The 69,247-nt window shown below is 53.9% G+C and overlaps 3 protein-coding genes across 4 annotated transcripts in view; all 3 read right to left on the reverse strand.

Moving 5' to 3' along the window:
- Nucleotides 1–3,931: 3,931 nt before the first annotated feature.
- On the reverse strand, nt 3,932–26,899 carry SMAD4 (SMAD family member 4). Of its 2 annotated transcripts, XM_066180683.1 has the most exons (12): nt 26,637–26,899; nt 17,698–18,065; nt 16,661–16,835; nt 16,228–16,257; nt 14,519–14,734; nt 12,743–12,862; nt 12,514–12,624; nt 10,216–10,266; nt 8,938–9,121; nt 8,030–8,198; nt 6,855–6,993; nt 3,932–4,759 (listed from the first exon to the last, which is right to left on the reverse strand). In XM_066180683.1, exons 2-12 carry the CDS (start codon nt 17,944–17,946, stop codon nt 4,548–4,550), a joined length of 1,656 nt encoding a protein of 551 aa, XP_066036780.1. In that variant the 5' UTR covers nt 17,947–18,065; nt 26,637–26,899; the 3' UTR covers nt 3,932–4,547. The 2 variants fall into 2 exon arrangements, with proteins under 2 accessions (XP_066036780.1, XP_066036781.1); XM_066180684.1 differs by lacking the exon at nt 12,743–12,862.
- Nucleotides 26,900–31,267: 4,368 nt separating this feature from the next.
- On the reverse strand, nt 31,268–40,721 carry ELAC1 (elaC ribonuclease Z 1). Its single transcript, XM_066180691.1, has 4 exons — nt 40,713–40,721; nt 38,511–38,697; nt 36,613–37,083; nt 31,268–34,928 (listed from the first exon to the last, which is right to left on the reverse strand). The coding sequence occupies exons 2-4, from the start codon at nt 38,665–38,667 to the stop codon at nt 34,465–34,467; spliced, it is 1,092 nt and encodes a 363-aa protein (XP_066036788.1). The 5' UTR covers nt 38,668–38,697; nt 40,713–40,721; the 3' UTR covers nt 31,268–34,464.
- Nucleotides 40,722–42,121: 1,400 nt separating this feature from the next.
- Nucleotides 42,122–69,247, reverse strand: part of ME2 (malic enzyme 2) — a 38,516-nt gene continuing 11,390 nt past the window's right edge. Inside the window, exons 3-16 of the mRNA XM_066180681.1 lie at nt 58,616–58,749; nt 57,120–57,269; nt 56,430–56,505; nt 55,877–56,038; nt 55,330–55,433; nt 54,924–55,033; nt 54,717–54,814; nt 53,758–53,871; nt 53,552–53,666; nt 52,534–52,676; nt 49,044–49,146; nt 48,253–48,323; nt 47,602–47,700; nt 42,122–46,964 (exon numbers count right to left, since the gene is read on the reverse strand). Coding sequence (XP_066036778.1) covers nt 46,815–46,964; nt 47,602–47,700; nt 48,253–48,323; nt 49,044–49,146; nt 52,534–52,676; nt 53,552–53,666; nt 53,758–53,871; nt 54,717–54,814; nt 54,924–55,033; nt 55,330–55,433; nt 55,877–56,038; nt 56,430–56,505; nt 57,120–57,269; nt 58,616–58,749 — 1,629 coding nt within the window. The 3' untranslated portion in view covers nt 42,122–46,814. The remainder of the gene's footprint in view (nt 46,965–47,601; nt 47,701–48,252; nt 48,324–49,043; nt 49,147–52,533; nt 52,677–53,551; nt 53,667–53,757; nt 53,872–54,716; nt 54,815–54,923; nt 55,034–55,329; nt 55,434–55,876; nt 56,039–56,429; nt 56,506–57,119; nt 57,270–58,615; nt 58,750–69,247) is intronic.

Consider the following 69,247-nt stretch of genomic DNA (forward strand, 5'->3'; position numbering starts at 1 on the left):
TAGCGGAGCGCGAAAGCACTAGCTGGCGTCGGTGCAGGAGTCCCGCGAACCTGGGAGCGACGCAGCGCTCTCGAGGCACGGCAGCAGCCAACAGAGCCCAGCCCTCGGGGGGCCCTCGGCGGCGGCTCCGCTGTCCCCAGGTGACACTCTGACAGCAGAGGCGTCCCCGGGGACAGCGGCAGCCCCAGCTCGGGGTCACACCCGTGGGACGACGCGCAGAAAGCCACGGCTGGGCGATCTGGGGGCGGCAGGGAGGGGGACACTGGGGAAGGAGATGTCCAGCTCCCAGCTCCTGCATGGCGGTGGAGGAGGGCTGCCCGTGCTCCAAGGAGCTGCAGCAGGGCAGGCGGCCGCGCTCCAGGGAGCCACGGGGCAGCCACCAGAGCAGCACCGCGCCGTCAGCCAGGGCAACAGCGCCGGGACCGGCGGGGCCTCTCCAAACCCTGCCCTAACAACACCTGAACAGGAGCACCGGGTGACCCCAGGGAGCACCGGGTGACTCCAGGGAGCACCGGGTGACCCCGCCGAGCACCGGGTGACTCCAGGGAGCACCGGGTGACCCCAGGGAGCACCGGGTGACCCCACCGAGCACCGGGTCACTCCACGGAGCACCGGGTGACTCCAGGGAGCACCGGGTGATCCCACCGAGCACCGGGTGACTCCAGGGAGCACCGGGTGACCCCACGGTGCACCGAGTGACCCCACGGAACACCGGGTGACCCCACCGAGCACCGGGTCACTCCACGGAGCACCGGGTCACTCCACGGAGCACCGGGTGACTCCAGGGAGCACCGGGTGATCCCACCGAGCACCGGGTGACTCCAGGGAGCACCGGGTGACTCCAGGGAGCACCGGGTGATCCCACCGAGCACCGGGTGACTCCAGGGAGCACCGGGTGACCCCACGGTGCACCGAGTGACCCCACGGAACACCGGGTGACCCCACCGAGCACCGGGTCACTCCACGGAGCACCGGGTGACTCCAGGGAGCACCGGGTGACCCCGCCGAGCACCGGGTGACTCCAGGGAGCACCGGGTGACTCCAGGGAGCACCGGGTGACTCCAGGGAGCACCGGGTGACCCCAGGGAGCACCGGGTGACCCCACCGAGCACCGGGTGACTCCAGGGAGCACCGGGTGACTCCAGGGAGCACCGGGTGACTCCAGGGAGCACCGGGTGACCCCGCCGAGCACCGGGTGACTCCAGGGAGCACCGAGTGACCCCACGGAGCACCGAGTGACCTCACGGAGCACCGAGTGACCCCACGGTGCACCGAGTGACCCCACGGTGCACCGAGTGACCCCACGGAGCACCGAGTGACCCCACGGAGCAGGTGCTTGTGCCGTGGGCCTGAGCGGGCGCGGACAGAAGCTCCGCGGCACAAGGGAGGCGGCCCTGCCCGAGCTGTCGCAGCGAGCGGGGCCAGGCTCCAGGCTGCTGCCGCCCTGCCCTGGTGACCGGGGGACACCACAGAGCAGCCAGGAACCCGCCAGGAGCCCAGCACGGCCAGAGCTGTCGCGGGAATGTCTATCCCAGCTCTCCAGGGCCCCAGCACCACAAGAAGGGATGTAAGGAACGGCTGTGTCTCCTCCCAGGGGATTCCTGCTGCAATTCCGCACCTCCCAACCATTCCAGCGGGAAGGTTTCCTCTCCTGCACCTGCAGCGGGTTAACTGCGAGCGCCCTCCCTCTCCACACTAACAGTGGCTGGGATGAAGCCGTTCAGCCCTGCAGCGCTAATCCCGGCTCGCCGGGAAAGCACGAAGAGTTCCAGCCCGAGGGAAGGGGTTTTGAGGGTGACAAACGCGGGGCGATCGCTTGATGGAAGAACGCAGAGCAGGGAGGGGCGCAGGATGAACAAATCGGTGCTGCGTTACCTGGAGGTGAGGCACTCAGAGCTGAGGAGACGGCTCCGGCATCCCGGACACCCCTGCCTGCGGCGCACGCGGGGACATCGCAGCTGCCAGGGAGCCGCAGCTCTTTATCTGCTCTCCGACACAAATGCAAGCCTGTCGAGAACCCAGCGCCCGCTGCCGCTGCCGCTGCTGAGCGGGTTCCAGCCCGTCATGTGCTGCCTTTCATGCCTTGTCATAAAAGTACGGAAGTTAATTTAACAGCGTACTAAAAACTAAGGTGGTCTCGTTTTTCTTTAACAGCTGCGAGCGCGCCCTTTTGGGAAGTGCTTGGTGGAGAAGATCGATGCCTTTTCAGCTTTTACTGCCTCCGACTTCTCCCGATGCACACACAGTGATCTCCCGCAATGCAATAATCAGACGTTATTTTGTTCTGCTCTGAGCATTTCGGGCCACCCGCGTACTCCACTGCAGGTGGAGACCTGCAAAAGGGCTGAGTTCTTCCAGAACGTTAACAGGAGCAGCAGCAGCCTGAACCAACCTTTTCCCCGTTTTTGCCCAAGTCTGGCACAACCAAAAACGCCGGCGAGGGGAGCGGGTTTCCTGCCAAGGCAGCCCCGCAAAGCCAAACAGCTTTGGGGCCAACACCCGGGAGAGGAGCAAACACTGCTCTTCCCAAAGAAGACGAGACGAACGAAAATTGGGCAGAGCTGATCCGTTTCTGGCCGTGGCTCGGGCGCTGCAGGAATTCCAGCCCTCGGCACTGCCACAGCAGTGGGATTGCGGAGCCCAGGGGCAGGAAGAAGCCCCCGAGGGGATCTCTGTGGGGTTTCCGTGCTGCTGAGCACGGCAGCTGAGCCACCGGCAGCGGAAGGAACTCCGGCTCCCTCCCCGCTGCCCGTCGGCCAACAACAGATATCCCCAGGACGGGCTTCCAGCGAGGAGCAGGGAGGAGGAGCCGGACGTGCTTCCCGGTGAGTTTAACCCAAGGAGAACCCCTGCCACCGTTGGCTGCCGCCGCCCTCGCCGAGGGAAGGAGCCCATCGCTCAGACCCGTGGTCTCCAGGTGCAGTTACGCGTCAGAGGCAAGCCGAGTTTGTACAAACGGGGGTCCCCATCCCTTTATTGGTGCCGGCAGCGATGCCTTGGGTCCCAGCTTTCACGGAGTTCAGATTCTGCGCTGCTAGGGGCGCAGCTCTGAGCCTCGGGTTCAGTGTTAGCAAGTTCCCTTCACAGAGGAGGGAGACAAAACAAATCCTTCTCCCGCCGGACAGCAAGGACAGCTGGGACAAGTTTTCAGGCCCAAAAGCACAAACGAGGGTGGGCTGAAGGGACAAAACGAGGATGGGACTTCACCACCTGAAGCTGTAACTGCACAATTAAACCCCAACAGGCAAATGGACCAAAACTTCCGAAAGCGTGAGACCCTGTGACCAGTGGCCCGTTTTGTGACCATGCTGGGTCCGTTTTGGGTTTGGCTCTGGTATCCTAGAGGCCTTCAAATAAACATCTGCCTCGTTCCGTGAGCTGCGGCTGCACCTGCCCCGGGGCAGCCTGCCCAGGCACCCGCAGCCGCAGGAAGCGGAGACAGCGTGTCTGTCCCAGAGCCGTGAGTTTCTGCCCCAAATCTGTTGAGTTTCTGCACAGAGCCATTGCCAGTTGATGCGGTCGCCGATGGCAGAGGGCTAAAATAACCGGGAGGTATAAAAACAGGTTTGCCATCTTGCCCTGAGTGGAAATGGTGAACAGATACAAAAACCCAGTCCTAAATACCGATGGATTACCATACATACTTTCATGATATACGCAAGTAAAAAGAGTCATGCAGATTTATCCGGAATACATGCTAAGGGGCTTTTTTTTTTTTTTTTTTTTGGGTTTTTTTCTTTTTTTGGAGCAAAATCATAGAAGTCAGTAGTAATTATGAAAATACGTTCCTGCCATTAGGCACTCATTCAGTTTCAGTGGCAACTGTGCAGGCTGGGTACTTCCCCTTAAAGTGAGTGCCAGCACTGAACGTATCCGTTTCCTTTAGTGTTTTAAAACTCACATGGCTATATAAATAAAACTCTAGGATGTCTTTTTCTTTTTTTTTTTTTTTTTTTCTTTTTTTTTTTAATAACTAATGAAGTTTTAAATCAACGCCAACAACGTATGTATCATCCCCTCACATTTTTTGGCAGCTGCTAGGCTTTAACCTGGAATAATTGTAACATGATCATCAACAAAATAAAGGAGTCTTCTGTTAACTACTGTTCCCTAAACAGAATATCACAAATCGGTTGGAATTTTAAAGTCGCTACAAGGTAAATGTTTTTAACTACTAGAAGGAATTTTCAGATATAAATATATATATAATATATATTCTGCAATACAAAAGGCTCCCGTGAGGCTGATCGCCAAGATGCCGTAACAGGGAAGGAGAGTTTCAAAGGGAACAAACCCGACACTGCGAAGTCTCTGTAAAGCGTTTACCTTCCACCTTCGGCCCCGTGTTACGACTACTGAGTTCTGCAAATAACTGAAATCCGAACCCCTGCACGTCCGGGTTCTTCCTGCTAAGAGCAAGGCGGCAAACACATTTTTAAAACCTGTTTTCAGAAGGTTAAGCAGAAGGAAAAGGAAAACGTATCTCCAGGTTACGAACAGAACCGTATTTTACAAGGCAGCCTCCCGAGGAGAGCGCGGCGGCGGCGTCAGTCCAGGGGCTGGGGGTCGGCGATGGGCATGGTGTGCAGCACCTCGTCCAGCAGCTGCAGGGCGCGGTGCAGGTGGATCTCGATCCAGCACGGCGTCTCCTTGATGCTCTGCCGCGGGTAGTCGGGCCCCCAGCCCTTCACGAAGCTCATCCTCAGGATGCACAGGCGCCGCAGGTCGTCCACGCCGATGCCGGCCGCGGCCGACAGGCCTGCAGAGAGAGAGAGAGAGGGAGAGAGGGGGAGAGAGCGGCTGTCACCCGGTGCCACCGCCCCGCGCTGGCACCCCGTCCCCTCAGAGCCCGGCCAGCCCTCGCCGCCACGGCCCCGCGGCAGGGAACGCAGCCCTTCCTTTGCATTTCTCACTGCTGCGGCTCTTACGGCGTTCTGCAGGCCTGAGCGGCGGCCGAGACGCAGAACCCGCTACAGAAAGGACCACGGAATGGGGCTGGACTGGAAGGAACCCTAGAGCCCATCCTGACCCACCTCTGCCATGGGACACCTCCCACTGTGCCAGGCTGCTCCAAGCCCCGTCCAGCCTGGCCTGGGACACTGCCAGGGATGCAGGGGCAGCCACAGCTGCTCTGGGCACCCTGTGCCAGGGCCTGCCCACCCTCACAGCCACCAATTCCTTCCCCAGATCCCATCCGGCCCTGCACAAATCAGACGGGATGAAGCCCGAATGCTTTACATGATACAACGTAAGCAAATCGCACTCAGGAAATCCAGTGACAAAACGCTCATTTCTGAGGTTGGCCAAATGCCGCACGTCAGACTCAGAACTCAGACTGGGCACCTGCAGGAAGCTGGATCAACAAAGGACACCAGCCCCCGACAGAGCGAGAGCATAAATACAGCTGGCAAACTTCAAATTCTGTGAATTCTATGAATTCTGTGAAAATCACAAGTACGGCTAAGAAAAAGAGCGACAAACATTCCTCAAGAATGCGCAGGACCACTGAGGAGAGCCGCAGGGCAGCGCAAGGAATTCCGCGGCACAAAAAAGCAGCCTGAGTCATGTAAGCACTGACACTTCTGAAAGTGCTCTGGAACAATTTCAAGAATCCAGAATTTAGGAACTGAGAAAACACCAGCCCAGAATAATAATAATAAAAAGGAGAGAGGAAAAAAAAAACCACCCTCAGCCTTCCTCAAGAGCCTAAATAGTAGGTGTCCCTACACCTAGTCAAGAACTCTGTTGCCCAGTAATCCCCGTTGTTTGGAGTAATGTTTTTATGAGCTTAAACACAAATTAATTTTTCAAGCTGCGTTCTGGGCGGCCAGAAATGCCTCAGTTTAAAGAAACAGAGTGACGATATTTGACCTTGCACACCCAAGCTTTCGGCTGGGCTGCAGGACAAGCAGCAGCCACTTCCACGCTCCCTGCGCACTGTGGGGTGAGCAGCGGCGTGTGGGGCAGGGACAGGGACAGGGACAGGAGCTGCCAGCCCCAAGGACACTGCCCCGGGCAGGGACAGGGACAGGGACAGGGACAGGGACAGGGACAGGGACAGGAGCTGCCAGCCCCAAGGACACTGCCCCGGGCAGGGACAGGGACAGGGACAGGGACAGGGACAGGAGCTGCCAGCCCCAAGGACACTGCCCCGGGCAGGGACAGGGACAGGGACAGGGACAGGAGCTGCCAGCCCCAAGGACACTGCCCCGGGCAGGGACAGGGACAGGGACAGGGACAGGGACAGGGACAGGGACAGGAGCTGCCAGCCCCAAGGACACTGCCCCGGGCAGGGACAGGGACAGGGACAGGGACAGGGACAGGGACAGGGACAGGAGCTGCCAGCCCCAAGGACACTGCCCCGGGCAGGGACAGGGACAGGGACAGGGACAGGGACAGGGACAGGAGCTGCCAGCCCCAAGGACACTGCCCCGGGCAGCGGCAGGGACACTCAGGGACCCCTGGGGAGACAGGGACACTTGAGGACCCTTGGGGAGGCAGGGGCAGGGACAGCAGGTCTCATCCCCAGGGACACTGCCCCGGGCAGGGGCAAGGACACTCGGGGACCCTCGGGAGGCAGGGACACCCGGGGACCCCTGGGAGGCAGGGACACCTGGGGACCCTCGGGAGGCAGGGACACTCAGGGACCCCCAGGGAGGCAGGGACACCTGGGGACCCTCGGGGTTGTAGGGCAGGGACACCTGGGGACCCCCGGGGAGGCAGGGACACCTGGGGACCCCCGGGAGACAGGGACACCTGGGGACCCTTGGTACAGCAGGGACACTTGGGGACCCTCGGGACGGCAGGGACACCCGGGGACCCCCGGGACGCACACGGCGGCGGGCTGTACTCACTGATGGCCGGGGCGATGCCGCCCACGGAGCCCGGCCCCGGGATGTTCCCGGCCACGGCGGCGGCCTGGGCGGCGGCGGCCGCCTGCGCGGTGGCCGCCTGCTGCTGCATCTGCCGGTGGCACTGGCGCAGGTCGAACACCTGCCAAGAGCAAACACGCACAGGGTCACCCACGCCGCCGCGCCCCAGCAGCCGGCACGCCCTGGCTCTCCCCGCGCTGCCCCACCTTCCCACGCTGTTTAACCCCCAGCAGGTGAATTCTGAACGCACCGAAGCGCATTCCTAGGGATTCTTCTCACCACGTCGGCACTGCTGGCAACGCCAAAACCCGCCCGGGGCTGCACCTTGTGTGCGGCACGGTCTGAAGGGCGCTACAGGCAGATTAAATCCCTGCTCCTCTGTTAAATCCCAGGATTTCCAGGGAAATGGGGACATAAATTTTAAAAAGAAAGAGAGCCCCACTTTATCTCACTGGAGCGTGACAGCCTATGTGAAAGGAGTACCAAAGATTGCCAGGGCCCAGGCTGCAGGTTTCAGGCCGATGGCATTTTGTATCTCTGCGATCACTAAACGCTATCTGCCACTAACATACGGACAGAACTCTGCTTCCACGCCAGAAAGCTCATGCGCAGACCTCAGGGGGCCCCTTTCACCTCCACTGCACAACCGCCTGCAAAACTGACGGTTAAAAATCCAAACCACTGTGAACTTCCAGCAGTTTGACACGAGACTGTCTTCTTATGAGCGTGGCTCGTCCTGCCTAAGCTCACAGTCTGTCAGAGGCACGTCCGAGTAAGAATCGCCTCAAAATTGTTCGTTTCCATGCAACTTCCTCTGATCTCTGGATCACCTCACCGACACTAAACTTCTGCTGCATTCATATTTACTTTCACAGCTCTGTTTTTCTTTGAGGAAAGAAACAGATAACGCAGGCCAAAAATTTCAGCCACAGCCGATTTTAAACCTGTCAGGCTAAAAATACAAAGAACCGCTACCAACGCCGTTCGCGACGAGGTACAAAATCTACTTCCGCAGCACCCCGGTGACACTTGGAGCTTAGAGTCGTTTGTAGACTTTAAGTGAGTTACAAATGTAATTGTCAGGGCTTTAGGAAACCAGGCTGCATTCATTCCAGTGGCTGAGGGCCCCCCTCGGGCTCCTGGGACAAAGCACCCACCTTGATGTATGCACTTGGGTAGATCTTGTGGACAGCGTCGCCCGGGGCTCGCCCAGCCTCCCTGTCCAGGTAGTAGCTCTGCACGAACACGGCGTGGTCGCTCAGGCAGCGCACCCAGACGTCGCCCTCGCCCTTGCACTCCAGCTGCACCCCCTTGCCTATGTGCAACCTGCCGAGGGAACGGGGCCGTCACCGGGGCCGGCCAGGCACAGACACGCTGCACGGGACTGGCTGTGACACCTGTGAGGGTGCGCGGGGACACACACACACACACACACACAGAGCAGCAGGGACACCGGATGGGACGCCACCACACCCGCCGGCAGCACACAGCCGGGGACACCGAACACGCCCGGTTCTGTTTGCCAGCCTCACGGGTGATTTTCTACAGTCACTCGGGAACATCCACAAAGCCGCGCTTCACTAGTTTGTTTGGCCACCTAACGCTTTGATTGTCACAGTGTGGCATTTCTGGAGACGTGGAATCATTTTCTTCCATCTCCTTGCAAAGAGGTGGGGGGGAAAAAAAAAAAAAAAAAAATAAAAAAGCTGCGCTTCCACTTCAAAGGCCAGCAGAGGCACGGTGAGGAGTGAGAACCCGAGCTCTCTGCCAGCCGTCCCCGGCTGCTCTGGCAAACCCGCGTGCTGCAGCCGTTCTCACATCACCCCGCGCAGTGCAGAGCCAACCTTCAGGCTGCACACACAACAGCGGCTTCACCCCCGAGGCACAGCCCCTGAGAGCAGAGAACAGCAACCGCTAGGGCAGAGCTCAGCTCTGAACCATCACAGGAGCAGCCCGGAAAGACTCTCCGGGATAACCCGACCAAACAGACCCCACCTGACACTGGCAAAGGGGGGGACGCAGAGAACACCAAAGGCTGTCAGATCCCGGGGGCCGGCGGGGATACCTCGCTCTCTCGATGGCTTCTGTTCTGTGCACGTTGGACAGCTGGCCCAGGCAGAACCGGTCCCCTCCGGAAGGATCCACGTACCCGTCCACGGTGACAATGGGGCAGCTGGAGGGCACCTTGAACGTCTCCCCGACCTGCACGTCCATCTCAAAGTAGGCGATGGAACACCAGTACTCTGGGGCTGAACAACGGACACAATCGACCGGTTAACCACGAGAGACCTGTGAGACCGCTCCAGACAATCCACCGGCGGCTGCACTGTCACGCAGAGAGCGCGCACTCGCACAGACAAAGGCACCTCTGCTGCCCCAGAGAAACGCCACGGCGGACGCGGGGTCGTCTTGATCCGAGCGCACATCAGCGCCGGAGGTTTCCGTACCCCAGATCTTACAGGCCTGTGTGCGGTTTGTCATTCCAGATTTTGCAAGCCATCTGCACCCCTACAACCCACAGCTGCAGCTCTGGCACGCAGAAGTAATGCATGCATGGCTGTGCACGGCTGGGGCGGCACTGACCAGCGCTGGCACAGGCCTGGCTGCAGACAGCAGGGCAGTGCCCGCCGAGGCGAAGGCAGGCTACAAGGGAATCCACCACTGCAGCAATCTACCTTCCGAGCAGGCACAAACACCTTCCACCATCCCAGGGTGCTCCGAGCTGGCCCTGGGCACTCCCAGGGCTGGGGCAGCCACAGCTGCTCCGGGCAGTCATGACTCAACAGAACTCAAAGGATGACATTAATAGTGCAAAAGAGGCGCTGAACAACGCCAAACATGATTTAGCTACAGCGAAGTTCACCCAGCAGTTCACCAGCATTTCACTCCTGGCACTGCTGCAGCCGACTGGACCCAAACCAAACAAGTTTAACTGTTCGGCTTTTCAACCACGTAGCTCCTCCTCGACAGGGAACAGCGTTACTGCTGTTAGACACAAAATACCACCTTGGGCCTGCGGCAGAGAGAGCTTCTTCAGCACCCCTGGACTGCCAGCTCAAGGGAGATTCCTGGGAAGCTTCTAGAGAGGTCCAGAGAGGAACTCCAGCACCAAAACGCAGGAAGGACAGTGCCTTCCCTTCTGGCTGTGCTGGCTGTCTGCTGGGCTGCGGTGCACCTGAATCAAACTCAGGGCACGGCTTACGTCCCTATTCCGAAAGAGATACCCGAATTTAGAACAGGCTTTATCAAACTACGGTTCCTCTCCTCCTGACGTCGCTCACGACATTGCATTGCAGTATTAGGTTTTACATTCAACAACACCGCGCTGTTAGGTTTTACTCACCAGGATGATTGGATATGGGAGGCTGGAATGCGAGTTCATTGTGAACTGGCCCTTGAAAAGAAAACACGCAGCCTGTTTCACATGGGCAAAAGCAAGGTTTCCTCCCTTAAACTGCTCTCCTATGAAACCACCCCTCATCAGCTCCATCCATCGCAGAACAAGCTGTCCAGCGTGCCGTGGGCTTGATCACGAGAAACAACCACTCAAGATGGAGAAAAGCCCCAGAGAACACATTTTCTAAAGGAAAACGAACTGCACACGATCTCGGGATCAGATTTTCCTGTCCCCTCGAGGAACTGGGTCCCCTGGAGGCAGCAGGGAACAGGGAGGGAAGGCTCAAACATAGTATTACGTTGTAAGTTACAGCAGCTTTTGCAACGAGATGTCAGGGGCTCGGGAGGTGTCAAAACACGCAGCTCCGACAAGTGAGAAACGGCAGCAGCCAAGAAAAGCTCAGTGTGGCATCACCAGCCAGTCACAAATATTAATGCTGGAGAGACACATGCACTGAGGCACATTTATAGCCCACCCACAGCACCACCAGTGCTCCCGACATCCCGCTATTCCTGACAAACAGCACGATGAATGAACTGGGATCCTCACAGCACAAAGGAATGGATCTTAAAAACTGTGTCTAAACCAGAGACGGGCTGAAAAGACACTCTAAGGGAAATTCACAGTACCCGCTAAAAACACCTGCTGCATACAGGTGATTTATATTAGAGTATGTGTTCTGTCTTCTTAATATAAAATATATATTATATATTCTAATATAGGGAACATTCTAATAAAAACTGTATTAGAAAATAAAGAACCGTTCCAGCTTTTTGCTACAAAATCCAGAAATCTTTCATTTGTGTGGGAGTTTCTTTTGTCCACTACAGCCCTATAATGCATTTCCTGTGCTACACCCCTACAACCCAAGCTTGACTGCTTTTTTCACCCATCCCATCTCCTGTACCTTAAAATAACAGCCTGCTGTCCTATTTCATAGATGAAAAATATTTTCAAGTCTGTGAGCTAATGCACCCATGAACTGACAATGCTTTCATGCATGAGGCTTCACTAAGTTCTTTAAAACTGGCAAGTGTGCACGGACACATCTTCCAAAGCTCAGCATGACTTAAAAACCTCCAAAATGACAAACAAACAAACAAAAAAAGGCGAGAATTTCCAAGACTTGAAAGAAAAAAGATTTCCAAACGCCACACTGTGCATCAGCTTCCTTCTGTGCATGGGAAACGTTCAGTGCAAAGGAGATGGTGAGCGCAAGGCTGCTGAGCTTTGGAGGAGAGGTCCAGCAGGGCAAGGGAATTCTGCGCAGTCTGGTGTGAGAGGTGTGAGTGGACGTGTAACACAGAGGTGTTCCTGCAGCTCCCTGAGCTCTGGTGGCCGCTGCAGTGGAATTCTGTGCAGTCTGGTGTGAGAGGTGTGAGTGGACGTGTAACACAGAGGTGTTCCTGCAGCTCCCTGAGCTCCTGGTGGCCGCTGCAGTGGAATTCTGTGCAGTGTGGTGTGACAGGTGTGATCTGACGTGTACCACGGGTCTCCCTGCAGCTCCCTGAGCTCTGGTGGCTGCTGCAGTGGAGTTGTGTGCAGTGTGGTGTGACAGGTGTGATCTGACGTGTACCACAGGTCTCCCTGCAGCTCCCTGAGCTCTGGTGGCTGCTGCAGTGGAGTTGTGTGCAGTGTGGTGTGACAGGTGTGATCTGACGTGTACCACAGGTCTCCCTGCAGCTCCCTGAGCTCTGGTGGCTGCTGCAGTGGAGTTGTGTGCAGTGTGGTGTGACAGGTGTGATCTGACGTGTACCACAGGTCTCCCTGCAGCTCCCTGAGCTCTGGTGGCTGCTGCAGTGGAATTCTGTGCAGTGTGGTGTGACAGGTGTGATCTGACGTGTACCACAGGTCTCCCTGCAGCTCCCTGAGCTCTGGTGGCTGCTGCAGTGGAGTTGTGTGCAGTGTGGTGTGACAGGTGTGATCTGACGTGTACCACAGGTCTCCCTGCAGCTCCCTGAGCTCTGGTGGCTGCTGCAGTGGAATTCTGTGCAGTGTGGTGTGACAGGTGTGATCTGATGTGTACCACAGGTCTCCCTGCAGCTCCTGGTGGCTGCTGCAGTGGAATTCTGTGCAGTGTGGTGTGACAGGTGTGATCTGACGTGTACCACGGGTCTCCCTGCAGCTCCCTGAGCTCCGGGGAAGCTCTCTGAGCCGCTCTGGCACCGGGGGAGCGCGGCTGAGGCCAGCGCAGAGCTGCAGAGGGCACGGGGGCCAGCAGGAGGAGGGCAGGGCAGTGCTTACAGTAGTGTCCGGGGTGCATGGGCGGGTGGTGCTGCAGGTGGCCGTTCTGGTGGTGCGGGATGGTGGGCGTGTAGGCGGCCGTCCGGCTCCCCGTCCAGCTGGTGGTACTGTCTGCAAAGACAAACCGTGTCCCAGGGAGCCTCCCGACGCTCCCTCACGTCCTCTACTGCTCCTGGGCTTTTGGAAAACCGGGCTGAGGAAGCTGAGAGGCGCAGACGTGGATACTCACTGTGGTGGTAAGTGGCTGGCTGGGCTGTGAACCCATTCTGCTGAGTTCCTGGCTGGGGCCCTGAAGCAATCTGTAAGAGTCCATCACTATGGCTACCTGTCAATATACTGGGAGGTTGACCTGGTAAAAGAACACACTACCTATTCATGAACGTTCCAAAATGTCGATTAAGAAGAGCTCAGCACTACTGGGTAGGAAAATACACCCCACTAAGGGCACTGCAACACACAGCTCCCACAGGTTTGGTTTCAGTTTTTTGTTTGTTTTTTTTTTTTTTTTTTTCCACCCGCCAGGAAACTCGAGGCAAAATGCTCTGCCTCAGGTAATTCTGACTCTGACACCCTCAACATTTCAGGAGCGGGAGTACGCAGAGAACTCTGTTTTTTTTATCAACCCCATCTTTGCTCCGGTGACATCTCGTTTCTCAGCGTGGAAGGGAAGCATGTCACAACTTTTACCGGACAACACGGCTGGAACAGGGTTAGTGTGAATCCCAACAGCAGGTCCAGCGAGTTGCTTGTTTTCACCATGTTTTAACTACTGTTCCTAAGGAGGACACTCACTCACTCACACTTATGTTCCTCCAAAACATTCTGAGCAGTATTTTGTTTTTATAAACACTGCTTCAGTAAAGCTGCACACAACACTGGACTCAGAAAGCCCCTGCAATTTTTTCTTTTTTTTTTTTTTTTTCCTCCCAAATAAATATTTCAAGAATTATCTAAGATTAAAACTACAGGCAATTCAGAACAGGTTAACGGGATTTAACTGCAGAAGTCTTTAGTTCAGCCATTAACACTAAACTTATCAACACTTCCACAATTGCACTTGCACTCTCAAACTGGTGCGGCTAGCAGAATTTAACACACTGAGAACCTGCAGCAAAACATAAAAAAATTAGCTTTTTTTTCACGTCCACTTGCCTCCAGTGATTATTGCACTGATGAGAAAAGGTTACCGACTATAAAGGCACTGACTCTGTGGTGCAAAGCCAGTACAATTAACTACCCACACTCCTTTTATCTCTGCTGGAGACAAACAAAGTGACGTTACAAACATCGGTGGTTGCAGCCAAAAAGCCATCAGCTAAAATTAACGAACGTTACCAGAACTGTGGTGCCACAATTCGAATCTGGTAACGAAACCAGCAATTTTCACCCATCTTTTACACTGAACCTCTCCGGAGGCGGAGAGGATGGGCTGCAGGATGCTCTGGAGCGCTTTGCCGTCCTGCTGGACTGAAGGGTGGCCCTGCTGCTGGGACACCAAACTCTTCCACTCGCACCAGACGCGAGGAAAAACGGCAAAAACCTCAAGGCAGCACCCCAACACCCTCAGGAAGACACTAACCGGGGCTGTCGCTCCGGTGGCACGGCGAACCCTTACAAAAACAGGCTAAAGAATTGCCCGGAGATCTCTCGATGCTGCCGCCTTAGAGGACGCGCATTTGCTGCGACAGAACAGCACAACCCTTCGCTCTCCGCGGCAATTACCAAAGGGAACAAAATCAACACGGCCACAATATCAAACGGCCACAATGCCCCGTCGGAGGCCAGCAGCAACACTTTGACGCCGAATCTCCGGCACAGACAGAAGGGTGCCGCAGCACTGGTGCAGCGCCAGCCTCCGTGACATTAAAAAAAAGGACACGGCAGCCCAGTGCTGCTCGCGGCGAACGCCTCAGGGACGGTGGGTGACCGTCCCCCAGGGGCGGGCGCAGCCAGCACAGCCCCGCTGGGGCAGAAAGCGGCGCCCCAGCCCGCCCCATGACCTTACTTGTGGAGGCCACGGGAATGTTGGGGAAGTTGGTGGTGCTGGTGGTGCTGGCCTCGGCGGGGGCCAGCATGGCCGGGGCGCTGTAGGGCTCCGAGGACGCCCGGTTGCTGGGCGGGTGCTGGATGGTCTGCACCGAGTGACCCTCGGCCGACGACAGCGACGGCTGCCCCTCGTAGTCGTGCACGTACTCGTCCTTCACCAGCATGCTGGAGGGAGCTGTGGGGACAGCACAGTCACACGCGTGCCACCGGAGACACGCCAGGGCGCAGAGTTCGAACCGCACAAACCGAAAGCGCTCCCAGAATCACAGATAAACCAGCTCGGCAGCACGACACCCCGAGGTCTGGGCGGAGGGGAGAGCTGTTTATCCCGCTAATGCTCTAGAACAAGCAGCTCAGCCCCACAGCAGCAGGCTTCAGCGGCGCTGCGCTCCCCACTCCACCACGGGACAGTTAACACAAGGCAAAAAACGTGGGGGTGTTTTTTTGGGTTTTTTTTTTTCCAAGCAGCTGGATGTGAGTCAGGGCGGCAGCTAAGAAGCCGATTTCTGAACACAAGCAGGCACGCACACAGAGCTCCCACGGGAAACACAGATTTGTGAACGTGGCGCAAAAACTTCATGCGTCCCTGGAGTAACCTTGAGCAACTCCCATTCAAACTGACTGGAAAATCCAGCTGGCATTCCAAGAGCACAGGAAACCACTCCACGTTCAGCAGTGCGCCCAGTAATTCAGAGTATGGCACACACAGCGCTGGGGAATTACCACCGACACTGCAGCGATTTATTTCTATATATGCCAGTAACTACGTTACCTCCTGTGCTCGTTTTTAAAATAAGTTAAAACCTGCTTCCTGCTGCAAGACCAGGAGCAGGACAAGGGAACGCTCATGATGCATTTAGCTGCTGGCACTGAATAATGAAAGAATTCCATTAAATTGTGGAAAATCGGCTTTGATTCGGCACAGAAGGATCATTTTCCAGAAGACACAGGCGACAATGCAAACTAGCAGAGATGAGCACGCAGGTTAAAACTCATCAAGTTAAGTTTGCTGGGATGTTCGGTGGGTTTTTTTTTTTTTCCAGCTCATTTTTGCTTGTATACTTTTAACAATGCGCTAAAATCACTGGGTCACACGAATTTCTTTCTCCTCCGGGAGGAGAATAAAACAAGTTTCGAAACAAAGCAGTTACCAGCTGTACAATCTCATATTTCTGAATAATGCCATTATTACAATCATGCCGAGATTTCACGTCCAATTTCTCTCAGGCTTCAGGGAAAGCAAGAACATCAGACTCCTTTACCCAGCTGCAGAATCAATTACAGAAATCCTATTCTTTTCCTCTCATCCCGCCTATTAAAACACATTTAGCATTCCCAGTCCAATTAATTAACATATCACACAGGTGCACGCAGCTTTGGGCGGCCTTTTTTTATTAACCTGCAGCCCTCAGCCGTGAGATTTTTGGTTTTCTGTCGGGTGCCACAGGCAGGAAGCCACGAAAAGAGGACGCAGACACAGGCCTGGCTGGAGCCTCCGCCCAAGGGATTTATCAGAGCTCTGACACGGTGCCCAGCTGGTTTTTGGCAGGCAGAGGGACAAAAGCACCTTTCCAAGCCCCCCGGCGAGGCAGAGGGGTGAGCTGCGCCTGCCCTGGGGGGCTCAGCACAGCTCGTGCCCGCAGAAATGCAGCGGCAACAAACACTCACCTGAACTCTGCAGTGTCAGCCCCGAGAGATCTTTAAAGAGAAGAGAGAGAAAAGGGGGTGCAGGGGAATGTATTCAGAGATCTCAAAACATGTTCAAACATTCATCAGCCCTTAAAAATCAGACTCTTCTTATTAGACCCCCTCCACTATGAGACAAGCCTCCCTGCTAAGCGCCTCCTAGGATGCACGACCACAGCAAGAACTGTGCGCCAACCCAACAGGAAGGCTTCGACAAAACCCACAGACCTCCCCTGCACACCTGGAACAAAGGTTAAAGAATAACTGCACTCAGAGAGGCAGGGGCACGCGAGGGTAATTAACAGCCAGATCATTAAAAGCCAATGTTTCTAACCCAGGCCCGTGTTTTCTACACCCAGAAACGTTCCGCGTTTCACCCCCACTCTGCCCCACTTTGACTCACGGGTGCACTTACCGATGCCAGGCGATACTACACGCTCGTAATGGTAAGGATTTACACAGACACTGTCACATTTTAAGTCAAAAGCATACTGACAATATTTAACATGCTTGAGTTCATTTTTGTGAAGATCGGGCCACCTCCACAGACGGGCGTAAATCACGTGGGGGAATCCCTTGCGGCCGGCCACCTACAAAAGTCAGACGCAAAAGCCGGTTGGGAAAAGCAGCAGGGCGTTGAATTTCGCACGGGGAGAAAGAGGCAGAAAGGGGAAGGGAGCAGACAACCCTACGCCCTCTCTCCGTCATCAAAACACATTTTAAAAACCAAAAAGGGCGGTGTAGGGTTTACCCGAGTTCTGCGCCCAGCAGAAACAAGCTTCTGTTGGGGTTTTACTGGGTACAAAACGGCAGAAGCAGAACTTGTGCCTGAGGGACTAGGCACGGCCACCTTCCCCAGCGTGGATGTGAGCGAGCTTTGCCCCAGGAGAAGAGGAACGAGGAGCTGGGACACGCTGTCAGGAATTCACAAGCAGAAGAATGCCGATCCATTAAAAAAAAAAAAGAAAAATTAAAAAATGGTTCTAGGGTAGAGAGAGAGCTATCCAGACAAGATGCCATCCGCCCTGGAACAAGGAGATTGCAACCCAAGCTACACAGGGAGGGAGTACTGATGACACAAGGCCAACATAAACCCCCAGGGCGGGCTCCTTGGAGCACCACCTCCTCGGAACAGGACTGTCTCCGCACTCCTGACCAACACAGAGCTAACGGAAGCTCGTAGTGAAAACACCGAATCGCGACTCTGGTTTTTACGGCCACGCACGCGCTCAATTAGAACGGCCGATACGACGCCTTCTGCTCCTTCTGGGGGAAAAAAAAAAAACAAACCAAAAAACCCCAAACAAAAAACTGCTGCAGAGCTCCGGCCATAAATGATGCCTACAAAGAGGGGGGAGGGCAAGAGAAGAGCTACTCTCCCTCAGCACTAGGATCCCGTGCCACCCACTCCGGCTCCACCAGGAGGAGAAGGTGGTTTCCACGTGTACCAACCTGAAGCCTCCCGTCCAGCGTCCTCTGTATTGTCACACACTTGCTAGGGTGAGCTCCGTTGGTGGTTATGGCTGTGATCAGAGAATCCAGCTCATCCTTCTTCTCCTTCAGCTTTTTAACTAAACTCTCGATCGCGCGCTTGGCGAAGGTCTCGCTCTCTCCGCCCTGCCGATGGCACATCAAGCTGTGGACAATGCTCAGACAAGCATCATTACTTGTTGGCGTGTTAGTAATAGACATATTGTCCATTTGTCACAGCGTTTTTTCTCTCGGGTCAAACGGCAGTTTCGGGCCTGCTGCGATTTTCCAGCCGATGAACAAAAGACGATCCGAGTTTAAGTGTTAGGCGGACCGTCTCCTGGTGAAACCTAGGAGGAAAGAACACCTACATTAGAATTGTTTCCGACAAATCGCAGAGCGCGTTTCTGAGGAAGCCTGTGGCTTTTTTTTTTTTTTTCCTCCTTCTTTCATTCCCAAGCTGAGTGCAGGATATTAAAAGCACGTGAAAAAACTGCATTGCTTGTCCCATGATAGCTAAAACACGCCTAAGGGGCTGCCCGCACAGTTTCGGATGTAAGATTTGCTCTTCCCCTGGTAACAATATTTAAATAAAGGTTACATTTATAAGCACGTAGGCCTGGTATGCGCGCACAGAAAGGCAGGGATCCCTAAATCAACCGGGAAAAGGAGAACAGCGACGATTTCCCACGTTTCACGCCGGCAGGACGAAACGGAGTGAAAGCAGCGATGGGAATCCAGGGGTGCCGGTCCAAACAAACCCTGAGCAGTGAGGAGACACAAAGGCGCGCCAGAATCACCTCTCACCTTTATCCAACAACCCCGCCCGTGCCTCAGCTGCGTGCTCACCTCAGACTGGCTCCTCTTCGCTAAGCAGAAGGGCAGAACGCCGTAGTACCTGGCCATTCTCCTAAGGCACACTTACACAAACCACGTGCGTCTTTAGACGTGAAAACCCCAACCTGTGCCTGTCCTGGACCAGGACAAACCCACCCAGGAAAAGCCCTTCCCGCTCGTCTTCCACGGAGAAGGAGCCCGATGCTGCCAGAAGAGCTGCGCTGGCTCTTCAGGCAACTCTGGCTCCCTGCAACCACCAACCAAGACATTTCCACGGGGCCTGACTTCCTCAAAACGCTGGCGACAAAGAGCACAGAAGTGATTTTACTACGTTTCCTGAGCGAGCTTAAAACACAAGCCTTTCTGAAAACCACCGCGTCAGCCTCAGCCGCGTAAATGAAACAGATCTGATTTCGAAAGCTGAGGGGAAAAAAACAAGCCTGTCACTTTATCTGAGGAGGAACACATCCAGTCAGAAACCTGTTACTGCACTGGAATTTTCCATGTTATTAGAGGCACCGAAGTAGCAGCTATTTATTGGAAACAAATGTGCCGCACAAAAATAAGAGTGGGATGTTAATTTAGAAAGTTATGGCACCGCACAGCGTGAACACATGGCTTCCCCCTCGTAAAACGAACGCTGTTAGACAAATCCAGCACTATTTGAAAAGGAAACAAACTCTTCCTTATTCGATAGTTCCTGCAGTTTTAACTGGAACGCATCACGCTTTGGTATACTCGGAAAAATACACGGTGCAAATCCTTCCCCCTCCCATCCACATTCAAACCTTCTCTTCTTTTGTAAAGATGCTTCTGCACTTAATTTTTCCCAAAGGATGACAATTACCTCTAAATTTGAGTCGGATCACGGATTTTACCTAGCTATTAAAATTTCTCCCTCTGTGCTGGTTTTTTTTTTTTTTTGGTTTTTGGTTTTCGTTTTTTTTTTTTGGCGCTTCAATTGAATAAGCCCCTTTCAAAAGTCAAGCTTAACCTGCCAGTCATTCTCTATGGCAACTCACACTAATCTGTAAAAGCCTGCCAGCTAAAACAGAATAGAACATCATTTTCCTTAAATACAGAACACCATCCCAGAGAGATATGCATAAGTAATGACAAATAAATGCCCGGTAAAGCTATTAGCTAAAGGAGCTTTAAATAAAGAGACGATTAAAATTAGACACGCAGCTTTATCTCCTACAACCCTCAAACCGTGAATGAGAATTTCGCCTGCTGACTCTCAGAAGGTTCAGATCGAGCAAATGAGACCTTATCGGAGCGGAATGATCTCCAGAAATGTTGAGTCACCCCCTCGGCTGCCACCGGGCTCAGTGGGAACTTCTGACTGCTCAGCACTCTTCCGAAAGCCGGGCCACACGTTCGGGATTTCGGGAGCTGCTGTGTGTGACCACGGGGCAGCCCAGGAGGCCCCGGGCAGGAGTCGTGCCAGTCCCAGAGCCCGGCAGCGAGAGGAGGGCAGGCGGCACACAGGACACCGACCGGTCTTTAACAAAGTCACGGACTGATTACACTCGGACTCGACGGCCTTGAAGGTCTTTCCCAACCTCAGCAAGTCCGCGATTCTGCGCTACGCAAAGTGGTTCGTCTCACTAACCGAGAAGTTACGAGTAAATGACAGAACAAGCAAACAACAAGCAGCGTGCTGGGCAAACCTAAGCAGCAGAACAAGGGCCTCCGGAGGGGAGGTAAACCTGAGAGACAAAGGAAGTTCAGGTTCCAGGTGGTTAAAATCGACGCGGATTTTAACTTTGCCGCTGGAAGACGTGCTCTCAGAGGGGCACACCCAGCTGACAGATGCAGACCTGGGCAAACCCCTTCTCTCCGGCACACGGCTGCTGAGCCCGGGCAGTAAAATCAACACACGGAGCAGCTGCCTAGAACTGAAAACACACTCTCCGCGCACTGGGTGACTCTGCCAGCAGCGGTTACCTGAACAACACGGAGAGATTCCCAACGGCGGGCTGCTCCCCAGCACGCTGCCCTGCAGAAACCAAGCACTCACCCAGGTGGGAGAAGGAGCCCTAGCGAGCTGCCAGGGGGATGCCCTCACTGCATTTATCCTTCTCTGAGGGGCAGGAATGCAAAACAAGCCCCACCGTGACCCCGACCGTCCCTGTGTTTTCGGGTCAGCTGGGACACGCTCTCTCCAAACAGCCCTTATCTCGCTGGTGTGACCAGATAACGGGGACAAGGCTCCGCACTCAGCATCCCCTGCACGAGCTGCAGGAGGGCATTCCCTTCTGGGGAAGCGAGGTGTTCCTGATAAACCAGGGGACACCAGGCGAGGCACAAGAAGCAGATTAAGGGATAAACGACACGTTTACGGAACAGGAATTTAACATTTCACCTCGTGCGCCAGTATCCCCTCTGCCGCACCAGCAAGACAGCGCTAGAGCCCAGCACAGGCCAAGAACAGCAGCTTTTGTGGGCCAAAAACGCGTGGGCAAGAAAAACACGGCTTGCAGCAGCTCTTGAGGCAGCAAATTAAGTATTGAAGAGATAGGATCACTTGGACAGCCTCGCTTGAGGCCCACGAGTCGCTGAGGTACGCTCCAGTTCGACATTCTTCTACAGAACAACAGGCAGACACACACACACACACACACACAGAGCCTGGAGAAGGTACAAGGGCGTCAAAAACAGAAAAAAGCCTCTCTGATTTCCACGGTTAGGAAAAAAACCTCACGTGGATTGATTTCACTTCCTTGCCTTTATGGAGGCGTTACCACAGCTCTGAGGCACCAAGGGTCAGGGGCTGCTAAAAATCCCCAAGACCTTACAAAACCCCAGACAAAGCGCGGGACACAGCCCCGAGGAACACGATCCCGCGCCCAGCAGCCCGCAGGGCACTGACACCCTGCACGGCCCCGTTCCGCACTGTGGGCTCCAGTGGCAGCTGTGCAGGGATCGGGTTCACCCAGAAACCCGGCCTAAAAATGCGGCAGCACCAACGACACTGGGAACTGCCGCAAGGTACGGGCCGTGCTGCTTTCCAGCAGACCGGCTTCATTCCTTCCCTTCCTACGGCAAACCGGGGGTTTCCCAAACCTGGGAGACTTCACTGCTCAGAGGGAAAATTACGTGAGAGGTGGCGCGACCAGGAGGGACCACCTAACCCTTTGTGCGCAAAGGCTGAGGTGCTGAATGCATCTTAGAAATCAGGAAAAAAGAAAATAAAGTGTATAGCAGAGCCTCGGCACAACTGGAAGAACAGCTCCTGCAGGTGGCAGGGCTGCAGTGGCCCTCTGGAAAGGTTTGACGGGGACAGGGAAGCAGCCCAGGAGAGGCTCCAGGCGCACACGTGCTGCTGAGCCACGCCTGCGGCTCAGGACGCCCTTGAGCGGCAAGGCGGGGACAGGACTGCCATCCTTTGGCACAGCAGGCAGCCCACGACACCGGAGAGCGTTTCAATGACCGCCAGCACAGGATCCCGCCCTGCTCCACTCCGCGCCACACTGAATTCCAGCAGCAAAGGTGCTCTCCGACACAAGGCGAACCCGCGGCCCAGGCGTTTCCAGCCGCGGAAAATCCGTGTGAGCGCCGGTGCCACCAGCAGGGACGGGGAAGGTGACAAAGGTGACGGGGTCCCTGCGTCCTACGGCATTCCCCGGGCACAGCCTGCACTCCGGCCGTGGCAGAGCTCGGCCGTTATCCCCAGCACCAGGCTGCGAAGGGTCTGAGACACCTGCAGGCAGAACATCCCTCACGAGGAGCCAGTGCCGGAGTGAGCATCGCTGCTGCGACCTCCAGAAAACGCAACTCCCCAGCAAGAAAAGGAAATAAAGTCAGGTGTATCGTGACAAAGACGGGCCCCAGCCAGACCAGGGCTTGTGGTGCCACACGGTGCCGAAGGGAAGGATGAGGGGGATGTAATTCCGGGCAGCCGGGGAAACGAATTAATGCAAAACGCACCCGAAAGAACAAAACCGTACCCACCAAATTCCAACCATGAAGGCAATCTTTGGGAAAATACACCTAAGGAAAAGCGAGAATTGGTTGTGTAAAGCTGCCACGGATGCTCTGGGAGGGTGATCCCACGAGTAAGAGCCATGCCAGACATATTCCCAGCATTCTGGTGCCGGGCAGTAGCATGACACTAACCAACCGGCTAATTAGAGTTTGTGCAAATCGACACCTCGCTGGAACACTTCACACCAGCAAAGGACGAGGAAGGCTCCTGCATCAGCCGCTGCCTCCAGAATCAGACAGATGCAGCGACGACAGGAAAGCAGCGCACACACGTCTGATGGCTTTTAAGCACCAGAAGTTTACCAGGGAGTTTTGCTGCTTAACAATGCGAGGGCAGAAGTTTCACGACAAACAAGGAGAGAGGAAAATCCACGGACCAATGAAACAAAAAGCGGCCCGTGGTCTGAGGAAGGCGTGAGCGAGTGATTAAACTGCAGATACTTTCCAGCACATTAGGCTACTGTTATCTCCCTGCCCCACGGGGGAGCAGCGGCAGAATGTCCGCAGACATGAGAACAATCGGCGTGGAGCGGGGCACGTTTGCTCCTCCCAGCTCCCACCTGCGCATCCCGCTCTGTCCAGAGGCACTTCCCGAGAGCCCCGCAGGGATGGAGCAGAGCTCTGCGCTCAGCGGGGCGACGGGGTCCTAACCGACCCTTATCCAAGGAACTACCACATCCAAACCCCGCCTTCCCTCTGCGGCAGCACTCGGGGGAAAGCCGACCCTGCTGCAATGCCCCGACCCCGAAACTTTTAATTTTACACATTTCCCCTCCTCCTTCTGACCCGTGCTTTTTGAGAAGGCACGCCGCTGAGGATCGACTCCTCCTTCCAGCGTGTGGACAGAGCAGGAAGAGCCGCACACACACACACACACGAACTCCTGTGGCACTCAGAGCCGCACACCCCAGCGCCGGCGTGGGCAGCAGAGGAAAACCCGGCAGAGGCCGCGCTCAGAGAGCAGAGGGGGCGGAATTCCACAGGGCACACCCGATCCCGGAGGACCCTGCAGGACCCCATCCCGCCCCAGGGTGATCTGTCAGGACCCGACACGGTCCTGACAGAAGGGAGAAGGGGAGCCGTGCCCGCACAGCGGCGGCGTGATTCCCACACCCTGGCAAGAGGTGTGCCAGATAACACCTGCTCTGTGCAGCGGTCTGCACAGGGACAGCGTTCTCTGCCTTTGCTACAGCTTAACAACCACAACAAAAATCACCTCTGGGCACGGCAAGCGTGGAAAATTCCAGCCCCGACAAAAGGGACAACCTTTCAGGAGGCGAACAGCGGAGAGAAACAGAGCCCTCAAACCCCTGCAGGACCCTAGCAGCGGCTCCTCGGCAGGACCTGCTCTCAGCACCTTTTGTTCTCACCAAATCAGTCGATCCCTCTCACAGCTCACATCCCCATTGTGCCGGCCCAGCCCGCATGCATTATGTAAAGAGCTATCTACTTAAAAACGGAATTCTAATCAGCGCCAGGCGCTCGGCGCTTCTCCCTGGGCCCCAGCCCTTTGAAATAAAGTTCCTGAATCAGTACGAAACGCGCGTGCTTACGCAACAAGCAGGGCCAGGGAGGCTGGTGGACGCGGAGCGGGGAACAGCTCCCCGCGGCCACAGGGCACGGGCAGGGCCGGCAGGACGAGCTGCCCCTCCGGGGCTCGCTGGGGCGGCAGACGGGGCTGGGCGCTGTTCTGGGGTCCTGGCAGGGAGGGGAACCGCAGCTGGGCAGCCCCAGTCCCACGGGGGACAGCCAGCCCCGAGCTGCCCGCCGGCAGCGGCACACAACACGGATGAGCAGTGTAACTCCGAGCACAAACTGGGAAGTGGCGGTGAGAGATCACGGTCCTGCTCGGGGCCTGCAGCGCCCGGCCGGGGCTCCGACAGCCCGGCTGGGGCTCCGACAGCCCGGCTGGGGCTCCGACAGCCCGGCTGGGGCTCCGACAGCCCGGCCCGAGGTCTGACAGCCCGGCTGGGGCTCCGACAGCCCGGCTGGGGCTCCGACAGCCCGGCCCGAGGTCTGACAGCCCGGCTGGGGCTCCGACAGCCCGGCCGGGGCTCCGACAGCCCGGCTGGGGCTGTGACAGCCCGGCCGGGGCTCCGACAGCCCGGCTGGGGCTCCGACAGCCCGGCCGGGGCTCCGACAGCCCGGCTGGGGCTCCGACAGCCCGGCTGGGGCTCCGACAGCCCGGCCCGAGGTCTGACAGCCCGGCTGGGGCTCCGACAGCCCGGCCGGGGCTCCGACAGCCCGGCTGGGGCTGTGACAGCCCGGCTGGGGCTCTGGGGGCTGTGACAGCCCGGCCGGGGCTCCGACAGCCCGGCCAGGGCTCCGACAGCCCGGCTGGGGCTCTGGGGGCTGTGACAGCCCGGCTGGGGCTCTGGGGGCTGTGACAGCCCGGCTGGGGCTCCGACAGCCCGGCTGGGGCTCCGACAGCCCGGCTGGGGCTCTGGGGGCTGTGACAGCCCGGCTGGGGCTCTGGGGGCTGTGACAGCCCGGCTGGGGCTCCGACAGCCCGGCTGGGGCTCCGACAGCCCGGCTGGGGCTCTGGGGGCTGTGACAGCCCGGCTGGGGCTCCGACAGCCCGGCTGGGGCTCCGACAGCCCGGCTGGGGCTCTGGGGGCTGTGACAGCCCGGCTGGGGCTCTGGGGGCTCCGACAGCCCGGCTGGGGCTCCGACAGCCCGGCCGGGGCTCCGACAGCCCGGCTGGGGCTCCGACAGCCCGGCTGGGGCTCTGGGGGCTGTGACAGCCCGGCTGGGGCTCCGACAGCCCGGCTGGGGCTCCGACAGCCCGGCCGGGGCTCCGACAGCCCGGCTGGGGCTCTGGGGGCTGTGACAGCCCGGCTGGGGCTCCGACAGCCCGGCTGGGGCTCTGGGGGCTGTGACAGCCCGGCTGGGGCTCTGGGGGCTGTGACAGCCCGGCTGGGGCTCTGGGGGCTGTGACAGCCCGGCTGGGGCTCTGGGGCTGTGACAGCCCGGCTGGGGCTCTGGGGGCTGTGACAGCCCGGCTGGGGCTCTGGGGCTGTGACAGCCCGGCTGGGGCTCTGGGGGCTGTGACAGCCCGGCTGGGGCTCTGGGGGCTGTGACAGCCCGGCTGGGGCTCTGGGGCTGTGACAGCCCGGCTGGGGCTCTGGGGGCTCCGACAGCCCGGCTGGGGCTCTGGGGGCTGTGACAGCCCGGCTGGGGCTCTGGGGCTGTGACAGCCCGGCTGGGGCTCTGGGGCTGTGACAGCCCGGCTGGGGCTCTGGGGCTGTGACAGCCCGGCTGGGGCTCTGGGGGCTGTGACAGCCCGGCTGGGGCTCTGGGGGCTGTGACAGCCCGGCTGGGGCTCTGGGGGCTGTGACAGCCCGGCTGGGGCTCTGGGGCTGTGACAGCCCGGCTGGGGCTCTGGGGCTGTGACAGCCCGGCTGGGGCTCTGGGGGCTCCGACAGCCCGGCTGGGGCTCTGGGGCTCGGACAGCCCGCCCGGCCCGCAGCCGGGTTACCCCACAAACACACCGACCCCGGCCGGGGCAGAAGCCCCGCGGCTCAGCTCACCGGCCTGCCCCGAGCCCACACCCGCGGGACGGCGAAGGGGGAATAACCCGTGTTAACAGCCCTGGGAACCCGCCGGCAGCGCCCTTCTCTGTGTCCCAAAGAGGACGGCAGTGCCAAAGGGCTGAGGAGCCCCACGAAAACACTGGGCTTTACCAGCCTGCGGGAGGGAGCGAGGACAGCGGGGAAATGATCGGTCGGGGGCAGGACGGCTGCCCAGCCTTTGAAACGTAAGACTAAAAAGTTTGGTACTGGGAATGGTGGAGAGGTTCTGAGTTTTGGTTTGTTTGGGGGGGTGGTTGTTTTTGGGTTTTTTTTCTCGCCGGGGAAAAGCGAGTAAGTGTGACGGGGACAGGGAGGAGGTGACGAGGGGGCCGGGAGGGGGGTGGGGAAGGGAGCGGGGGGCCATGGAGGGGAGGGAGCCCGGGCAGGAGGGGAAGGGAGCGGGGGAGGAGCCCGGCAAGGGGCCGGGGAAGGAGCCCGGCAAGGTGGGGAAGTGGCCGGGGGAGCGCCCGGGGAAGGCGCCCGGGAGGGGATCCCGGCACGGCGGGCGGGAGCGGGTGTTACCTGGGCCGCCGTCCGGGCGCGGCCCGAGGCCGCCGTGAGGGGCGGCGGCGGCGGCGGCGGCGGCGGGGGAAGGCCCGGGCCTCCGCCCCCTCCCCTCGGCGCGGCGGGGCAGGGCGGGGCGGCGCTCGCAGGGGCCGGGGGCAGCGGCCCGCCCGCTGCCGGCCGCCCCCGCCGCCTCCTGCCCGCGGTGGCCGCGGTGGCCGCGCCGCTCGCCGTGTGTTTGTTGTCGCTGTGTCGCTGTCGCGGCCGCCGCCGACACGTCCGGGCCGCCGCCGCCGCCGCGCATGCGCCACATCCGGGTCCCGCGGCGCCTGCGCGGCGCCGAGAGCGGCGCGGGCGGGCGCGCTGTGTTTGCGGTTGGCGGGCGGCGCTCCGGCGGGCGCGTTGTGTTTGTGGTTGGCGGGCGGCGCTCCGGCGGGCGCGGGGAGCGGGCGGCGCAGATGCGAAAGTGCGGCCGGCACGGATGGATCGCCGGGATCGCGGGATCCATCTGTGGACGTGGGGAGAAACCCCGGGGGGTCCGGGATGTGCCCCGTCCCACCCCTGTCACCGGCCCGGAGCTCTCAGTGCCGCGTCCCGGCACGTTCCCCCGGCGCCGGCAGGGATGGGCGCTCCAGACCTCCCTGGGCAGCCCCTGCCAATTCCTGGTGCCAGAAACGAGTTCCACTCTCTCTTAAAAATTTATAAGCGTAATAAAAATTAAAAATAGACAGTTAGGAGACATAAGAGCAAACGTTTTACCTGGGGGGGGCTCAACAGAGAGCGCACTTTTCTCTTTCAGTTACTGTGTTTTTAAGGATTGATGTTTTACATATTTACCATTAAAGCTTTTTTTTTTAGTTTCAGGTATCACCAATCATTTGATAGATTTATCTGTGAGTGGCTCCACTCTGTCTTGGTAACATGGATCTTGGCTGTTTTTATTTTGATAAAAAAACCCAGAAATCTAGCGGCCTTCCTGCAGGGCTGTAACGTGGTGACTTCTCTTCTGTAATTTTTGTCTTGGACAGTTCAGAAACGTCAGAAAGAAAAAAAAAAAAAAACCCTCAGTCCTCTTACCACTTGCACTGTGTCACAATTGGAAAAATACACTCATCGCTTTTCTAAATTCCATTAACAAAGCACAGTAGAGTACAACCGCGAAAAGCCGGTTTTATAACACGCATTTATAACACTGACCACCCTTTCCATGGGGAAATTCCTCCTGATGTCCACCCTGAGGCTCCCCTGGCCCAGCCTGAGGCCGTTCCCTCTCCTCCTGTCCCTGTTCCCTGGGAGCACAGCCCGACCCCCCCGGCTGTCCCCTCCTGTCAGGGAGCTGTGCAGAGCCACCAGGTCCCCCCTGAGCCTCCTTTTCTCCAGGCTCAGCCCCTTTCCCAGCTCCCTCAGCCTCTCCTGGGGCTCCAGACCCTTCCCCAGCTCCCTGCCCTGCCCTGGACACGCTCCAGCCCCTCGGTGTCCGTCCCGAATGACAATTCCAGAGCCGGACCAGGGGCCGGCGGTGCCCGGGGCCGGCACGGGGGGAACACGCCAGGGCAGCGCCCTGAATGTGACCGTGGGAACACAAGCCCAACAAATGCGCAGCCGCACAAGTGAAAAATAAATCAGAGAACGCCGAGACAGTCTGGAGTGAAAGGAACCCTAAAGTCCCTCCAGTGCCACCCCTGCCGTGGGCAGGGACACCTTCCACTGTCACCATGGCCACGTGTGATCGAGACCATGACGTGACCATGAGATGAGCCGTGACCACGAGCCCCGTCCAGCCTGGCCTGGGACACTGCCAGGCCACGCTCCAGCACCTCCTTCTCCGGGGTACAGGATTAAAAAAAAAAAAAAAAGCCAACCCTAATTAAACAGCTAATTTCTGCCCCGTCGGCGTGTTTGTGTTAATAATAAAAAATAATGATGCCTTAGGTTGTCCTCAGTGCCCCTGAGCCAAGCCACTGATCTCAGGGAGAGCCAGACCAGCGCTGCCACCTCGCCAGAACACAGATTTCTGGGACCAAACCACGCCAGGGAAATAATAATAATAATAATTTATTATATAAATAATATTATTTATTATATAAACAATAATTAATGCGCTTTTCCTAACAAACGAACGTAACTCAGTAAGAGCCAATTCTTTTTAAAGTCTGTTTAAAAAACAAAACAAAAAACAAAACCGACCCAAAACAAACAAAAGCCACCAAAAAACCAACCAAAAAAACCCCAAAAAAACCAAAACAAGAAACCCAAAAAAACCGCTAAAAAACAAAAACAAAAACAAAACCCCAAAAAACCAAAACCAACCAACCCAAAAAAAGCTCACGCACACAAACACTCAAAAAACCCCCCAAAAAACACCCCAAAAAACGATCCAAACCAACAAAATCCGCCCATAAACCCAAAAAAAACCCCCTTCCAGGTAAAGGTTGTGTTTCTTCTTCTGCACTGGCAGCTGAGGAGTCCCGCTGTGGGCTGGGGGAGTGGCTGACACCAGAGGCTGGAACAGCCACAGCTGGATTTCCTTTTCCCAGCTGGATTTAGAGCCCAGATTCAGGCCCGGGGTCCCCATCCTCCCCACAGACCACACCACGCTGGGCAGCCAGGATTTCCTTCTCAAGGGACGTCCCCGCTCCCTCCCCTGCCCGGGAACATCTCTGCTCTCACAAAACTCTCCACGTCCCGCTTCCTCCCTCTGCCCACCAACAGTTTCACCAACTCCTCTCCACCGGCAACAGCTGAAAAATAAAGGAACTAAACGCAGAGGAGCTCTTCCAGGAAGGCAGATGTTTGAGATGAGTTATTCGAAGCTTAAGGATAACTTTAAGAAATCTGCCTTTACCTGCCCAGAACTTGTCAGAACTCCCTCAAGGTCCAGAGCAGAGTCCTTGTCTGCTGTCAGGTGAAACTCTGGGGCAGGTCTCTTTGAACGCAAAGGAATTTTGCTCCCTGGTAATCGAGAGACGATTAATGGGAAGATAAACTCACTGAGAAAATAAGGCAATCTATGGTCCAAACCTTTCCTGACCGGCACACATGTCCCCGTTAATTTAATTCAGGTTTCATTAGCAGTCAGAATTACCAAGTAATTTGGCATCCAGGCTTAGGAGAGCGGAGCGTGGCAAGCAAGGACACGCGGGCCTGCTAGAAAAGAGGCAGCTGCAACTCTTTTTCAAACACTAAAATACATTAAATTGGAAGTATAGAAATAGTACACAACCCCAGCGCTGAGCGTACTCTGATTCACTGACGTGCCCCAAAGCAATCACTCTTTTTAAACTGGCAGCAAACGATCCGGCCTTGAGCGCAGACCGGGCGGCCTCAAGCTTTTCTTCTCAGCCCAGGGGAAAGGAACATTTCCTCCCTCGGCTTTCCACACGGAACAAGCCGCATTAAAATTGCGCTGATGTTTCAACCGTGCGACAAGGTCCCCGGACCTATTACCTGGAGAGGTCCTGACGTGTGGCGTGGGTTTGATGCTCTCCCCCCTCGCTGTCCTTTACCCAGAACGGCCCGTTCTTACCCAGCACTCGGACCCTAAATCAAAGGCTTGTGCCCTAAACCTCCTGGCGCAGCTGGATGGGCGCCAGAACAGCAGTTTTGGCTCGTCCCGGTGAGAAGCAGCTGCAGCAGAGTGGGTCGGGACAACAGAGTTGTTCTTTCCCCGCGTGAGACCCGGCACAGCTGGAGCCGGCTCAGCTCCTGACCCCCCAGAACACAGGGTGGTACCGAGGCCCCTGCACGGGCCGTGGGTTTTCATCAAAGACAAGAAAGACGATTTGCGGGGAGGCAGGACACCTCTGCGTCATCTGCGGACCCGGCCTGCTTTACGCGGTGTTTCCGCGAGGAAAACAGAGAGGCCAGCCAGCTTCTGCCCCAGAACTCGTGTTCTTCGAGCCTGCAGCTCTTCCCAGCGTCACTGTCCTAAGAAATCAAAGAATCCCTCCACACCTGAGGCGCGTTTGAAGCAAAAGTACGGATGTTGGTGTGGCTCAGCTGTGATCTGCCAGAACCGCGGGCAAGACGGGGTCTGTTTGAAGGGCAGGGGTGGCAGGTGGAATTCACCTTGATCCACTCTCCTTTTCTTTCTCTTTGAAGGCTTTGCTGCATTTCAGCCTCAGGAGAACCAGCACAGGCCCTGGCAGCTGCGCTCAGCCCTGACAGAGCTCCCAGGGTTGGTCGGACAGCTGCCGAGTGTTCCAGCCCCCGGGAGCACATCCTAAGGGGAGACTCACTCTGTCAAGAGCACTGATTTTGCTTCGGATCAGCAAATTCTGCCAAGATTTGGGGAACTCCAGCTCCTGGTTTGAGGCGGGGAGGACAGGAGATAAAAGTGGGGTCCGCACGTCCCTTAACAGGAGGAATGCAGTCACTGCAGAAACTGAGCATATGCGGGCGGAATTCCCCCACGGGGGCGTTTCTGCAGGCACAAATATGCTTCCATCAGGACAATCTATCCTTTAAAATGCTTTCGGAGGGACGGTTTAATAAGGGCTACCTGCTGTCCGCCTGGAGACTTCCAGAGCACGCTTGCAAAACGTTACTGGGTGTGAAAATGCTGATGCTTTGAATGGATCAAATTGTTAAGGAGCAATTCACTAAAAGCGCTGCAAAAATTCAGTAAAAACACTGACAGGAAGCCTAAACTCTGTTTATTTACAAATAAAACTTCACGCGCAGGTGGGGAACGAGAAGAGCTCCTGCGCCTGAGCACAGCAACAGCCCCAGCTACCAACCGCATCCTCTCCTCTCGCTTTCCACAACTCCCCGCGGTCTGCAGTTCCACAGAGCCCATCTGGGCACCGAGGGCTCAAGGGTTCCAGAGCTGTGCCACCCCACCCTGCTCCCCGTCCCCACCGACAGCTCAGCTGGACAGCACCACGCTTCTCGCTTTTTATTTGGAATCTCTGTGCTCACAAAGTCCCCGCTTTTCCTTTTTTTCACTGGGATCTCTGTGGTCACAAAGTCCCCAGTTTTCCCTTTTTCCTGGGGATCTCTATGGTCACAAAGTCCCCAGTTTTCCCTTTTTCCTGGGGATCTCTGTGGTCACAAAGTCCCCAGTTTTCCCTTTTTCCTGGGGATCTCTATGGTCACAAAGTCCCCAGTTTTCCCTTTTTCCTGGGGATCTCTATGATCACAAAGTCCCCAGTTTTCCCTTTTTCATTGGGGATCTCTATTGTCACAAAGTCCCCAGCACTCACTTTTTCAGTGGGATTTTCATGGGATTTCCATGGTCAAACAACGTCCCCAGTTTTCCCTTTTTCCTGGGCATCTCTGTGGTCACAAAGTCCCCAGTTTTCCCTTTTTCCTAGGGATCTCTGTGCTCACAAAGTCCCCGCTTTTCCTTTTTTTCACTGGGATCTCTGGGGTCACAAAGTCCCCGGTTGTCACTTTTTCATTGGGGATCTCTATGATCACAAAGTCCCCAGTTTTCCCTTTTTCCTGGGGATCTCTGTGGTCACAAAGTCCCCAGTTTTCCCTTTTTCCTGGGATCTCTATGGTCATGAAGTCCCCAGTTTTCCCTTTTTCCTGGGGATCTCTGTGGTCACAAAGTCCCCAGTTTTCCCTTTTTCCTTGGGATCTCTATGATCACAAAGTCCCCAGTTGTCACTTTTTCATTGGGGATCTCTATGATCACAACGTCCCCAGTTTTCCCTTTTTCCTGGGCATCTCTGTGGTCACAAAGTCCCCAGTTTTCCCTTTTTCCTTGGGATCTCTATTGTCACAAAGTCCCCAGCACTCACTTTTTCAGTGGGATTTTCATGGGATTTCCATGGTCAAACAACGTCCCCAGTTTTCCCTTTTTCCTGGGCATCTCTGTGGTCACAAAGTCCCCAGTTTTCCCTTTTTCCTTGGGATCTCTGTGGTCACAAAGTCCCCAGTTTTCCCTTTTTCATTGGGGATCTCTATGGTCATGAAGTCCCCAGTTTTCCCTTTTTCCTAGGGATCTCTGTGGTCACAAAGTCCCCAGTTTTCCCTTTTTCCTGAGGATCTCTATGATCACAAAGTCCCCAGTTTTCCCTTTTTCCTGGGGATCTCTATGATCACAAAGTCCCCAGTTTTCCCTTTTTCCTGGGGATCTCTATGATCACAAAGTCCCCAGTTGTCACTTTTTCTCTGGGATGTCTGTGGTCATAAAACCTCCAGTTTTCCCTTTTTCCTTGGGATCTCTCTGGTCACAAAGCCCCCAGTTGTCACATTTTCATTGGTGTCTCTGTGGTCACAAAGTCCCCAGTCTTCACCTTTTCACTGGGGTCTCTATGGTCATGAAATCCCCAGGTTTCACTTTTTCCTTGGGATCTCTGTGGTGATGAAGTCCCCAGCTGTCACTTTTCCAGTGGGATCTCTGTGGTCACAAAGTCCCCAGTGTAGAGGGCAGTTTCCCCGGGGAAGAAGAGAACCCTGGAAAAATGCCTTGGGAAACTCCCAAGTTTCCAGCGCCACGAGCAAAAGGCTTACTCACATGCCCTCCGTGCAAACTGTTCCCAGAAAGTTTTCTTGGTTCTCTGTGTTACCACGGGTCGATTTTTGGCGCCAGAATTTTAATATTCCTAATCGTTCTCTCCTATTGGACCCTTCCCTCAGACCCCACCTTAACTCCCCGCCCACACCGGGGTACATAAATACCTCTGTTGGAGCTCAGGCCTGCTTTTTCCCCCTTGTTACTGCCTTGCTCGAGTTAATTTCAATACGCTGGACACCTTGTTGTTTGTTACTTTTGTACTATTAAATTTAATTTTTGGACAGCTGGATCAAAGCTGTCTTTCTCTCCATTAAGTCACCTCTGGGCTCCGAGGAGGCTCAAAGGGAGATTGTCTGGGCGCAGATTCCCTGGGAGGTTTCACCCCAGGTTTCACGTTTTCACTGGGATCTCTGTTGGCACAAAGTCCCCAGCTGTCGCTTTTTCAGTGGTCACAAAGTTTTCACTTTTTGAGCGGGATCTCTATGGTGATGAAGTCCCCAGTTGTCACTTTTTCTCTGGGATCTCTGTGGTCATGAAATCCCCAGTTTTCCCTTTTTCAGTGGGATCTCGGTGGTCATGAAATCCCCAGTTTTCACTTTTCCATTGGGATCCCAATGGTCACAAAGTCCCCAGTTTTCCCTTTTTCAGTGGCATCTCTGTGGTCATGAAATCCCCAGTTTTCCCTTTTTCCTGGGGATCTCTATGATCACAAAGTCCCCAGTTTTCCCTTTTTCCTGGGGATCTCTATGATCACAAAGTCCCCAGTTGTCACTTTTTCAGTGGCATCTCTGTGGTCATGAAATCTCCAGTTTTCCCTTTTTCAGTGGGATCTCGGTGGTCATTAAATCCCCAGTTTTCACTTTTCCATTGAGATCCCGATGGTCACAAAGTCCCCAGTTTTCCCTTTTTCAGTGGGATCTCTGTGGTCATGAAATCCCCAGTTTTCCCTTTTTCAGTGGCATCTCTGTGGTGTTGAAGTCCCCAGCCGTCACTTTTTCAGCGGTACGTCTGTCTGTTGTCACAAAGTCCCCAGCCGTCACTTTTTCATTGGGATCTCTGTTGCCACAGAGTCCCCAGCTGTCACTTTTTCAGCAGCGTCTCCATGGCATTGAAGTCCCCAGTTTTCACTTTTTCCCTGGGATCTCTACGGTCGCAGAGCGCCCCACTTGTCACATTTTCATTGGTATCTCTATGGTGATAAGTCCCCAGCTGTCACTTTCTCAGCGGGATCACTGTGGTCACAGAGTCCCCCCAGCTGTCCCTTTTTCCTGGGGATCTCTACGGTGCTAAGCCCTCAGTTTCCACTGTGATCTCCATGGTCACCAAGTCCCCAGCTGTCACTTCTTCGCTGGGATCTCTATGGCGCTAAGTCCCCCGCCGTCACTTTCTCAGCGGGATCTCTACGGTCATGAAGTCCTCGGCCAGTGTCACCTCCTGGCCGGCCAGCACGGCCTCAGCCTGTCTCCGGAGCTCGGTGACCTCGGTGTCCGTGTCCCCGTGCTGCCCAGCGGGCCGATACCTCTGGCTGAAGTGTGTCAGCACCAGCCTGCGGGCGCGGCACCGCCGGGCCAGCTCGGCGGCCGTGCCGGGGGTGCTGTGGCCGCGCTGTCGCGCCGTGTCCCCCAGGCTGTCCCCAAGCGTGGCCTCGTGCACCAGCAGGTCAGCCTGCCAGCACAGCCTGAGCGCCGTGTCCCCCAGCGGGGCCGAGCAGTCGCCCAGCACGCAGACCTTCCTGCCGGGAACGGGCTCCTCCAGCACCTCCCGTGGGGAAACCATCCTTCCGTTCTCCAGGACAACCGCCGCCCCGCTCTTCAGCTTCCCGTACAGGGGACCCGGCGGCACCCCTAAAGGAGAGACGCCGGTCAGAGCTGGGCTCATCCGCAGGAGCATCCGAGGACGGCGGGAGAGAGGGAACCCCGCGAGGCCGGGACGCTGACAGAAACACGGGGGTTTATGGCAAGGGTGGTGGGTAAAAGGGTCTGCCCACAGCCACCGGCCTCGGCTGGAGGGGAGCCCCAGCGAGAGAGAGGTGAGCGGTAAGAGCGAGGGGTGAGAGCCGGGTAGGAGAGGTGAGCGAGGTGAGGGAGGAGCAAGAGAGAAGGATGAGAGGCAAAAGCAAAAGGGGGCAAGAGAGCAAGACAGAGAGAGAGCAAAAGAGGCAGAGGAGCCCATTACAACACATTATGTCTCCTTTAGTGTTGAATACTCTACTTTACAGAGACCGACCGACAGACTTTGCACGCAGCCCATGAGAACCGCTGCATTACCACATCACTCTGCATTCTGAACTCTGAAGACTGCCTTTTCTTATCTGCCTTTTCCCTGACACCTCGGGGGGCCGCTCCCCAGAGCCCCTTTGTTTGCTATCACCCAACCCATCACCAGCTAATCGCTGTCTTCCTGCCTGCCCTGCCCACATCCCAAAGCCGGCTCTCATTTCTATTCCGCTCACAGGTTTTATGTTTTCAGTATTTCTTGCCAGGCAATCGTATTTGTAGGCTCTCCCTGTCCCACCTTTCCCGACACTCATTGTGTTGTTACGTCCCTGCCAGCTGTCAAAAACAGCGCTCGAGGTGTGCTAGGCATAGAGCTGTCTGAGCACAGACAGCCTCGATGTAAAAAACTCCAAAATAAAAAAAAAAAAAAAAGACTTCAACGTAAAAATCAATTGACGTCTCGCGTTTTTCGTACAAATTAGGAGCTTGTAGGCTCAGCAGGAAGTGCGTTTGGAGAAAAATCACCGGAGCCTAGAATGGCTGGGGTAGGAAGGCGCTTCCAAGTCCATCCTGCCATGGGCAGGGACACTTCCCACTGTCCCAGGGTGCTCCAGCCCGGGCTTGGACACTTCCAGGGATGGGGCTGTGGCCCTGATTTTTCAGCCTCCTGATTGTTTTCATTTCTACCGGAGTTTTCTCACCAATTGCAAGATTAACAAAGACTGACGTTTTTGTAAACAGCACTTTCCTTCCAGGGGGAAGGACAAACTGATGGACTTCCAAGTTAACCACCGAGGTCAGAGAAGTGTCCCTCTGGGCCCACAATCCCTGAACGGCTTCCAAACCCTACAAAAACCCCAAATCGTAACAAACTCCCTCTTTTTCTCCTCACTTCCCCACCTGACGGGCGAGCGTGGTTCTTTCGTGTCCTCTAGCGACATGGGGCAGCCACAGCTGCTCAGGGAAGCTACATAAAAAAACACCCCCAATTACATCGCTCCTATTAAAGTCAATAAAATCACGCTAATAGACTGGCCATCTGTTTCCCCGAAAGCCACGCTGAGCTGTTTAAACCTTGGCACCTGAGCCTGTTAGCTGCTCCCGGCATGGAAAACGGCCTGTGACATTCCCCGGCACCAGTGCCACACACCAGCTCAGAGCGCCGCACGGGGGCCAAAACGCCTGGCAGAAAAGGCAAAACTGCGCTAAAACAGACCGTGGGGAGAGACAGCGGCTCCGACTCGCCCCAACACGTAGGAAGGTGGTCATAAAAGAAGGAAAAATGGGAGGAAAAACAAGTGCAAGCAGCTACCGAGGTCTTTCAGTTTCTGCACGTCGAGCTTCCCGGGCCGGGGCTTCTCCTCCAGCACGAAGCCGAAGGAGGGCACGCGGTGGAAGAGGCGGAACGCTCTCACGACCAGCTGCTCGTCCTCCACCAGCACGTAGGAGTCCTCTCCTGGCTCCAGCTCCACAACTCTCCCGGGAGGCCCCTGCGGAAGACCCTCGCCTCTGTCCCAGCCAGAAAAATCCTTGAATTCTTCCGGGGGGCACTGGTCCGGCGTGGGGACGAGCTCGTGGACGGCGTAGGGGAAGAGGAGCTGCGAGTGGGAGAGCTCCAGGCTCCTCCAGAGGAAGCTCCGCAGCCCCAGGGGCCCGTAAATGTCAACGGGAGCCTTGCTGCTGGCATCAGGGCTGCTCTGCAAGCTGAGCGTGCACAGCAGCCCGGGGAGACCAAAGATGTGGTCGCCGTGAAGGTGGGTGATGAAAATCTTGGTAATCCTGGCTGTTGGTTAGAACGGGAAAAGAGAAAACCGGGAAAAGAGAGAGGAAAATGAAAAATGCAACGACACAGAAATGATCCCCGTTTGAAATAAGCAAGGGGGGCAATTAAAGCCAGTGTTTAACAAAGAGATCCCAAACCGAAAGGTGTTTCTTTCCCCAGCCCTCCCGTACAGGGTTTGTTTTGGCCTGATATTCCAAGAAAAGGCTGAAGAGATGCAAGTTTTATCTCCTTCTAAGCCAAGCATTCTACAAGGGTGGAAAGGGACTGGCTGGTCACATCTGCCCTGTGAAATGCAAAGAAGCGCTGGGAAGCATTTGAGCTTAAATCTTACGGGGAAAACTGTAGGCTAACAAGGAACAAAATGAGGAAATCTGCGTCGCTCCTCCTTTTGACCCCAGCCCGTGAAAAGAACAAACCCGAAAATGACCAAAACCAGCGTGCAGTTTTGATTTCGGATTTTTTTTTTTTTTTTTTTTTTAAGAGGCAAGAACCCCGCCGTTCCTGACGGGCTTGTTTAAAAGAAGAGGAAAAATCGCTCTGTAGATGTCTGGGCTTTCCTCAGTGCCTGAGCTGCCTCGCCCCAGCTGGGCCCTGCCAGAGGAGCCCAGAGCTCTCCCTCATTGCAGACACATCCTTTAGCCAGGCTGCCTCCATCTCCCACACAGCAAGGCATTTCCTCCAGCACCTGCTGGGACTGAGCCACAGGAAGGACAGAATCTCCCTCTTCTGTTTTAAGGGGAATTCGGTACAAAATTCCATTGAAATTAACCTCTCTGCCTGCCATTAAATTCCCTGACCTGCTGGGACTGAGCCACAGGAAGGACAGAATCTCCCTCTTCTGTTTTAAGGGGAATTCGGTACAAAATTCCATTGAAATTAACCTCTCTGCCTGCCATTAAATTCCCTGACGGGTTTTGGAGGAGCAGGAGCTTGTGTTTCTGTTCGTAACTGACAGTTCACCCTCATTCCTTGGGGGACAGAAGTCAGCTCCTGCCGCTGAGGACCGTGAAAGCGCAGCGACTGGAGCCGAGCTGTATTTCTGATTTATTTGCCAAAAGGTAAAAGCCACCCCCGACGCACACGGCCTCGCTGGAAAAGAATTCTCAGGAAAAATAAAATTTGCCCACAGGAAGGCTCACTGCAGGTTTGGTCTCCAGGTGCCTCCAGACAAAGAAGAAACCCTTCCCGCTCTCGGCCGGTCTGTGCGGTGCGCGTTTGAAACTGCCAAGCCCGATGAATTAATTCAGTTTGTTTCCGGGAGGCAGCTCCCCACCGAGGGGAAACCAGAGGCGACTGCCGAGCAGGTTCGGCAGCTGCCGCCCGAGGCGGCCCCCGCCCTGCTCACGCCGATCATCACCCCGCACGCAAACACCGCCAGCTGCCCAGCGAGGACAAAAGCTTCTCCCGCTGCCCGGAGGAGCACAAACCTGCCCGGAGGTGGCTCCTCATGAGCTGTGTCTGCGTGCCCTCGCCGCAGTCGAAGAGCCAGCACTGCCCTTCCCGGCGCAGCACCAGCGCCGAGGCGCCGCGGGCCGGGGACGGGAACGCCGCGCCCGTGCCCAGGAAGGTGATCTCCAGAGACATTCCCGGCCTGCGGGGCACCTGGAACAGAGACTGCGGGATGGCCGGCGCTGAGCTGCGCTCCCCGGGACAGGGACAGCGCCCAGGGAACGGCCGGAGCTGCGCCAGGGAGGTTGAGGTTGGATCTCAGGGAAAGGCTCTTCCCCCAGAGGGTTCAGGCACTGCCCAGACTCCCCAGGGAATGGGCACGGCCCCAGAGCTCCAGGAGAGCTTGGACAGCGCTGCCAGGGATGCCCAGGGTGGGATTGTTGGGGTGTCTGTGCAGGGACAGGAGCTGGGCTGGATGGTCCTTGTGCGTTCCTTCCAGCTCAGGGTATTCTGCGATTCAATGTATTAATGCAGGGAAACCAAGAAACATTTTTGTTTTAAGTGAAGGCATCCTCCGCAGTTCAGCGCGAGGATCGAATTCCCTCTCCCTTAAAACACAAAAGTAAAAACCTCCCCAGAGCAGGATATGGCTTTCAGACAACGCGTTATTTGCAAGCAGAGATTTCCTTTTTATGTCGGTGGAAGACTGCAAACACACAGCCCAGGCACGAGGCCTTTGTGGATTCCCAGAGAAAAGCAGCCCTATCCAGTTGGAACACCCCGAGTCCCTAACCCCACCATTATTTATTTCCTCTGAGCTCTGTTTAAATGTTGAGTTTAAATGCTGAGTTTTCCCGAGCCTCCTCCCCTCCGGCAGCCTTTTCAGAATGACTTTCACCCAACAGTCTCTGCTGACATTTACACACCACTCCTGGATTTCAGGATCCCCGAGATGCAGAGGGAGAAGGGTCACTCCCCTCAGAGCCCTCGAGAGGCAGGGGTGACCCGAGGGGACAGGAACACCTGTTTCACCCCAAATATCTGTACCCCAGCTGCTGATGTATCTGTGATAATGTCCAAGTGAAGAACCTGGCTGGTCTGCAGGGCAGGACAACCTTTGGACAACTGTGCCAGGAGCAGGATGTCCACACGGACAGCCCACTGCCCTCTCACCTCGTGGAGAGTGCTCTCTCCACCCTCACTCTTACCAGACCTTGCTACTGCCTTGTTTTCAGAGGTATTTAGAGCTCCAGGTGCCTTAACATCTTAAGACATCTTTCAAAAGAGTTTCTCAAGTTTGTTTTTAGAGAGTTTCCACAACCCTCGTTTTTCTTCCCTGTGAGGGTGGGCAGGCCCTGGCACAGGGTGCCCAGAGCAGCTGTGGCTGCCCCTGCATCCCTGGCCGTGTCCCAGGCCAGGCTGGACAGGGCTTGGAGCAGCCTGGGACAGTGGAAGGTGTCCCTGCCCATGACAGGGGTGGCACTGGATGGGCTTTGAGGTCTCTCTAACCCAAACCATCCCGGGATTCTGGAATTCCAGAAGCAAGCACTCTCTTCCCAGGTGGGCTTGCAGGTTCCCCCCGGGCACACCAGGGTGCAGCCTGACCTTGGGGGGCTCAGGGGGAGCGATGATTCGCGTCCATCACCAAACAAAACGCAGAGACAAACACTTTGGAAATGCGGACATTTGCATTTTTCCTTTTCCTCGGTGTAAAATCGTGGACTCAGACAGGAACTGAACGGTTTGAGATGGAAGGAACTTTAAAAATACTTGTATTCCAACCTCATCTCCTCCTGTCCCAGGCTGCTCCAAGCCCTGTCCAGCCTGGCCTTGGACACTGCCAGGGACGCAGGGGCAGCCACAGCTGCTCTGGGCACCCTGTGCCAGGGCCTGCCCACCCTCACACCCACCAATTCCTTCCCCAGATCCCATCTGGCCCTGCCCTCTGGCACTGGGAAGCCATTGCCCGTGTCCTGTCCCTGCAGGCCTTGTCCCCAGTCCCTGTGCAGCTCTCCTGGAGCCCCTCCAGGCCCCGCCGGACCGATCTCCCCTCAGCCACCCTCAGCTCCGCCCGCGCTTCCCGGCCCGGGGCATGTGGGACACACGATGGGGTCCGGCGGGTGCTGAGGACACGGGGATGGGCTGTCGGGGTCCGGTAGGGGCCCGGCCCCGCTCCCGGCCCGCTCCCGGCCCGCTCCCGGCCCGCTCCCGGCCCGCTCCCGGCCCGCTCCCGGCCTTACCTCCCGGGCGGCGTCAGGCGGGGCCGGCAGCGGCGGGGGCGGGCGGCGGGAGGGGCCGTGAGGGCAGCGCCCGCCCTGCGCTGCCGGGTGCGGGAAACGCGGCGGTAAATCGCTCCTTGGAGTTGATTGCGTTGAGAAAGACCGAGTGCTGGAGCTGCACCGGGGCCAGGGCAACCCCCGGGGTGAATCCAGGCTGGGGATGAGCAGAGGGAGCAGCCCTGGGAGAAGGAGCTGGGGGTGCTGCGGGTGAGAGCTGGACCTGCCCCAGCCTGAACCCCCCGTGCCCTGGGCTGATCCCCAGCGTGGGCAGCAGGGGAGGGGGATCCTGCCCCTCTGCCCCTGTGCTCAGGTGAGAGCCCACCTGCAGAGCTGCCCCAGCCCTGGCTCCAACAGCACAAGGACGTGGAGCTGCTGCAGCCAGTGCAGAGGAGGCCACGGAGATGCTGCCAGGGCTGGAGCCCCTCTGCTCTGGAGCCAGCCTGGGACACCTGGGGCTCTTCAGCTGCACAAGAGAAGGCTCCAGGGAGAGCTCCCAGCCCCTGCCAGGGCCTCAAGGGGCTCCAGGAGAGCTGCACAGGGACTGGGGACAAGGCCTGCAGGGACAGGACACGGGCAATGGCTTCCCAGTGCCAGAGGGCAGGGCCAGATGGGATCTGGGGAAGGAATTGGTGGCTGTGAGGGTGGGGAGGCCCTGGCACAGGGTGCCCAGAGCAGCTGTGGCTGCCCCTGGATCCCTGGCAGTGTCCCAGGCCAGGCTGGACGGGGCTCGTGGTCACGGCTCATCTCATGGTCACGTCATGGTCTCGATCACACGTGGCCATGGTGACAGTGGAAGGTGTCCCTGCCCACGGCAGGGGTGGCACTGGAGGGACTTTAGGGTTCCTTTCACTCCAGACTGTCTCGGCGTTCTCTGATTTATTTTTCACTTGTGCGGCTGCGCATTTGTTGGGCTTGTGTTCCCACGGTCACATTCAGGGCGCTGCCCTGGCGTGTTCCCCCTGTGCCGGCCCCGGGCACCGCCGGCCCCTGGTCCGGCTCTGGAATTGTCATTCGGGACGGACACCGAGGGGCTGGAGCGTGTCCAGGGCAGGGCAGGGAGCTGGGGAAGGGTCTGGAGCCCCAGGAGAGGCTGAGGGAGCTGGGAAAGGGGCTGAGCCTGGAGAAAAGGAGGCTCAGGGGGGACCTGGTGGCTGCTGGGACTAGATGGTTGTTTAGGTTCCCTTCCAACTCAAACCACCCTCTGACTCCAAGATTCTAGGAAAATACCTTAAAGATCATCAAATGCAACCATTTACAAAGTCCCTTGGCAAGGGGACTTTTTCCACTCCTGAACAGATCAAGCAGTTTCGGATTTTGTTTTGGTTTTTGTTGTGTTTTTTTCAGAATAAAAACCATCAGGTACGACTTAGGCAAAGGGAATGCATTTTTACTAAGAAAATAGAAGACTAGAACACACATTTCAACAGAGTTACAACGTTATAAAGTAGGAAGAAACCCCAACCAGTTCACATTTTACATACAGTTTTAGTTTCAGCTGAGCAATGACCCTCCCAGGCACGGCCAACCCCGCACAGATGAGGCTGGAACTGTTCTCACAAGCGCCCCAGCACAGGCTTACACTGATTTGCGTACAGGTAGATATGTTTAAGACAGAAATAAATGCAGATTACTTTGCTGCTTTGTTGACAAACCAGCCGTCTTTAGTCCTAAGAGTATTTTTATTCCCGTTAGGAAGGATCTAGCTGAAGAACAGACAAAGTCAGTGGTAGGTGGAGAGCCGAGTTCAGTCGAGCGCCAGCCTCACGTGCTGGGGGAAGGCGACCTCCCAGCGCAGCGCGAGCAGGACGCGGTGACAGATCCTCCTCCAGCAGCTGCAGCCCCGGCCCGTGGAGCCACCAGAGCCGTGGGTCAGCGCCGTGCCCACGGAGAGCTCCTGGAGCAGGAAGCGCAGGTTTGGAGCCGGGCTGGATCGTCCTCGGCGCTCACCCGGAGCCCACGGCAGGTCAGGGCGGGCCCACACAGAGTTAGGTGTGCCTTCAGCAGCAGCAGCGGCAGCCGAATGGCTTTGCTCAAATTCAGCTGCCAAGACAGTGCAGTCAGAGCTTTGCTCTGCGTTTCCTCCCTCCGTGTAACACCAGTCCCTGCCCGCCGCCCAGGGCGGTCACGGAATGGGGCAGCAGCACGGATCATCCCGGAGAGTCCAGAAATTGCAGCGGTTTCTCCAACGCAGGAAGCACCCGGAGTGAGCCAGCAGCCCAAACCGCTCCCGGGCTGATCTGGGAGTCGCGGGGCACCTCTGCGTGACTGGCAGAGGAGCTCAGCCCTGCACCTCTGCAGGGAGAAACAGCTGGGACTGCCCGAGGGCCATGGTCAGCTGAACTAAAACCGGGGTTGGAGCTGTACAATAGTGATCCCCACTCTCCCACAGGAACAGTCACCACGGAGGGCTGCTAACGAGAAGCTAAAAGGTGTAAAGTTCATCTTTGCAGGTACTACCAGAGGAGTGTGACAGAGTTAACTTTATCCCCGTAAAACAGCGTGCTGCAAACAACAGTACAAGAGGAAGACACGCACTGACCACAGGAAACCTGTTACACACCACTCTGCAGGTAAAGTGTCGCTTGGTTTGAAGCTTGGAAAAAGAACACAACGGACCAGGATGCATCACTGTCCACAAACGTAACCAAGAACTTGTGCCACGAGTCACACCGGGGGTTTAAAACGTATCAGACACAACGTTTTAATGTCTCCTTCTACACGTCATGTTGGCACCTGGGCGGAGGCTTCAGGAACACACAAACCTTTGCAACATCTTGAACAAAAACACGTGTATTTTATAAAGAAAGGCTGTGCTTCGTTAGATACCTTTACTCTCCCCGAAACACTTCCTACAGGTTCCTGCCAAGAGGCTCAGTCCTGCTCCTGCTGATTTTAAGGAAGCAAGGATTGGACAAATCCTGGAAAAGACTGACCTCAGTGAAGTTCCTGATCCTCTCAGATGGGTTCTGCGTACCCCAAAGAGACGTGGAAGACACTCTTTCGTATCGTCCTGTAAGTCACCAGGGCTGTGTGACAAGCTACAACAACTGGTGGTCCTTTAGGTGATGTGGTTTTTTTTTTAACTCGCACGATGTAACATGACAAAATGCATCCTGGTGACACCTGTTTCCCTTTGCACACTGTCTAAGAGAATTTTCTGTACAGATAAGGATCAGTAAATATTTTGAATAAGCCAGCAAAGAGACAAAATCATGTTAAGTAGAGTATGAAAAAGGAAACTGGTTCCTTACTAGCTAGCGAGATTAGCAGTTGTAATTAGTTCAAGGATTAATTGTACCTGAAGAAAAACTGAACAGGAATCCATGTGTCTTAAAACCCTCTATATTAAGGGGAAAAAAAAAAAAATCTGGAAAAGACGGAAGATGGAGTGAAATGGACTTAAAACTCTGTGGGTTGGCAGGTTGCCTGTTGCCAAGAGGAAACAATGGCTGCACATGGAAGGGAAAATCCCACCACGTCCACACTGCAAGCTACAGGGGATGCAGAGAGCCTGGCAGACAAAGCCCAGGAGGGTGTGCATGGCTCAGGTCTGACTGGCACCACCCAGCTGGGACAGGGGACAGGGGACAGAGCCAGCCAGACCTCCAGCACGCCCGCAGCCCCGGGCTGCTCCACGGGACTCCTAAGGACTGCGCTGCTCACAGGCAACACTGCTTTCCCAAGCTCCAGCTCTTCCTGAGTGCTACCAATGGCCGCTGGTTAGGGACAGCAGCTGCAGGCTGCGAAGATAAAATAATCAGACTGAAGGGGCGGGCACGGACCTTTATTTCCTGAGGCAGAGCTAGCTAGGGACTGATTCCCCCGCCTCTGCGATCACTCTGAGCTGGGACATGAGATCAGTGCGTTTTTGGGTGATTCTTGTTACTCATCTGTCTAATTGGACTGTTGGCAGAAGGGAGGAAGCGTGCGCTCCCAGTGCTCCGGCATCCAGTGATGCGCAGCTCCACTGGCACAACACAACAGGCTTCAGATAGAGCTGCATTTTCAGAAGGCAAAAATAACTCATACATTGAATAAATAACTTTTCTTTTTTTCTTTTTCAGTAAGATCACTAATTTAAATACGACAAAAACAAGGCATAGCAAAAATAGATGAAAAAAACCCACTCTTTGTAAAAGCATCCTATGCGTGTGTTGGTGTCTCTTGTACATTTACTTGCAAGTGCAAGCTCATGTCCACGTGCATCTCAGGACTCAGCAGTGAAGCACCTCGAGCCCCACCACACAGCATTTTACCACAGCTTGAATACCACAGTTTTTTTTCCCCACATCACTCTTTTCTGTGTTTATATAATCAGTCTTCTTTCCCCACTTAGGCAGCGCATTCCCACAGTTCACAGTTCTTGGTATGAACGTAATTTTAGAGCCAGAGATTAGGCTGAAGGTGCCCAAGGGGGTGCTGAGACCATTTTCCCTGCTCTGTTCTGGCCTGTTCTGTGGAGACTGCGTTTCCCCGTATAACTGAGGGCACGAGAGCAGTGCCTGCCATGGGTAAATCCTGAGCAAGCTTTACTTTTGTCCCTTTGGATGACGCTTTGCCAGTACAGCGCTGCCGGCACGTACATCTATTTATTTGCCCCTGTCCTTTTCCTGCCTTGCTGCAGCAAACCGTGGGACGGCACAGAATCTTTATTTCTGCTCCTGACACAGGGCTGAACACTGGGGGAAGTCACAGGCTGTGTCCATCACTGTGTCCAGGGCACTCCAGCCTCGCTCCCACGGGATCAGGGGGAGCGTACGCGGCGGTGTCTGCAGCAAACGTGCAGCGACGCCCCCAGCAAGGGAAAACTCTACTGGAAATTTCTGTTTTCACACAAGAGCTCTGACAAACTAGCCCTGTAAGCGGGGTAAGGTGGAGTGATGAGTGCACAGCTCGTAGGCACTGCCATCTTTGGAGTCCAGTGCTCACGCTGACCAGAATGTTGGGGACCAGGAGCACGGGGAACATTCGGTCAGACTCGTGTGAACAGCTGCCTGACAACACTTTCTGCTTCAGCTTCATCAGCTGCCTACGGGGTGCTGGCTCGAAGTGAGTCCACTTCGGAGCTTTTGAGTCAGCAATGTCGTAAAGCGTCACACGCGAGTCTTTTTCTGAGGACAAGGGGGTGCAAGGGAGAAAACAAACCTGGCTTAGATGAAACGGAATCTTGGAAAAATTAAAAAAAAATGAAATAAAAATCCTTTGGTACATCATCTTGCAGTCCGCTGCGTAAAATCTCCTTGTAAAATCTCTAAAAGATTTTCATAAATTACTTCAGGTCCTACCTCTACCCGCTAAAATTTACTCCGCAACAGCGCGGCTTTGTTTTTGAAAGCTATTAAGTGATTAATATTATTTTCAGGCTTTCCAAGGACAATTTGAACTAGCTCACATTTTTCCTGAGAACAGATTTCATGGAGTGATGAAAACAAGGCTGCAAACTGTGCTGCAGACTCCACACACGTACATCTCGCTGCTCCTCAAGGAAACAGCAGCCAATGCCACAAGGATGTCTGGACATGGGCGTCTTTAAACATTAAACAAAACACAAGGCCCATTAGACTCTTGGAGTTATCTTCAACTGCCCTTTTTTTTTTTTTTTTTAAATGACAAGTGGTGTCCCTTGATGTCACAGCTAGTGTGACAACACTAGGACAATTAGAAGACTGATTAATAAAGGCAGAAATAAATCACTCTGGAGATCAGCAGCGATGAGAGAGCTATAGTTCATCATCAAACACGTGTAGCTAAAACATCATTAATGGAATTCTTCAGTGTGGTGCTGGCTCTAAGCTAGCAGTGCAATGTCATCATTTAAATAAATTTTGGAGGGCTCTCTCATCCCTGTGGCAGACGCCATCATCCATACAGGTACTCGGGAGAAATCAGGTGAAAACCAAGGTACGAGGCGGGAAAAGAAAAACCAAAAAAAAACAAACAAACAAAAAAAGGCAACGAAACGAGCGCAAATAAATTAGAGGAGCCAAAGATCATGATTTACGTTGGTCTGAGAAAGGGATCCCTGCAGAGTAGGAGGCACTGCCTGAGGAGCGGGACGCGGCATCATTGCACCTTGGACTCGGGCCAGTCGTAGACGTCGGGCATGAAGGACTCGTACTCGTAGGTCCAGACCTTGGAGAGGATGTAGCTGCTCTTGTTGGCGGGCTCCGGGTAGTGGAAGGCCATGTTGTTGGCGTACAGGAACTCCATCACCTGGGGGTGACACCACCACGGCTCTGAGCCTGCTGCCGGCACGCACGGCTCGCACGCACGGCGCCGGCGACCCTGACTTTTCGGCCTTCTGATGGTTTTACATTTCCGTACTGGAGTTCTCGCGCTTGTAACGCAAAGACTGATGCTTTGTGAATAACACATCCCTTTCCGGGCGGGGGGGAAAACAAACTGATGGACTCCTGGTTTGACCAGTGATGTCAAAGAGGTGTTAAACCTCGTTCCCCCATCGCAAATCAAAGTCCAAACCCTATTTAAACCCTAAACCCCAATAAACTACCTTCTTCTTTCTCGTCTCACAACCTGAAGGGTGAGTGTAGTTTTTTTGGAGTCCCGTCTAGTAACACTCCAGCGCCTTCACAGTCCCCTAACATCTCAGCCAGCATCTCAAAATCTTAATTTCAGCATCCGGAGGGGCGTAATTTTGGCCCCTGGTCGCCGCCAAGCTGAAGCATCCGACGAAGGGAACGTTTTTATGGGCCTCTCTTATTGCAGGCACAAGGAACCGGGCGTTTTGTGCCCCGGCACCTCCTGCTCAAGGGTCACGCTGTGCAATTCAGCAGGTTAACGTACACATAAACCACTTCTGGTGCAGCGCAATTTTATGTTTCATACTCACCTTGACAGCAATATTAATGGAAACTTCCCTGATATTGGACAGTGGAGGATAAAGTCTGCCCTGTGCAAGCTCTTCATCTGTCAACTGCTCCGCCAGTGCCTGAGTCGGAGAAACAAACATTTTTTATTAACCGCACCCCAGATGCGACTAATAACATGCTAGAGCACCGGAGAGAATCAAGTTACAGTGCTCTGAGCACCAGAGTGCTCCCGAAGCACTGGAGTGAGGCAGACGGGATCTCAACATTTTCAGTTTGAGGAACTGAGAATCAGCACAGTGTGACCGTGAGCATTCGGCAAAACGAGCTCTGGTATTCCAGGGAATTAATTCCCCACAGAAACCCCTGCCCACAGTGCCAGCTGTAGAACCCAGGGCAGGGCAGGGCCCTGCTGCCGCAGTAATTTACACAGGGACACACTTCCTACTTCATTAAAACTGCAATTTAAATTCCTACCTGATTCTTGGCAGGATTTCGTTTGATCAAAACACCTTTTTTTTGTTTGTTTGTTTGTTTTTTTCCCCCACTCTGGAGGGATAAGCCAACAGAAACCAAACAGGAAACCACTGTGTTTCACCAGGATTTGAGAAAAGCGCCCGTCAAGTCACCCCTGGCGTGTCAGAAGCCACAGCCTGCTCTGCTCCCAGACTTACCTTGGCAGCCTCTAGGAAAACCTTATCGCTGATGTGCCGGACACTGCTGAGGATCACAGCCAGAGCCACCCCTGCAAGGAAATCATGGCCAGTCAGGGCCACATCACTTCAAAATGGGCAGCCTGCTGCCGAGAAGCTGCGAGCCATCTCCAGAGTTACCCGTGAAAATCCTCCTGGACCTCTCTGCACTCACTGACAGAGCCATAGCGTGGCTCAGGCTGGAGGAGACCTTAAAGATCACCTGGTTCCAACCTCTGCCGTGGGCAGGGACACCTTCCACACTCACAACAACACTGTTACCATGTGTGCAGCCACCGTGGGTGGCTTTCAGAAGGGGTTGGAGCTTTGCAGCTCAGGGAGGAAAGGGGAAGGAACAGAGACATCCCCGGTGCTAGTTTTCCACCCTCCCTGTGCAGATACAACTTTAAAAACTGCTAATTCTGAGAATTATTTACGCAACTCCAAGTGCACATTAGGATTTATTTTCCCCTTTCCTCCCCAAACAAGCAGCAGGACCCATAATGCAGCAGCCTCCAAAGCCTTCAACAACACCCTTCGGTTTTCTCAGCAATACCCAGCTGGGTTTGCTCACCGCGTCGCATGTGGAGCTGCATGTGCCCCGCATCCGGCCTGAGCCGATTGTCCTTCAGCCGCTCACTTTTCCAGGCTCTCACACGCTGGCAACACCTCTGCGCGCTGCTAATTGTGCCCCGTGCAGCAAGGGAACCCAAAAAAAAAAGGTGCGGGCAGCCCGGCCTTAGAGATTAAGGGACGACAGTTTCCTGCGTTACCTGGGAAGATGTAAGCGTTGTTCCCTTGGCCTGGCTTGAAGGTTCTGCCGTCCTTCAGGGTGACCAGATCGAAGGGGCTGCCGCTGGCAAACAGGCACCGGCCCTGGGGACAGGGAGGAGCGGTCAGCAGGGCCAGGAGCCCCGGAGCCGGGGACAGGCACCCGGGAGAGGAGACCTGCTTGTTTAACCACTCGGCGGCTTGGAGGAACCCACACACGGAATGAGCCGCGTTCACCCCGACCTGCGCCAGTCACAGGGACCCTGCGGACTGGTGGATGATGGCCCCTGCCCAAGGAGGCTGCGACGGGAGCGTAAATCCAAGACAAATAAATCAAGCGTGGCTTTCTTGCTGCGGGGTGGGAGGGCAGAGGGAGGAACCGCTGTGTCAGGATTCTGCCGCCAACAGCAGTCAGAGGGGTGAATAATGTGGTTTGCTTATCCGTCCTTTGGAAACGATTTCAATGGGCACAAAATACCAAAACACGTCTGAGCGCGGACCACACCCTCTAGACAAATGACCGCCTTCCCAAGGAGTAAAGCCACCGAAAGCAAAAAAAAAATCTTTAGTTTCTTTTGAGTAACAGGTTTAGGAACATCAGTTTAAAACCTTTAAGGCTCCCCAGGACTACTGTGCTCGAAAACAAACGACGAAAGAAGCTGAAGGCTCTGGAAATGTGTCTGAACGTCAGGGCACACCCAAGACGAGCGCCTTTTTGTGGCGGGAGCAATGCAGGAGAGGACAGGACCATAAGACAAAGCAAATTAAAAGGCAGCAGAGGCACACGGAACACACAGGGGCTTCCACAGGCTTATTACAGGTGCCATCTAGTGGGAAAAAAAATGAGGAAGGAAAGGTTAGCGATGGCGTCTTTGTTTCTCTGTTGCCTCTAGCTTAGCCGGAGATGCCACCCCCGCCGGGACCAGGCTGTCCCCGAGGCCTGGGGACACAGGGGGCGACGGCTCCGATCCCTGCCGGCCTGACAAACTGCATTAGCTACACGACAAAGGAAGTGGTGCCAGAGATTTTCAGAGAACCACACAATAGTCAGGGCTCCGGAGTCCATTTCCTGGGTAATTACTGCATCTTGAAGGGAAAATTTATTTTGAAGGGCAAGCTATGGGTGCAACGGAGGACATGTCAGAGAACCAAAGAGCACGGTGAAAACAAACAGCTGAACTGCAGGGAAGTTTAAAGGGACAGAAAGATTAAAGAATTTATGACTAAGGACTGGAATAAAACCACACCCGTTCATTTACTGACCAGCAGCGCTCAATTGTCCAAATAACCCATGTGCAAAAACAACCGGAAATACGGAAAATCATTAATAAAATACGGATCTAATACAGGAAAAAAAAAAACCCCAAAGATCTTCTCTCCATGGGGCTCAAACTTCCCTGTAAACACCACCGTGCTCTTGCAGCTCCTGCAGGGAGGATGCTGACCCCAGGGAGCAGTGTCTTGCCTCTGCTCCTGACAGTGACAGCCACGCTGAGGTCCAGCCCCTTGGGGCTCAGCACTCAGCCATGGCCAGCCAGCCTCTTGCCCTAAAATATCTGCTCGTCTGCTGATATTCTGTAAGAAGTGCAAGCAAAAATTAGGCTGGTTCCCCCTCTAATTGGGCTCCTCCAGCCAGAGACGGCAGCAGTTTTTACATTTATTTATTTATTTAGGCCAGCTGAAGCCTTGGTTGCACAGCTAACTCCTGTTTACCTTCTATCCAAGATACTGGAATTTATATACACTGAGAAACGCTGCCCAGCGCACTGTTCTGGTTAATGCAAGAGATCTGAGCGATATTAAACCACCTTAATTTAAACGTTTGTCCAGGGAAGGGAGCTGGGGAAGGGGCTGGAGCCCCAGGAGAGGCTGAGGGAGCCGGGAAAGGGGCTGAGCCTGGAGAAAAGGAGGCTCAGGGGGGACCTGGTGGCTCTGCACAGCTCCCTGACAGGAGGGGACAGCCGGGGGGGTCGGGCTGTGCTCCCAGGGAACAGGGACAGGAGGAGAGGGAACGGCCTCAGGCTGGGCCAGGGGAGGGGCAGGGTGGATATTAGGGAAAATTTCTTTACCTAAAGGTCTGTCAATCCCTGGCACAGCTGCCCAGGGCAGTGGTGAGTCCCCATCCCTGGGGGGATTTAAAAGCCATGTGGATGTGGCACTTGGGGACATGGGTCAGCGGTGACCTGGGAGGAGCTGGGAATGGTTGGACTCGACGGTGTGAGGGCTTTTCCAAACCCAGATGATTCTACTGTTAAAAGATATGATCCAGACTTTGTCCAGAGGCTGCTACTCTGGGCTGCAGATCTCTGCAGCAGGATTCCCTGAGCTGACAGCCCCAGGAGCGTGGGAGAGAATCCGGGTGTCAGATGGGGACAGCGGAGTGCCACCCTCACTGCCGGGGCTGTGACTCCGGCAGCTGAGCCCCCAGGGACAGCGCAAGGGAGGAGCTCACAGCCCGCAGCAAGGGACACGGAGAGGTCTCCACCCGCCCATTTCCACACACGAGTCACCTGATTTGGGACTGCGTTAGAAAAACAGAAACAGGAGCAGAAAGAAGTCCTTTCAGAAGCCGCAGGCAGGCGCTGGGGCCAGCACAGAGACCTCCGCAGGTGCAGAGGGAAGGAGAGGCACCAGCAGCCGGCTCAGAGCCCCACAGCCCGCTGTGCCGGCACGGTGTCCCCACCTCCCTCCCCTCGGGCTCCCTGCAGAGGCCACCAGCTGCCACAGAAACCTCTGCACAGCCACCAAAGACTGCCTTCATTAAAGGCAAAGCCAAAGTCCGGACGGGACTTTAAGGTAATGGTAGGGCTATTAAGAAAAAAAAACAAACGAAACAGCCCCAAACCCCAACTGCGGAGCCCCGAAGGGTGTGCTGGCCCCGATGGGAGGGCGCAGAACGGGGCGTGTTTGTTCCGGGATGAGTCGCTCTCTGCGGGGCCAGGGTGCGGTGGCTGGGGACAGAGGCCAGCCCTGCCCAGAGACACGAGGGGACAGAGGCCAGCCCTGCCCGGGGAGCACAGGGCTGCTCGGGGGACCGCTGATGGCACCTGCAGGACTGAGCGCAAGCACAGCTCCTGCGCTGCAGGATTTGGAACAGTCACCTGCTCCAAAGACTCCACTCAGCCTTCACACTGCAAAGCTTGCTCTTAGTCTCTGCTGCGGGGCCCACACGCTTCATTAAAAGACAAAGTAATTAAGAAGGGCGGTGAGAAACAAGAGTGAATTGATCAAAGCCGCGTAACAGTGCGGCTGGTCATTCTCTTAAAGAAGTGGTAACAACGTTCAGGCTATTTTAAGCTTTGCAAAACGTTGTCAGCTAAAAATCAAGAGCTCTTTTCAGATCACCCCCATTCCCTTTTGCCAGAAGGCCAGAGAGAACTGTGCTCTTCCATCACCAAGTCCAAGCAATACGAGAACGAGAACAAGAGCGTGAGCTCTGGTGCTCAGGCCCCCACAGACAGCCCCAGCACCCAGCAGCTCTGGGTGACACACCTCCGTCACCGTGTAAGCCTCCTCTGCTGTGCACTCAGCCTTCACCGTGGGGTTGCTCAGCGCAAATATGATGGGTCGCTCGTTGATGGCAGCCATGGCTTTGAGCACACCCTCGGAGAAGAGACGTCCCGCTCCAGCAACGCCTGCAGGAGATGGAAACACAGAGACAGAATCAACCTCGGCTGCCCGCGGGCAGGGGACAGCCTCCCCACACTCAGCCCTCAACTCTCCCACCCCAGAGCAAGGCTGCTCTGGCAGCTGGGGACGGAAAACAGGCACTGCTCCTGGCTGGCTGACGTCCACGGTTTTCACAGCAACACCTACTGAGCGTGTTCCAGAAGCCTCCTACACATCACTTTTTGGGGTGGATGTGCACAAAGAGCTGGATAAGCAAGTGGGAATTCCAGGTGCTTTGCGGATGATTCATCCCGGCTGGGTGTTAGCTGTGCAGCGCACACCTGACAAGGGTGACCACACCCAGCTCAGAGGTACAAACACACAGCTACGGCGGCGTTTGTACCGTGGCTACAAGCTTCAGGGTGCTCAGCCGAAAAAGCCCTCTCCTTTTCCAAATAAATCACGTGCGAAGGAAATTGCAGCCACACCGGGAAACACCTGTAATCCTATCTGCTCTCTGCAGGGAGACAGTTGTAAATAAACACCTACAGGTGTCAGTGACCTAACAGGTGACCTGCAGCATGGAACTGCTCCTTCCAGGTGTTCTGCTGGCAGGGTCTGACCAGGGCAGGTGACTGGGGGACAGAAGGTCAGGAAACACCCACACAACTGCAGTCAGGGATCTCCTCTAGAAAACACCATGGTTGTGGCCGCTGCCTGTCACTAAGGACACAAGGTTCAAGAAGGAGCACCACAGCTCAGGACGTATTTTCGAGCAGAAAACTGACCTCACATCTCCATCTTATTTACACCAGCAGAAATGCAGCAGGCTGTCACTGAGCTCCCGTTAGCAAATTAAAGGCAGCCAAAACCCGAACTGCAGAAAAATGACCTCCCTCACCAATGATGGCTGAAGGCCGCAGTACATTCACTGCCTCCTCAAATGTCTTTGGCAGGTGCTCCGGAGCCGGATGTGTGAAGGGCTCCTGGTTGGAATCCACCTTTTGTTCCCGGCCCTGCAGACAGAACATCGTTTCCTCCCGTGAGGGGACAGGGAAGGCAGCGCTCACCTGTGCTGTGGGGTCCCCAGGCGTGGTGCACCCCTACCTGAACCAGCAGGCCGAACTTGTCGAACATCCATATTCTCTTGTAGGCCTCCTCCGAGGAAACGCCACTTTCCATCATGGCCATGACAATGAGGTTTGCAATCCCCAGGGCGGCCTGGCCGAGGAAAGGACTTGGGTTTGTCACAGCTCACAGCACAGCTCTGCCCTCACCACCCCTCCCTGCCCACAAAAACCCCTCTGAGACACGGGCAGTGTGTTCCCTGGGTGGGGAAGGCTCCTGGGGAAGCAGCCACAGGTCTGCAGGCAGGAGAGGAGGGACAGCTCTCCCAGGGGCTGGGGGCTGTGCAGGGCAGCCCAGCCCAGCAGGGACAGCTGTGTGCCCCCAGCCTGGCCCTCCTGCCCCAGGTGAGGGGCAGAGGGCAGCAGGAGGGTGTGGCTGCCCCCCTGTGCCTCCCCCGGCAGGAGAAATGAGGCAGAGACAGATACAGAGCAGGGCTCAGCGCAGCACCGGCCAATTACTGCCATCAGGGCTTTTCCCCAGATGGAGGACTTCTCAGATAATTAAGTTATTTTGTCAGCACCACAGGAGCAATTGTGCTGATGTACCAAGAAGCTGCTCCTGGCACTGCAGCACCAGTAACTGGTGCCTGCTGCAGACCGAATCACCTTGCTGAGAAAAACTCCCTGTGCTTCCCTCCGGTGCTACAAAAATTAACAGGACGGTCTCGCTACATCGTAATTTTATGGTGAGTTTCCCTTCAAACACACGCAAGTCCATGATGCCTTTTTCAAGGCCATGCAGGAAAACGGAGGACCCGAGTCCCTGCAAATGTTAAACACCTTTCTTTCACACAGCCCTGTTTAAGCAGAGTCCTTTCTGCTGATTTCAGCTGGCCTTATATGAAAAGTTGTGCTATGGAATTCAGAGAAAACCTCCACGATGAGAAAATACACATTTCAAACGTCCCTTGCTGCTCTCGGGCCCTTAGGAGGGCTCACCTCTCCCGCTCCAAGGAACAGCACTTTCTGGTCTGTGAGTGGTTTCCCAGTGGCTTTCTGTGCTGCCAGCAGTCCTGCCAAGGCCACCGAGGCTGTCCCTGTGAGAGCAGAGCAAATCTGAGGGCAGCTGAACACGTCTGCAGGGCAGGCTGTGGCTTCGGGAAAAGTTTCTGCAGGGGTGTCAAGGAACATAAACAACGGCAATACCTTGAATATCGTCATTGAAGGTACAGTACTTCTCTCTGTATTTCCTCAGGAACCGGAAAGCATTGTGGTTTCCAAAGTCCTCAAACTGGATGAGCGTGTTCTGGCCGTACCTACAGAACAGGGCAAACATCCCCATCACCAGAGAGAGACAGCGACAAGCCCTGCGCATCATCAGTTATCTCTGGGAGCAGGCTGTCCTGCCAGCAGCCCTGTCTCCGTTCTGTGCCTATTTACAGATAACGACAAGCAGCATGTTCTAGGTCACTGAGGATGTCACTCCAGGGACAGAGACACACGCCTGCCTCAGCTTCTGGCGCTTTCCTTGCTCCCTCAGGTGGCTGCTTCGAGGACAGTGTGTTAGGGCTGCCCCGTGGCAGCAGCTGGGTGCAGAGCACCGGTGTCATACCTGTCCGTGATGGCTTCCATAAATTCATCTATCAGGTCGTCGTAGACCTGCGAGCGATCCCTCTTCTGGTACAGCCCCATGTAAAACGGGTCTTTTAGGAGCGTCTGAGAGGGAACAAACCAGAGGGAACAAACCGTGAATCACTTCCCCACGCCCGGCAGGGCTCACGGGAGCACACTTCACGCATTTCGCACGGCCCCCAGCCTGTGTCAATGTTCTCTGACTTCAGCTGGCACTTGGGGCTGCTGGTGGCCGCTTCCGAAACGGAACAAATCAATACTGTGAACAGTAAATTGCTTTAATGAATCTAATTCCCATTTCCAGCTTCTGAGAAGTCAGGGCAAAACTGACTGCCTGTTTTCACAGTGTTCCCGCATTCCAGTTACTTCCAGATGCACCCTTTCGTGGACAAATTAACGGGCACTTTCAAATCTGCGTGTAGTGAATTCCAAACCATTTACCCTTGGCATGAAATACTCGGAAAAGATACACTGCTGTAATATGGAATATTGTTTTAAAAACCCCCGTTTTTACAGGGGTAACTCACTGTGTTATCAGTCCCGACGTCGATGCACACGGGCAGGCATTTATCTGGGTGTATCCCTGCACAGGCTGTGTACAAACACAGCTTTCCCACTGGAATTCCCATCCCGTACACCCCCAGGTCTCCAAGACCCAGTATTCTTTCTCCATCAGTGACGACAACAGCCTGATGGGGAAAAAAAAAAAAAAAAAGAAAAGAAAAAGGAAAAAAAAAAAAGAAGGCAGGTCAAATCATACATGATCACTGAAATTTATAAAGATCAGATCAACTGCAGTTGTGGTTTTTTTTTCCCCAGGCACAAACTGAGGTATGTTTGCACAGTCAAATGAAGAACAGATGAGGAGCATCTTCCTCAACCCGTAAACCTCATATTTAGGATAAAACACTCATCTTTAAGACATGCATTACCTTAATTAGCTGCATTCTGCCATCATCGCCGAAGAGCCAAGAATGCATTACTTATAAATATTTATGTTCCCATCGAATATTACTGAATCTTAAAATACTCAGCTGAGATGGAGTAACAACTAGAAACTAAATCACACAGTGACAGTACCTTAACGTCGTTCTCTGGCCAGTTGCTCACAATTGATCTTATGTGGCCTCTGTCTGAGATAGAGATAAATAATCCTCTGAAAGAAAAAGAAAAAAACCCCAAACCCCACAAATCAGAAATATTTTGTGGGTGACAATAAGAATTTTCACCTTGCTTTGGTAAAACTGAGTGTCAATCGGGGCGATTTAAAATTCAAAGTTTTACAGCCACTGACACAAATCACTCAAAGAACAGTTTCTGTTCCTGCCTGGGGCATGACCTGAGGAACCCACCTGGAACCACCCCTCTTCAGCAGGGAGTGAGGGTGATGTCCAGAAATTCCTTTCAATCTACACCCCCTTGCAGATTCCCTGACACAGATGCTCAGACCCACAGAAGGGGCTCTGATAGTTGGGGGAAATCCCCCCTGGAATTACAGAGCTGTATGGCATCTAGGAAGAGCTGGAAATGGGGCTGAAGCCCTGCACTTGGGGTATTTATTTACGTGACCCACCTCCACGTCTGCTTTCAAATGTTCTGTTTCTCGGTTTAAACCGCGTCCTGAGATGCGTTTTAACAAACTTACTGCCCCGACCTGGCACGAGCCAGGCTGAACCCAAACGAAAACGAAACAATTTCCAAACCCCAGGCCAGACTGCAGAGAAAACGCCAATAAAAGCGGCAGCGGCAGAGCGTGTTTGCTGTCCTTACTTTGGTCTCCTGAAGATGTGTCCGTACTGGGAGCAGGCCAGGCCCACGGTTGGGGTGTACACAATGGGCATCAGCTGCTCGATGTCGTCCTGCAGCACCCTGTAGAACAGCTTCTCGTTCCTCTCCTGGATCCCCATTATGTAGATGTACCTGTAATTAACCAGCACAAGGGAAAACACCACTCCCTGTCTCCCGTTCCTGCTTATTTCCTCATGGAAGTCCCGCTCACCCCACAAGTCAGGCTTCCAGCACTAAAGGGGAGTTGGAAAAGAGGGAGCAGCAGCACTGAAGAGGTGAAATAGAAAATACTGGCTGGGACACACCACGTGTGCTGGCAAGGTAAAGCACACAGTTTAAAGTGATCAAAGACAGCCCACGGATTCACTGCAGGATGCAGCAGGGAGGCTCGTTAGTGTTACAAACAAAACTACAGCAGAGCGATTTTTCACCCCAAAAACGTTAAGCGGTTTGTGAATCCCAACATCCACACACACACACACACACGTAAAGCAAGCTGAGCCCTCCCAGGAAGCTCATTCTGAAGGACTTAACGTGGGCGTGTAAATGAAACCTGAATTTCTGCGAATTTACCCACCAATCCACTGTGTATCAACCCGTACTCAGTCCTGCTGACCCAGCGACATCGAGATAATGAATTAGCAATTTGCCTGAGGCTACAGCAGCTGGGCACTCAGCCAGTACAGATGACACGACTGTTCTGGACCAGCAAGTGACATGATGTGGATTTAAGAGCCACCCTTCAGTTCTGATGAGAACAAAAGAGCTTTGATGTGGTCCAGTGAGCCTCAAACCATCCCAGCTCTCCTCCTGCCTGCAGGAGACTGCGTATTTTTGCAGGCAGAGATGCATAAAGACTATGTGAAAACAGTAACGGGATGCCAAAAGCACAGCACTCTAAAAATAAAACACGGCAAGATGCTTTGCAGTTCACCAAACCAGTGGGCTAAGTAATAAAAGATATTAAAAGAAAATACACATTATGAAACTTAAAATTCTACTCTCGTAGCTCTTTTTCAGCAGTAACTACCGTATATGTTAAGCACTGGTTTTGGTACTTCGAACGCTCAATTTACCCTCGTTATCACACATTTTTATAGAACGGGCTGGGTGCCACCTCCTGTGCCCTAACAACCTGCCACTCCATCTCACGTATCACAGAAATACATATTACAGGTTACAGGCAGGTTTGCAGCTTTGTTACTCGTTTTCACACATTCTCCTCTGCTGTGTTACGGCCACGGAATATTGGGGGGGGGGAATAAAAAAAAAAAGAAAAGCTTCCCAACCTCATCTAACCACAGGATGAAAGCAGTTTTCTGTGCCAAAGCGAAAACAACACCCAAGAACTGGAAAACCCAGCGGAGGCACTAGAAACTTTGGTTATCCCAGCACAGCGTTTTCACATTTCCATTTCGTGCCCAGCCCCAACATTCCCGCTCACTGGCGCGACAGGACGAGGCCGGAGCAGCACTTACTTTTCCAAGGGGTCGGTCATTTTTGCCAAATTCTTGTGGAAGCGTAAGGCCTGGATGTCTTGCGTCTCTATTTTGGGAGGTAGGAGCCCCTGCAGCCCAAGCATCTGCCGCTCGTGCAAGGTGAAGGCCATGCCCTGAAAACGAGAGGCGAGCAACAGCCATCAATCCTTGCCCCAGGAACTTCCATTTTCCTTGGAACTGCTCCCACTGTTAAACCCAAACACTAAATTTTCACTTGGGGACAGATCTAATCTATTTGTCTACTACCAAAACCCCTCACTCGTCCCAAATTAGAAGAGTTCAACTGCAAAAACTTCCCATTCTTCTCCATTTGGGGGACCCAGAGTGGACGGAGGATGGACGGAATTTAAATTTATTGTTATTTAAATACTAACTTGAACCGTTTTTCAACTTTCAGATTATAACTGCCAAGTTAAAAAAAGAAAAATGAATTAAAAAAGCTGTCCAAGGTTTGTTTTATGCCTTGTAATTACACTCCAAATTCCTCCTGCCATCGGAAAGGTCAGAGAATCAGAATATCCTGACCTGGAAGGGATCCACAAGGATCATCCAGGTTCAACTCCTCAACTGACAAGAAAGAAAAATCAGTACTTTTCCACCAGACAATAAAGGCATCAATTCAGACTAGAATATAAATATTTTTACCTCCGCTTATCTGAGAACAGACTCTTCACAAGTATTTGTAGAAAGCACACCCATTCAATAATTTCTAAAAAGAGTTGTAGTGTAATTCATCACGCCTCTATGGTTTCTAAACAATGCTCCTTAGAGAAAAGAACCCCATCATTAAAATAATTACTCTTTTTACACGATTTTTCCCTCTCTATTTAGGCAATATTTAACATCAGCTTGTGGGAAACACAAAAAGCAGAAAACTCCGACAGCAGTGCAGACGTAGGCCCGGAGTTAAAAAGATACAAGACATGGAACAGCAAGACTGTGCTTTTGTGCTGTGCACAGTTAGGCCTTAGCAAGGAGAAAAATACGTTAAGCAAGACAACAGGAAAGTTTAATAATGAGGCTCTGTGCTTTGTGTGCAGGAGAGTATAAAAAGTCCCTGAGTAGCAAGAAATATGGAACAAGCAGCTGTTGTTAGATACGAGGTACACGTGTAGTGTTGGCGATTGGTTTATGCAGATGCCTGAGAGCTCTTAACAATTTGCTGTTGGTTAGAAAACTCCTCAAAGGCCTTGAAACAGAGAGAATTCCGGCTGCTGTTGGCAGGGCGTGAGCTGTTGCCATCTTACAATGGTCTCAGCCTGTGGTGGGGCTGATGCTGCAATAAAGCTCCAGGAACGTCTCCCGGCAGGCCCCTCCCGTTATTTGGGAATCAGATCCACCAGAATTGGTGCCCCACCTTCGTTTTAAGAAGGGATAGCTGCCTATCTGCCAAACTGTGGGAAGACCCAGAGAGGATTATTACAAAGATCCCTCGCAAGAAGAAGATAACACTTGCCCTTGCAAGGAAAAAGCAAATCCCGGCCTCGGCTGGAGGGGAGCCCCAGGGAGAGAGAGGTGAGCGGTAAGAGCGAGGGGTGAGAGCCGGGTAGGAGAGGTGAGCGAGGTGAGGGAGGAGGGGAAGGTAAGAGCGGGGTGCGCAAGAGAGAAGGATAAGGGGGAAAAGCAAAAGGGAGAGGACCCCGTTACAATTATATCTCCTTTTGTGCTGAATATTCTACTTTACAGAGACCAACCGGCGCGAGATACAAAACCCACAAACCCTGCACGCAGCCTATGAGAACTGCTGTATCACCATATCACCCTGTACTCTAAAGACTGCTTTTCTTATCTGCCTTTTCCCTGACACCTCGGGGGGCCGCTCCCCAGAGCCCCTTTGTTTGCTGTCACCCAACCCATCACCAGCTAATCGCTGTCTTCCTGCCTGCCCTGCCCACATCCCAAAGCTGGGTTTCACTTCTTTTTCACTCACAGGTTTTATATTTTTAGCATCTCTCGCCAGGCAATCGTATTTGCAGGCTTTTCCTGTCTCACCTTTCCCGACAATTCCCTTTATCCCCGGCCGGCCTTTTGCCGTTGTCCCGGCCCCGGGAGGGCACGAACGCTCCCTGCTGCACCTCAGAGAGAGGGAGAAGGGTTTGTCAGCATCCCAAGAGCTGCACAGGGAAGACTGGCAGCTTTGTCACACAGCCGAGACAAGACAACCTTGCTTTTCCTTCCTTACGGTAACGGGAGGAAAAGGAGCAGCCTGCATCCACAGCCCAAATCACAGGAACTGTTCCCAGCTCAAACGAAGCGGGGAAACTGCCTCCATTCACTACGCAAATGCCAGATAGGAAATCTAGCTCAGGTGATGATTCTGCCTCGACTAAATTTGGCCCCGTAAACACAAAACGAGACCCCGATTTATTTCTGTCTAACCCAAAGGATCCCTCGTGGGTTTTTTTTGCAAAAACCGGGGCCCCTCCAGCAATCATTTCGGAAAGTAATTCACTACGTTTGCCTAACTGGTCTGAGATCAGCCGAAATCTCAGGCAGGACAGGGATGTTGATTAATTAAATGGACAACTCCTAGCAGCGTCTGTGGGATGCTGTAGAAATGATCATAACACCCAGTATGAATCTCTATCACATCACGAAATCAAAGAACTCAGACAAGCAATAAAAGACAGTGGGCTGGCCTCTCCCTATTTTACTAATGTGGCGAAAAGCGTTTTTAATTCTTACGCTCTCACTCCCGCAGACCGCCGCGCCGTGGCCTCCACGATTTTAACCAATCCACAGTACATCTTACGGGACTTCGAGTGGAGGAAGCTTCTGAACAGGTTAATAGACAATTGTGTTGGTAGTCCCTGTGCTCAGTTTACCATTGCTCAGTTAGCGGGGGATGCCCCAAATGACAAGGCACAAGATCGGGCGGCTATCCTGCCCGGGGTTGTGCTCAGAGATTTGAAAAGTGCAGCGAGGAAAGCCTTGGGGAGCGTGGAGCCAGCAGGGAGCCCTGGAAATGCTTACTCCAGCATCCTGCAAGGCCAGACCCAGGCCTGTGGCTCCTTCTCGAGCTACTGAAAGGCAGCGCTCAGATAAGCAAGCTCATCCCAATCTTATTAAAAGCCCGGCTTTCTCTGATGCAAACGAGGAGGGCAAACGAGTTATCTCAGCTTTGCCTAACCAGCCACTTACAGCTCCTCAAATGCTTTCAGCCTGCTGCAAACTTATCTTAAGTTACTAGCTAATACCTTGGGGGAGCAGCTCGCAAAATCTCTATATTCCCTGGGAGAAAAACTCATAAAAACCCTCGAGACACGAACGAAAACCCTTGAAAAAACCCTTGCAGCTCTCCAGTTCGATGGTGCCAAGGGGCTTTGTTTTAACTGTGGGAAGCCTGGCCACCTTAGAAAGGACTGCTCTGAGCTGACAAGAAAAGGTAAACCACCTGGTGTTTGCCCTCGGTGCAGAAAAGGAAAACATTCTGCAAATCAGCGTCATTCTTGGTTTGATTTCGAGGGCAGACCTCTGTTGTTAAAGTTAAAAAAGAGCATGCCACAGCGCTACTGCATGGTGGAACAAACAGTGGCATCTCAACTTCCAGAAAATGCAAACACCTCGATATTTTCCGGAAGAAACCTGAATCAAATATAATTTGTGCCCTCGCCAGCTACCCCTCAAGCAACTTTATCTTACTACCCCCAGGGGCATGGTGTGAGCTGGCAACTTCCAAATTAATATACCTTTTAAAGGATGTTTGTCATGAATGCATACCTACAGGAGTTATGCTATCTCACCACACAGACAAGACTTTCTAATTTCAGGCAAGGACAGCAACAGAATTCCTGGGCTTTCAGTCCTTCCAGCTGTTTTCTCAGCAGACTGCAATGAAGAGCTAATAATTTCAGCTCTCGCATTCGGTATTCCTATTTCAGTATTCCTATTCCACTCGGTGTCTGCAGAGTGGATCCACGATTACCAGGACGGGTGCTGAAGGGTGGACAGCTTCATCCCTTTGTTGCGCAGAAACCCATCACAGTGTGGGGGAGACACGTACCGTCCCACGGGGAGCAAAACTACAAGTGGGTCTTCGATGGGGACCTCGTTGTCACCCACCCCTCTGAAACTGTCATGGAAAACTGACAACCCCGGCCTTTATCAGAGAAAAGAAAACCTAAGTGTCCTTAAAATATTGGTGCAGGAGCAATTGCAGAAAGACCACATCGCACCCACAAAGAGTCCCACTGGGAATTCACCGACGGCTGCCACCCACAGGAAAACCTCTGACTCCTGGAGGCAGCTTCATGACCTGAGAAGATCAAAAACGAGGGGCCCTGCACCCTGGACTCCCCTTCCCGTCAGTGATTCCAGGGGACTGGCCTCCTGCCATCATCCATTTAAAGGACTGTTTTTCCAACATTCCCCTTGGTCCAGGGGGTGCCCCGAGATTTGTCTTTTGGGTTCCAGCTATCCATAGAGGAGAAGCATTGCCAAGATACCCCTGGAAATCTCTGCCCCCAGGGACGGAGGACTCGCCCACAGTTTGGCAACGTTTTGTTGCACAGGCTCTGTCTCCAGCTCCACAGGAGCATCCATGATCCATGGACAGACAGAGATGGAACAAACTCGTGACAGCGTCACTGCCGAAGTCCAAAACGCTGGGCTGGGAATCTCTGCGTGGAAAACACAAGAAATCCCACCCCGGGAATACCTAGGATGGAGGATGACCGAACAAACAATTAAGCCACAGAAAATACAACTCCGGACCAGCGTCAACACCGTGCAAGATTTACAACAGCTTTTGGGAGAAATTAATTGGGTCAGGCCTGTCTTGGGAATTACCAATGTTGAACTTGCCCCGCTCTTTTATTGAGAGGAGACTGTGACATCAAATCTCCTACAATTTTAACGCCTGAAGTGCAGAGAGCCCTTGAAGAAGTCACAGAAGCTCTCCGAAAGAGACAAGCACACAGTTGTGCTCCGGAAAAGCCCTTCTTTATTGCAGTTTCAGGAGAAAGAAATGCAGCTCTATGGCCTCATCTTACAATGGGATTCTTCTGAAAGAGATCCTTTGTTAATAATGGAGCGGGTTTTTCTTCCTTATAGGTCCCTAAAGACAATTTTTACAACTATGATAGCACAGACCGTAATCAGAGCCAGAAGAAGATTATTAACCTCAGCAGGTCAAGATTTTGCAATTATCTACCTACCCTTGAAAAAAGATTACCTTGATTGGGCATTGCAAAATTCAGATGACTTACTAAATGCAATGGTGATTTTTTCTGGTGTTTGCTCTGTTCATTACCCAGGCCACAAATTACTGCAAGCAAAATTAAATTTTAAGGAAAAACCCATGCTCAGTGAAGAGCCTTTGAGTGGTATAACTGTCTTCACTGCTGGATTGGGGAAAACACACAAGTCAGTAACAATATGCTCAAATCAAACAAGTAAAACTTGGGAATCAGATGCTCACACGGTACAGGGATCCCTGATTGTCAGCTTGTGCAACCCCCTGTCTCTACAGGAGCTGTGAAACCCACGGGGTTTGCAGAGTTTACCATTATGGCAAACAGACATCACTGAGTACCCCTCCTTCGGGAAATTTTAAAATATCCATGCGTCAGTGGACACGTTCTCAGGTGCAGTTTTTGCCTCTGTCCACACAGGAGAAACACCCAGTGCCTGTCAACATTTTTTACAAGCATTTGCTTCGCTAGGAGTGCCCCAGGAAGTAAAAGCAGACAATGGCCCTGCACATACAACCCAAAAATTGGCCACATTTTTGATGGGCTGGGGTGTTCCAACACCTCACTTTTGGTATTCCCTACTCCCCCCACCAGTCAAGAAATTATTGAAAGGACACATCACACCCTGAAACGCATGCCAGACCAACAGAAGGGGAGTAGAGGCCACACCACAGGTGAGGTTGAGCAAAGCTTTATATGTTCTTAATTCTTCCAACAGCTCCTTCTCAGAACCCGACCCACCAATTTTCAGGCATTTTTCAAACGGCACGCGGGCGAAACTGAAAGAAAACCCCAGTGCTTTAATTAGGAACCCTGAGGCAGGACAAATTGAAGGTCCTTTTTGAGTAATAACTTAGGGAAAGGGTATGTGTGTGTCTCCACGTGGGTTCCAGTGAAGGATGCACAAGAACGCGCTGACAATTCCAAGGGCAGACCAACAGACGTGCAGATGTGAGCCGAGCAGAGAGACCACGGGTCACACCTGACCTCCCCTGCTCACCTGTGGAACCTGCCAACCTTCATTTCTGTGTCACTGTGGAAAGTGTGTAAGTTGCTGGTCCCGCAGAGCTCTTTGGGCAAAAGCGTGGTAACCCTCGTGTTACACTGTAGAGTCAGGAAAGGTGTATCCCCCTACTGAATCTGCAAAGGTGAAATTGCCCTTCCTTGCTGCAGCTGGCTAGTCCCCAAACAAATTTGGGAAAGTACAGAAGCAGAATTTGGGAACTGAGATGCGTGGAAAAGTCTTTTGCCAATAAATAGCTCAAAAAAGGTATGGAGCTGAACCGAGCGCCACGCAGGTGGCTTGCTAGCCTTGCTTGCCTCATGAGGTGCAGATTTGGCTGTGGAACAACCAAAACCAATCGTCTGGGCTGGCTTAGCCAAGGCTGCAGGCTCAGACACCACTTGCCTGTCCAGTTCAAACCCAGAAAAGCCTTTTCCAACCTGTCTATAGTCGGTGGGCCAATACCTGTGTATGATGATCCGTCCACCAAAAAGCAACTTTAATATTAAGCCAGGTGAGGCTGCTAACGGGAGCAATCCCGTGAGTGACTGGGACAGCTGGACCAAAGAGCTTCCCAAAGCAATATCCCAGCCCCAAGAACTGGAAATCCTTGGTTCTCTAACGATGGATTTCTGCCTTGTGTTTTCAGCTAGCGGTTGGCGCGAAAGCAGTTCCTCACAGCACAGTGTTGCTCCCCGCTACTTTGCATACAGAAACTCAATTTTCTGGTGTAACCACTCAGACTGCTGGGGCTTACCAATACCCACAGCAATTACCCAAAGGACACTGGTTAATATGCGGAGACAGGGCTTGGCAGGGCATTCCACCACGCCTGGAAGGTGTCCCGTGCAGCACTGGAGAGCTCACTGCGACAGCACCTGCTGCTGAAGCAGTCATTAAGAGCACAGAGGGAAAAGATTTGCTTGTCGACACGAAGAAAAATCGTAAGAACGATTTTATGCCCTGGAAAGCTGCAAGGAGAGTTTCAGCGGGTTCGTTTCCAGCCCAACATGCTTCAGCCATGGCGTTGAAACAGTTAGATGGGGTCGGGTGTTGGCTGAGTAAACGAACCGATGCCACATCCACTGCAGTCAGTGACACGCTGACAGATGTCAGCAGGGTTACAAAAACAGAGCGGCAATTTATTTCATTTTACTGGCACATGGACGTGGTTGTGAGGCATTTGAAGGCCCTACGAACCCGCCTGACCATTCCCAACCCATCCACAAAAGCATTCAAAAGCTGAAAAGACTTAACAGCTCGAATCAGAGGAGACAAAGGAGACAGTGGGTCGTGGTTAGATGATCTGCTCGAAGGATGGACCTTTGCACCTTGGTTAAGGGAACTTTGCACAGTAGGTTTACACGTGTTGGTTATTTTAGTGGTGGCATAAGACCTTGGAGGAGAGGGGACTTATCAAAGCAAGAAACAGCAATTACTACTGGATTTGATTACTACTTGTGTCCTTGGAACAGATCGTATCTTTTGCAGCATTAGAATCGCTGCGGTCCAAAGTTAAAGCACTTACAGCAAGCAAAGGGTGCCTCAGATAAGAAGAAAGAAACACACTAAAAAAGGATGCACTGCAGCAGAGCTCTGCAGTGCAGGATGGTTAAGAACTGACAAAGCTCTTAGGAGGGTTTCTTTGTGTTTGTACCTAGAGGGGCAACTGTGGGAAGCAGAAGAGGCAGAAAACTCCGACAGCAGTGCAGACGTAGGCCCGGAGTTAAAAAGATACAAGACATGGAACAGCAAGACTGTGCTTTTGTGCTGTGCACAGTTAGGCCTTAGCAAGGAGAAAAATACGTTAAGCAAGACAACAGGAAAGTTTAATAATGAGGCTCTGTGCTTTGTGTGCAGGAGAGTATAAAAAGTCCCTGAGTAGCAAGAAATATGGAACAAGCAGCTGTTGTTAGATACGAGGTACACGTGTAGTGTTGGCGATTGGTTTATGCAGATGCCTGAGAGCTCTTAACAATTTGCTGTTGGTTAGAAAACTCCTCAAAGGCCTTGAAACAGAGAGAATTCCCGTTATTTGGGAATTAGACCCAACATCACTTGTTCTGACTGCATTGACTAAAGCGCTCCACCCGCTTTCCTGCACTGATTCTGCACGATGCTCCGTGGTAATAAAATACCTGAAGAGTTAGAAAGCGAGGAAAAAAAACCCCAACCCAAGAAACTTCAGTGTTTTGCCTTCTTGCAGAAAACTCCAAGTATTCAACTCTAAAAAAATTTGTCTTTCTCCATATTTATTTCTGTGTCTGCCAACCTTTAATGTAATGCATTTGACACTAAATACTGATTTCAATTTAACCTTTTACTATTAGGACAGTAGAGTTTTTCTACAAGTAGTCAGGAGTCATCTGCAAACCACTGTTTTCTTTCCCAATCTAATTGTTTTCCTACAGTATTCTTCCAGTACTAAATACAAATAAATTTCAGGTGACAGTGCATTCTTCAAGTTTTTAACCTTGCCACTGGTTTTTTTGGGGGGGGTTGATTTTTAATTTTTTCTTTTCTTTTCTTTTCTTTTTTTTTGTGGGGTGTAACAGTCACTTTAGCCATATAAGCGGCTTTTTTTTTTTTCAAGGAACTGATCTGAACAATCCACATTTCCACACAACCATGTAAACAGCACTGACACTGGAGAAAAACCCAGGGAAACACTCTCTGGGTGCCGCAGAGGTTTTTTTTTTTTTGGTAGGTTGCAAAGGACTGGTTCCACTTCTGCATACCTCACAAGAAATATCCATTCTCTTTGGGCAGAAATGCATGCTCCACACAAAAACCTCTCAGCTATCTTCCCTTTTCCTCAACAACCCCCCAGAGCCTGCTGCCATCAGCAGTTTAATGCCTTTTAAAAGCTGCCCTTCCCCTACACAAACTGTGCCTGCAGTGGAAGTGATTTAGGCCACAAGGCCGAGCACAGCTGGTAAACATTTATAGTATGCTGGCTGTTACTTTAGACACCACAGAAACAAAAACGATGCCAAAATATTTACAGTGTTTAGAGGAGGAGGAAGGACAAAGGAGTTCACTTTCTTTCCTGTCTGCAGGCAACCTGGGTGTTCAGCGTCCCTGGAGTTACAGTAACATCGGACAGGGTGACTTTTTAAGTGACACAAAGTACTTTCAGCTGTTGATTTACATGACAATTGCACCTCACCTATTCAAAGACGCTTTAATTTCTGCCTAGGCCTAAATCAGGAATCAGGATGACATCAGCCTGCACACAGAAATTCAGTCCTTGTTCCAACTGGAACAGGACAAGTTTAGTCCAGAGGCGCGAGATAAAAACCCCCGAGTCCTTCTAACACTTGCTGTATCTTTGTCCATGACCGTGAGCTTGCTCTGGATAGGGATTCAGATCTGGATTTGGGATTGCCCATGCAGTATCTCCCAGGATCACACACTCAGCGCCCTCCCAGCCCTGCTGTGACCCCAGCAGGGCTGGGCAGGATGGAGCCAGCCCCAGGATATCAGCCCCCGCAGCCTGCTGTCCTCAGAGGCACTGAAGAGCCAGCACTTAAGCGCCAAACTCCCTCTAGTTTTCCCTGGGATTAAGTGCTTAAAGAACTCCTGCAGCCTGGGCTTAAGCAGCAGGGATCCCATTTTGCAGGCCGGGTGTCCTTTACCCAAGTGCTGACTTTCACTCCATTAGTCTCCCTGATCCTCCTCACAGCTCAGAACAAACGGGAGTGCTCTCCTCGTTCTCCCTGATCCTCCTCAGAGCTCAAAACAAACAGGAGTCCTCTCCTGGCTGGCACAGACAGAGCAGGGAGCACATCCAGGAGGAAGCCCAGCACGCCTCAAAGCCCGCAGGTTAATTAATTAATTAACACTCCAGGGACAAACCCACTGCAACGAACCCCCGCGCTCCGCTGGGAGGGGGAATGGAAAATGCCACCAGAGTGAAAAGCTGACAGCATTTCAGTCAAGACAAGCCCACACTGAACCGCCGTGAACTTTAATCCACAGACTCTGGCACCGGGACCTCCCAGCAACTGGGCTCCACCACACAAAGCCAGTGCTGCTATAAATACCAGCTCTATCTGCGTGCTTTGTGTGGAGCGGCCTGGATGCTGCAAGCAGGGTTTTTATAGCACCACACCACTGAGAAAGTGATTCTGAGAGGTTTCCGAGCGCAGAAGTAGTAGTGGGGGTAAGTCTGCCCCGCCTGCAGCCTTGCAGCCAGATATATAAAAGAGTGTGCTTCTAACCAACCACAAATGCTCTCATATACAGCAAAAACCCCATGCAGGGCTCCTGACAAAGATGCACACACAGTTTATAACCGAACATGCCACTGTTTGGAAAATTAGTTACTCTGCTTCACAAAAAATTTTAAAAATGGTTTCCTTGTAACGCCCAGCAATTGTTAGAACAGATGCAGCATCATAAACACCTGGAAAA

This window comes from Chamaea fasciata, unplaced genomic scaffold (assembly GCF_029207755.1).
Source record: "Chamaea fasciata isolate MVZ Bird 193981 ecotype frontalis unplaced genomic scaffold, bChaFas1.0.hap1 SCAF_4, whole genome shotgun sequence".
Taxonomy (NCBI): Eukaryota; Metazoa; Chordata; class Aves; order Passeriformes; family Sylviidae; genus Chamaea; species Chamaea fasciata.

Bases quoted from the DNA above. Each gene is read 5' to 3' on its own strand.
- SMAD4 (XM_066180683.1), bottom strand. From the start codon at position 17,946: ATGGACAATATGTCTATTACTAACACGCCAACAAGTAATGATGCTTGT. The intron at 9,122-10,215 runs GTGAGTAAAACC...TCCGTTGTTCAG, and splicing joins TCCCATATCCAATCATCCTG to CCCCAGAGTACTGGTGTTCC. The intron at 8,199-8,937 runs GTATCCCCGCCG...TTCCCTCGGCAG, and splicing joins GAAGCCATCGAGAGAGCGAG to GTTGCACATAGGCAAGGGGG.
- ELAC1 (XM_066180691.1), bottom strand. From the start codon at position 38,667: ATGTCTCTGGAGATCACCTTCCTGGGCACGGGCGCGGCGTTCCCGTCC. The intron at 37,084-38,510 runs GTTTGTGCTCCT...TCTAACCAACAG, and splicing joins GAGGAGCCACCTCCGGGCAG to CCAGGATTACCAAGATTTTC. The intron at 34,929-36,612 runs GTAGCTGCTTGC...TCTCTCCTTTAG, and splicing joins GCAGAAACTGAAAGACCTCG to GGGTGCCGCCGGGTCCCCTG.